Here is a 62,223-nt window from a genome sequence, read left to right as displayed (position 1 = left end):
CACAGGGACCATATGGCCCCCTTTTGAATAAAAATGCACAGACGGAGATGAAAAAAAAAATCTGTGACAGAGAGGGAGAGTAAATTGATATGTAGCATACCATCTGCTTCTGCGTGCGAGTGGTGTTATAACAAACTGCAGGAGGCACAACGAAGACAACTTCTTTGTGGTGGTTGCAGATCTTCTGGTCTTCTGTCTGGTGGCAGTTTGGTGCTGTCATTTGCTGCGGCAGTACACCAAGAAAGCCATATTGGCTAACTTAATGCTTGAGACTAACAACTCTCTATGGTTTCCCTGCATATGACTATCCAGTGAGTACCCCTTAATTTGCTTTCAATTGCTTTGAGTTCTGCTAGGTTTGTGAAACACATTATCACCGATCAACTGTCCTAAAGTTAAAATGCTTCTGACAAGGCTTATTCTGTGAAACAGCAAGAAAACTTCTCATTTATTGAAATAGTTTCCACACAGGACACAAACTTATACAGATTCACTTGGATGATGTTAGAATAATGCTTGTGCTAGTTCTTAGCTATTGAAAACGAGTTGAGAAAGCTGCATAGGTCTGGTTTTTATTAATATTGTAATATCAGGATGCCATAAGCACAGGTGACAAGTGGAAGCATCACTGATGCCACTTGGGTTATGGCACAGCCACACCAACTCTTAAATGGGTGGCTGGCTCCTCAGGGAGAGGGTGGCTCAGCCCCAGCAAAAGGGGAATGCAGGTGGGTATGGGTGTGAGTGCATTGTCCCTGTGCTTTGCTCCCTCCAGCGTCACAGGAGCCAGGCTGCTGGAGGTCCCTTGAAAGCTCAAAGGCAATGACTGAAAAATTACGGGCTTATTATGGCAATAAAAGAATGGGGTGGATGACGGGCGGGATGGCCAGTCCTAGCACTGACCCCATGAGTTTGAACAGTTCAGTAAGCCTGTCTGGCACATGGGGTGAGTTGCTTTTGCTCTTGCATGTTTTGGGAACTCGTCTGGGGGCCAGGAAACCAGCTTTGCCCTTCCTGCCTGATCCGTAAGTGCAGGCAGGCAGAAAATGTGGGTCCCTGGGTCAGTCGGGTCTGTGGGGAAGGAGAGCATCAGGTCTGAGCCGCCCCCGTGAAAAATACGGCTGCAGCTACGCTGCCTGGGCAGGGGGGAGGCATGTGAAAATGCTCAGGATCCTTGTAAAAGCTCAAGAAAAATATAATTTTCAATAAAAAGGCAGAGGGACTGCACATTTTAAGGATATAAACAGTGCAGATTTGCTGAGTTATTATAATAATTTAACAATATTATGAATAATATTATTACTAATATTAAAATGCATTCAAATTGCTCGAGTTTTGATGCTGAAATTCCAACCACAGGGCGGCAGCTGAGTCAAACAGAAAAGCGCAGAGGTGTTAAAAAATGAGTAATAAACAAAGTTGAGCTGCCTTATTCTCCTCCCCTGTCCTCCTCAGGGCCCTCAAATGCAGGATGACAGGCAAAGGGGCCTTCTGGCCAACATCTCCTCGCCTGGCCAGCTCTGAGGAGGTGCTGGGTCTCTTGTGGCCACTTTCTTCTTTTGCAGCTTGTTTTGTGCCCCTCTGCAGAATACACTGAACAGAGATCTCACCATCTTGACTGGCTGCACACTCGGGGCAGTATGAAACTCTCTCCTGAGTAGCAGTGGTGTAAAACGCTGAGATGAGGGAGTTGCACATTGCTAAAAATGAAAGCATGGCTCATCAAAGGGCCTATATTTTCACACAACGCTTTCAGTCTTTCATTACTTCAACCAGTATTAAGGTTATGCATGCAACCTTTTCCTCTTGCTTCCCAGGTGACATGCAGCTTGCTGGAGCATCTCTGCACAGGGCCTACCAAACTCCTTTGGCTGTAAAGCAGCCGAGATGGAAGACAGACCTTCTAAAAGCACCATCTGCTGACCTGAAACAGAAAAAGCAGCAGGCACCCAGTTTCTTGCAGTTAAGTTAAGGCCATCACAAGTGATGTGAGCTGGGCTGCTAAGTGACACGCACACATTAATGTTGTGGTATACTTTTTTTCCAGATATTGAAGCAAAACATGAGCTATCTGTCTTACCCTAGACCTAACCATGTGAAAAATGCTGTGGGTCCCAGTGAGGCTTTTGGTTGCCCTTCATTTCCTTGCTGGGTGAGGTGGGCTTATTCCACAGGTCATCAGGAGCTTGTGTGCTGGAGTAGCACCTCAGTTTCTGCATGTTCAGATATAAAACAACAGTGCAGAAGGAAATACTTTTGATGACTCAGTTTCACTGGAGTGGAGATCAGATGTATTTTCTATAGAATGCAGTACTGCTGCAAAGCCTTTTGGTTTAGTGCAAGGGTGTCAAACTAATTTTCACTGGGGGCCATATCAGCCTCACGGTTGCCTTCAAGGGCCAAATGTAATTTTAGTATTGTGTAAATGTAACTACTTCCACTCCCGGTGAAAATTAGTTTGGTAACCCTGGTTTAGTGCTAAATTGCTGGTGTCTGTGCTGATTTACCTCTTCAATTGGATAAAAATAAATTTGTGTCAGGGATTAGTGTGCATGTGCAGCCCACAAGGAGAAATCATATAGCTAATGATGTTTTTGCTCAATAGCTAAAGGCACACATAGAAATATGAGGGCATATGCAAAGTAGTGGTGCAACTAGATCAGAGGAGACTCCGATGCCCAGTCATGCAATTCTCAATAGCCATTGGTAGCCATGTTGGCTACCTCCTCACAGCCTGGGCCTCACACATGAGATGGGGTTTCACTGAGCTTTACACCTGCACTTGCTCTTGCCTTTGCAATAATGTTGCCCTAAAAGGCTGGGAGCTTCCCGTTGCAGTAGATTTTATTCCTTAAAATGTTTTCCTCAGCAGTGAAATGCTGGCATCCTTTGCTGTTTGTTTTCCTGGGGTTTTGCTGATTCTCTGTATCTTTTACAGAGCTGGTTTACATAATTTCTCATTTCTTACCAAAGCTGGAACCAATAAAATATCAATCCTATATCAACAATAAAAGATACAAAGGCTTGAAGCCTACCTAGGATTTCCCTTGCCCCCTACATCCTGCCAAAGCAATTAATGTATACTTTACTATTTCAGTAGAGACCCATTAAGGCAGTTCTTCAGATTGTGAAAGTCTAAGACATTTTATCAGATTATATAAATCTAAAGCTAAATCCATTGACAACAGTGGACCTTAACCATTTCACAACAGACTTTGAACCCTGAAAAGTCTATGGAAGCGATGTCTGGGAATAACTCTGTGTATCTAATTAGTAAATTAGTCTGATTCTTTTCAGCAGTGTTAGTGGTGGCTGCTAGTGACCTTTGTGAAACAACCTCTGTAGCAACCGATGATATTTGTGGCTAAATTTCTTTACTTGTAAAACTTAGCACTCTAAATAGCATCCTTGTTAGCAATTAATTAGCTTTAAATTATTTGAAAATGTACAGCATCTATATCTGGGTGCTATCTAGCTAATCTAGCTTCTTGTAACTAGACTGTGAGTTTTCTGCCTTTGGCTCATCCAGATTTTTCTGAAAGGTCCCCGGGACCAAAAATTTGCTGAGCAGATCGGTGGCAAGGACACATGAAATCTCTTCTGCTGCTTTGAGCCATATAACATCCCAAAATGAGTACTTCCCCTATGAGGCAGCAGAGGGGTTACCAGCTGTGTGCTGGGACAATACTTCCTTTTGTGGGGCACTTACAGAAGTCCATGGAGACAGCACCTATGAAGCAGGTGGGGTTGGAAACACTGCGTGTTCTTTTTGTGGGTAAATGCCCTCATCGTGTCTGTCCCTTCACCCCTTGGAGCTGGCTTCAATGAATACTGCTCTTTGTGGGTGGTGTTTTCAGTGCTTGGCTGTGCTGACCACAGTGTTTTCTTAGAGGTAGGTGGGTAGGTAAAGAGTGTGTTGCAAAAGGTATTTTCTAGCTATTAGTTTTGACATAATTTGTTTGCTGGCATCAGGGTTGTTTGTAAATACCAAAATTAAGAAAAAAAACCAAAAAACTTTCCAATTCTGGACAAGTGTCCTGAGCCCTCAGAGTGGTGTTCAGGTGCCCTCAGAGGAAGTATGGGCTATTTCTGCAGTAAACAGGACTAGTGGTCTCTTGTGCTTGATAGACGGTTGTAATGTAAATATAGACATATTCTTACTTGAAATAACTGATTTATAATAATTCTGTCTTTTAGGATAGTGGGATTGTCCCCAGAGAAGTCAAGGTGTTGGTGATGTGTTTGCCTGGCATGTTGCAGTGTCACCCCACTTGCTCAGGGCTTTAGTTGCCTGCCTGGGGTGTGCAGACTGCATTGCGTGCATCCTGTGCTTGGTGGGACTCAAGCTCTGGTCTGCTGTGAAGCTGCTTCTTCCTCGTGGCTTACCAGAGCATGAGTCCCACCAAGAGCTGAGCTTGCCCCAGTGTAATCTGGAGCAGGCAGGGACGTGCTGGAGCACTGGATGAAGGAAGATAATTAGGTGGAACGCATGTGTCTGAGCACGCTTACGAGAGAGCGCTCTGCATCTTGACAGGCACTGGTGGCCCCTTACAAAAGACTTCAGGCCATTCTCTGTTTCTCAGCCCAGGGCAGAGGTGAGAGTATAATCCCCTGTCTGGATGAGATTGGTCCTGAGTGGTGCAGCCAGTGACCATGTCTTACACCAGGAAATCAGCATCCTGTGTGAAGGTGACACATCTGCTTTGTAGTGGTACTGACTGTGCGTTGAAGCCGTCAGCACAGCTACACTCAGTTATTCAGGCTTTTTCATCAACCGAGTTTGATTGTTTTCACTGCCAGAACTCTTAAAGCAAACAATTTCTCCATCTCTTACCACTTGCATTCCTGGGTTTTATTCCATTAACAGTAAGGACTGCAAATTCTGGTTAAAATAATCTGCCTCTGGAAACTGGAGAAGTTGGCCCTGTTTGTTCTGCCCAGAAAGATGCCAATTAGTGCTCCACTAGAGTCAAAATTTAACAAAGGCTTGAATGTTCCTGTGCCTGTTGCTCCACAAGATTGTTTATCAATTTACAGGGAGGCCACGCTGCCTTTTCAAAGTGCTGCTGGAGGCCTGCCAGCAGTAGTAACAGAGACTGTGCTCATTGTTTAAATGCCACTGGATACGAGAATGGCAGACTGATGCCTGTTTTCCTTTCCTTTTATGATGATCTAATTGCAAGAGATATATAATTCCTCGTTATGTCAGGGAAGTTGTTTCTCCAGCATCTGGTACTTCTCTGATTATCTACAAATGGTATCTGAAAATTACTAGGAGATCTGTCTTTCCTGTAAAAAATGCTAGTGGGAACTATTGCCTGCACCAAGCCTGAGGAGACTTCAGTGTCTGCAAGAACTGGCTTTGTCAGTGAACATATAATTTTCTTTCTATTTATTTTTTTCTTTTCCTTTTTAACATCCTAGTAAATTACAGGCTTTGGTTTTGGTTTGGAGAAATGTGTTGTACAAATGTTGTAGCATCTGTATGCTGCTGTTTTTACTGCAGCTGTTGTACAGGTCATTAATCTGATCTCACGTCATAAAAATTTCTCCACCCTCCTCATGGGTTTCTTTGTTATCATAACACTTTCCAATACCTCGGCACCTAACTCTGCTATGCTCCCTTATAATTACCCGGGGTAGAAAAACTGCTTTTTAATCCTTGATGAGCTCAGCTCCTGCAGTGGTGCGGCTGAATCCCGAGCTTGCTGCATCTCTGCTGCAGACTGTACATCCAGGAGCTCTGGAGGGCTGGTCCTGATGGCTGGGGAGACATCTGGCCAACACAGTCTCCTCCTCCTCTCCTCTCCTCTCCTCTCCTCTCCTCTCCTCTCCTCTCCTCTCCTCTCCTCTCCTCTCCTCTCCTCTCCTCTCCTCTCCTCTCCTCTCCTCTCCTCTCCTCTCCTCTCCTCTCCTCTCCTCTCCTCTCCTCTCCTCTCCTCTCCTCTCCTCTCCTCTCCTCTCCTCTCCTCTCCTCTCCTCTCCTCTCCTCTCCTCTCCTCTCCTCTCCCTCATTCTCACCAGCACTGCTGCTGCATGAGCCTGGAGAGAGGAAACAGCAGCCATGGATGCTTCTGAGTCTGATACTTGGTTTTCACTTCTCTAACCACTGTCAAATACCTCTGCACAAAGGTTGTTACCATCTGGTGCTGGGCAAGCGGACTGGTTGAGCAACGCCCTCCTAAGCCAGGTGAGGGGAGCTGGCAGCTCTGCCTGGGTTGTGGGACAGGTCAATACCAGGCAGTAGTGTGGATGGTCCAGCTATTGCAAACTTATGTGAAGTGAGCACCGCTGGGAAAACGAAGGGTTTGGAAAGAGTCACTTTTGGAAGCTTAACCTGAGCACAAGTCCCCGAAGGTGTCCAGGAAGGAAGAGCTCATGGGAGCATGTCATGGTCAGCACCTGGTACATTGAAATGGTATAGTCTGAAGTAATGATCACCACCAAAAATGAGGTGAATTTCACCAGCTTTTCATAACTGGCAACAGGAGAGTGCCGAAGGTTTGCTGACTAGTGGACACTCTCCAAAGGGGACACAGCAAGCAGGAGGAGGGGGATCAGGTTACCTCTCAGAAAAGCACCTGAGGCTTTAATCCAGGTGACATTTTCCAAAGAAGGACCGTGGTTCTTGGCTCCACGGTAAGTTCTGACTCTTGTTGGTAATACATTTTCCTCTATTTTTCCAGGGCAGCAGCCTCCATGTGCTCATAACACAGGGATCTCAAAGGGGGTGGCCATCAGCCAGGCACCACCAACAGCCTCACAAAGTGGCTTTGCTTTGCAAGTTGGCTCTCAGGCAGGACTGGCCTGTGCCACCCCAGCCCACTGCAGTTTACTTTCCTAGCCCTATTGTTTAAGCCTTGGCCAAGCTACATCTTTTTTCCGAGAATCCAAGTAAGCTCCTGTTTTTCAAGCAGTGAGCCATGGCAAGGCTGAGGCACACTAAGCCAGCAGCACCATCCCTTGCCAGTGTTGTGGCATTTAGCAGTATAATACCAACAGCTTTAAGAGACTCTATTTTCCATAACTATAAGTTGAAAGAGAAATACATGGCACTTGATTTTTGCAAAATACAGATGTCAGGCTGCCTAAAAACTTCTGTTTAGCTGCACTGGAGTCACTCAGACAGAGCTTGCCCTAGGTAGTTTTCCTTTTTTAAATTCAGCGAGTAGGGATGGGTCAGGTGAACTCAGGGGTCTGGTTGACCTTGGGGTTGCATGAAGACCAAGACAAACCAAAGGTAGAAATTTGTGGCTGAAAAGGAGACTGATGTTTCTTTCTTTGGCTGTGTGGCATAAGGTGGGCTTCAGGTGAAGCTGTCAGACTGCACTGCAAAAAGAAATGGATGTTTGTTGCTGTCTCTGCAAGCAAGGGAGAAATATATTTTCTCCTTTATCCTCTGCTTCACAAGTCATGCTTCTGTGTTGTAAGGTATGGCTCTGAGACGATTATGCTTGGCTGGGTAGAGAAGTGAGTATGCCCAAACAGGAGAGGCTATTAAACCAGGTCAGTGCAGAAGTTTGTATCTCTGTGCTCCCAGGATTATGGCCTTGAGGCACCTCCTTGGTCTCAGAGACTGGGAAAGGGCTTCCCAAGTATCCTCTGATAGATAAACCATCCCATTGCTTCTCCTGCAGAGGTGCCCAGGGAACTGCGCCACAGAGATGTTGGCCGTACTTGTCCTGCTCAGTCAAACAAGTCAGATGGCTAGGGCCCTAACCAAGACATTTTTCTGTAAGTGGTCACTACAGCCTGAACACTAATGAAATTAGTGGCCAGAAGCCAAAGGTTAGCATTTTCCAGACCCTCCAGGGTTTTGATGGAGGCACTTGGGCAGATCTAGCTGGGAATGCTTAAGCCATTACTGTCCTCAGGATTCTTCCTCATCTAACCTGCTTCTGTAGCAGAGCAGGCTGGGCAGGGGTTTAGCCACTTGGCACCAGTTTGACATCTGACCTCAAACCCAACTGTTAAGCAACCATTAAAGCTAAACTGCCTGACTTGACCCTGAAACAGACTGGTGAGCACTGGGATGGTCTAGAGAATAGGCAGAAACAAGCGCTGGACTTGGGAAATGATGTTACCTTCAGCAATGCCAGCCTGTGGTGTCTGTGTGCCACAGCTTCAGGTTCCTCTAAAACTATATCAGAAACTTTGCATTAATGCTGCGTAGCCACGTATTGATGTTTTACTCTATATACTTGACTGAGTCTAATGTAGTTGGATTTGCAAAAGCTGCTTGCCCTGCGTTCAGTGAGAACAATTGTGTAAGAGCAGGGAGCACATGCTGTTTAAGGCATTGTAATGATATATAATCATCCCTTTGAAAGAATGAGTCTGGCTGTGACATCAGTTTAGACCACAATTTTAATGTTTAAAAAACTACAGAGGTAACAGAGAGATTATGTAACTTAATACATTTTTTTATTATTATTTACATACAAAACCTGAAGAAATGCATCATTTATTTGGATATGAGCAGGACAAAGTATGGTGGTGTTTGCAGGAGCAAAATATTACCAATGACTCACTTCAACAATGTATTAGAGACAAGCTCATATCAAGCATACATCATTCAAATAGTATTGTTTATACTGGATCTGGGCGAGCCTTAACATACCATGGGACACAAAAAACAGATTTCTGTAAACAAGTTAAAGTTCAAGTCTTGTGGAAAAATACCTTTACAATTTATATTTTGTTGGCTGTAACACTGAAAGCAAAACGTACATTTCTATTAATTTGAAAAGCTCTGTAGAATTGACTGCATATAGGCTTTTTCCCCAAATTTGTACTCATGCTGAAAGCAAACATGATTTCAAGTTTCATTTTCATCCAAGACCATAAAGAAAACATGGAAAAGAAAAACTCAGTTATTTTTAGATGCATTTCTCAACCCGCATTTTTCAGCAATCCTGAAAAAAAACATGTTTCCATGCTTTACCGGCAAGAAAATATAGGCAAGGCTCTTGACAGAGATGTCAAGACAGTGTGTCAGGACATACACAACTCTTCCCTCCCATCATCCTCACCTCTGGATACGCAGCTGTCCCACAGCCAAAATACAGCCCGTGGGGTGGGATGTGCAGCAGTCCCTGGCTGGGGATGCTCTCATCAGCCGTCGGTGCTGGTGTTCTGGTTGTGTGAGAGCAGCATGTCTGGGTCTGTGGCGGAGGAGCAGCTGCAGGACTGCAGCGGGGGAACGGGCTAAAAATGGCCAAAATTGTTCTGGTTGCTGCCCACCCCTGGCTTGAAGCACTTTTTTTTTCTCAACTAGAGGTGCTTCTGGTGGCTGAAAATGGAAATGCAGAATTCCTGGCATGACTTCTGTTTGTACTGCTTGGATGAACACGTGCCTGAATACAAGATGGGCTAATGCTGGGTCACATTGCTGGCTGCAGTTTGCTCTGGTTTCTGCATAAGTCTTCTTCAGCACATCACTGCACCTGAGCTCAGCTCTCAGCTGAGGAGGTGAGAGGTACCTGGGTACTGAAGGGGCCCTTTACAAGGGAGATACACTTTACCCAGCAGGAAGACTGTCTGGCTTGCTGTTGAGAAAACAGGGAGCCATGTGCTGGAATTAATCCTTGCAATTTAATTTGACATTTTATTTCTTTGTTTTGTAAGATGTAAGTATAGTTTCAAATTTAGGATTAAACTTGTGCACTCTTGGGAGAAAGGAAAGGATATACATTCGCTAAGTCAGAAACTAGAGTATTTGTATTTCTGTTAAAATAATGCTTAATAGGCGGAGCCTATCTCAACACTTCTATATCGTAAGGGTAAACAACTGCAAAAATTTACAGCATCCTATTTATTTACAATATATATATATATGTACATAAAAATGAAATTTCCTACAATATAACACAACTGCATAGATTTGTCTTCAGAAATATAGGCAGGTGTACAATTTGTGAATTCTAGACCTTTCCAGCCCATATTTTTTATTAATTCATGATTTTTTTTTTTCCTTGTGTTCCCCACATTTTGTTACAGAAATCCTTACTTTAGATACAAATAAAACATTCTTTGTGTAAGTTATCAGAGATAAGGATTTTCCTGATACCAAGGGCTCTGGAGAATTGTTTAAGGAAGCACCCTGGCACCAAGCGACAAAGCCATCTCGTTGAGCTGCTGATGGAGCTGAATACATTCTGCTGTGCCTTTCTCCTACAGGCACTGGGGTGGGACAATAGGACCACCATGTGGAAAGAGTTTTGTTTTGACCAAGATGCTCTTTAGCCTTAATGTAAGGTTCAAGCAAAGAAATGTATGCATTTAAAGATTAACTAAAGATACCATTAATTGTTAATACTCAATATCAGAGAGGGCTGTGGTGCTTGTGCACTGTAAGGCACAGAACGGACAGAACCCATATATCATCCAACCTGCGTTTGCGCATGTGTCCTACTGCAAGTAGAGCACAAGCTGCAGGCCAGTGTGTGGCTCAGGAGAGCAGCCCTGGGGACGGATGGACATCCCCGTTCCTGATCTCGCAGGATGAGACCGTCTGTTCTACCTTGGGCTTTCACACAAGGTGGGCACCACTTGGTCCATGTCAGCTTGACAAAAAGGTCTGTGCTGGTGCACAGATTTGGCATGGGCCCTCTGACGAGGAGCGAGCATCACCCAGAGAGTTCGCTGCCCCTGTGATACTGTTCGCAAATAACAATTTACTGTGTTTTACTTACTAGGTGCATTTGCCACTGGACAGAGAAGGGCAGCTGTTTTCTGCAACCATAAAGGTGCTTTAAGCTCATGACTCTTTTCTTTGCAATGTGCTGTGGACTAGGAGAGGCAGAAAGGCTGCCTTCTAAGTGTCCGATTAACTCCTACAGTGTTATTAGAAGCTCCTGCTTCTAATTAGCCCTTTCTTGTCCCTCACCACTCTATTGTTGCTATTGCACAAATGAGAATTTTAAGGTATTTTGTTGTTATTAGGAGCAATTATTAGTTATTAGGAGCAATTTTGCATCCAGTGTATGACATTTGCAGTGCTCACAATAGTGATAAACTCTCTATGAAAAGAAACATGCTGCCACCTACTAAGCAGATATGGTACTCTGGATCCTATTAATTTAACAACAGAGAAACTCCTACAACATTTCACTGTGCTCTTAAAATCCTAGCTAAAATGTGAGACTCTTACATTGTTGGCTACAAGTTCACTATTCAAAATGAACTGAATAACAACAGTATGTTTTACAGATAACCTCATACAAATATTGTCATCCATCACTGATGTTGACAGTTACAGCAATGTCTAGTGCATTCTCTTAAGAATGTATAAACCTGATGAGAAAACAAAAAGCACGTTATTTTACGTTCATTACCACAAACATCAATAAACACATGATTCTTTCCCATAAATATCTGTAAATATGATGCCAGTTAATCAGTTTAAGCAATATTCCCTCCTTTTTTTCAGAGACTAAGAAATAAAACCTATTTAAAGACTCAATATTTTGGGTATCTTTCCATATCTAAGATACGCTTTGATGGTCCAGTACCTTGGGTAATTTCACTCTGTGCACACACCCAGCTCATTCTTCTCCCTGTTTATCCAGTAAAACTACAGTATACAAATAAACTGGGAAAAAGAAGATGGAATAGCAAAGAGGAGAGAAAGGGATAGTGATGGAGGAGATTTAGGAAGATGCAAGGAGCAGTCAGTCAACCAACAGTCCTTCAAGTCGAAGGAAGCGGGGTGCCAAAATGCAATGTTTGGTATTTTAAACACCAGACTACAGATTATTTGGGAGGTGGGTGGGAGGGAGATGTCACAGTTGTGACCTTGCTGTGACCCTGTGCAACAGATCAGACCTCTAGCTCCTACCTGGGTGTTTGAAAGTCGCTGCCAGGATCTCCTCTCTCACAACCCTCCACTGCATAGAGCTGCACTGCTCATAAATCAGTAGTAATAGGAGGATAAAGGGGGGAGGAAAAACAGGAGAACCCTGGAGCATCTTGAGGATAACGCTGTACAACATTCTCAGGTCTAAGTTAGGATTTTTAGGGTAAGATCCAGAGAGATTATAAGGCATCTCAAAACCTGAAGCACAACCCCAGCAAGCATGAATCAGAGAATGGAGTGAGGTGCTGGGCTACTGCTGCAGTGACCAGGGAGAGCTGGGTGGCTGTGAAAAGGGAGCCACAAACTGACACCCTGAGCTGGGAAGATGCCGGGAATGAGCTGTGAGAAGATGGGAACTGAGCATAGGTTCTTCTCTCCAGAGCTTAACTACCACCTAGGCTCATAGGTAGGGACTTCTCTGCGAATAAGGGCAGGGATCAGTCTCATAAAGAGACAGGGCAGAGAGAACTGGTGACTTGCATCACCGCAGGCAGGAGTTTGACACCAGCTGCAGGAAAGCAGGAGTGACCTCAGCCCAAGGGTAGCAGGTAGCTCAGCAGTTTGTGTGTTAAATGCTGGGCTGGGAGTGCTTGAGGGGGAGGATCCTGCACTGAAGACCTTGCTGGGAGCGAGTGAAGGCCTGAGGGGCCAGGAGGAGCACAGGGTAAGGGAACCCCACCCTGCAGTCTAGCAGGTCACTTTGCTTGGAGGGAGGAGGCTTGCAGTTTTGTTCTTGCTGCTGGGCTATTCCAAGGACTTGGGCAGCCTGCCCTGTTCACTCTACCTTATTTCTGCATCACAGCGGAGCATTGGCAGAGCTGGGTACCTTACTACCTAGGCTGAGGTAAAGATATCCAAGTCTGGGGTTTGTAGGCTTAGTTTCTGCAGCATGAATGCTCTGCATCTTGATGCCCAAATTCCAAGGAAGGATCCAAACTGACCTCTCTGGATATCACCCTTAGAAACGAACTTTCAATGTCTTGAGTAGTGCTCTCACGCTCTCAGCTCTCAGTGATTTCAAGCCCTGCAGGACAAGGCAATGGCAACAGAGACAGTTCAATAGCTCACAGAAATCCCAAGATCCCAAATTATCTATTCCTAACCTTAAAAAGCGCAAGCTGCAATGACAGGTTCCCCAAGGCTGGATGACAGGCTCCTTCCACAGTTACAATGGGAAATGGCAATGAACCAGCTACTGGGAACAAGAGGGTCACCACATACTGACGGGGACGGCTCGAGCACACCGAGGGCATCGCTCAGCCCTTGGGCACGAAGCGGGGCTGCCTTTGGCTGTTGGTTCCTTTGGTGGGAGCCAGGTTCATGTTTTGAGACACTTTTTAGTTCACATGGTGAATGACACAAATGAATACGTTTATGCTGCTGGCAGTGCACTGATAGAAGATGGTTAATGATTACCTGCTTAGCGTTCTCTACACCAGCTATAAGGCATTAGGCAAATGCTTATTTTGTGGACAACAGATACAAGTTACAGTGTTTCTGCTAATAGTAATTGAATGTCTTTGTTATGGTGAATCGATGAGAAATGTGAATTAAGGAAACATTTTAAATATAAATAGTGTTTCTGTTTGTTTAAAGAAATGCTACAGATTTCAATTTCCATTAGAAATCCAGTAGTTTGGCAGTGTGAGTGAAATCCTGCTCCCGCTGCTGTCAAAAAACTCGCTGACTTCAGTGGATGAAGATAAGACGCAAGGGAGAAGCCAGTCTCTAGCAGGTATGTACAAATAAATCCCAGAATGGAAAAGGCATGAGGTATGATAACATGCATAGGCTTCAATAAAACTGGAGCTTGTGATGTTATTGTGCCTTTTTTTTTTTTTTCTGAGAGAAGTAGGGCACTAGTAAACAGTTTAATGCTGAAGAAAACACAGACTTCCTATGGAAATCTCCAAGCGTCTGCTTCTCTTCAGGCTCAAGTACTCACGGCTTGAGGTGAAGTCTAGCTCTGGTCAGGGTCCAACTCAAGTGTGCCAGGGGAATGGTGGCTGGTGGTGGTGGTGGCTGTCCTTCTCCTGCTCCCTGTACCTCATCACACAGGCACACAAAGCACACAGGGGTCTGTTCCCCTAAACCACAAAAGGGCCCAGCCCTGGGGCTGGCTCCCTGGCCAGAACAGCAGAGACAAGCACCAGATTTAGGACCTGCACTTATACAATGCTTATTTATGCTCTCGTGGTGCCTTTTGTGTCCATACCCGGAATGCTACGCTTAACCCTGTGAGGCAAATGGTGCGTAAAACAGCAACAGAACAAACAAACAAAACAACAAGGGTGCATACAATTGGAGAGCAGAGCTGGGACTAAAAGGCTGGGGGAAGGGTGTGAACTGACATCACTCCAGTTGGGATTGATAAAAAGAGGCGCTGCTGCCCTAAAGGAGCAGAGCTTATGGTTGAAGGGCTAGGAATAATAATGTAACAATGCAATTCATGGGTGGAAGAGGGGAAACAAATTAATTGTGATGATTTTCTATGAGCAATGCTCTGTATGTGTCTCACAGACAATTAACACAGACTTTAGGCTGATCTGATAACTCAGTGTTGGGGACAGTGATATGCCTGTTGGAAATATCTGTCTGTTTTCTGCAAGAAAATACACACACAACCGTATTTTCACTGCTGGGGAGTCATTATTTGGATTTGATTTGAGTAAACTCAGAAAAGATGGAATAGATAACAGAACAGATGGTTGTGATTTTGGTGTGTAGCAAACAGGGGTGTCTTCTTTTCAGAACGAGGTGAACTTCAGTGGCCGTGTTCACTGCCTCCTGATTTTACCCAGTCATAGATGACCAAGGGAACGCTCACTAGGGAAAATATTATCCCCAGTGCCAAGAAAAGACCAGCCTGGAACAAAGAGGAGAGAAAATTAATGCATAATAAAAAAAGACAGTAAATTCAAGTATGTTAACTTCTCCTCTTAAGGAGATTTACAAGGTGATGTATCAAAGTTATTAGCTAAAATGGGATAGCATTTCTGGTAAAGACAAGACGCCTAGATAATTAAACAGATTAGCGTCATTAACAATTACTTCCTGAAACAAAACTATTTTTTTTTCTCCTTTCAATTTACTTCTTAAACACTGATCACCCCTAAAGAGGATTAAGTAAGTCTGTTTTTAGGACTGATCAGCTCTGCGCTTTTCAAAGCCTCACAGTAATAAGCATACTCTGCCTATCAGATATGTGCCTGTCAAAGCTCAGCCCTTTCGTCTGGGGGATGTGCAAGTGAAACACGGGTTTCCTGCCTGTCTGCCCAGAGCAGGAAGGTCTGACTTCAGCGTGCTTCCAGTGCATGCATCCTCAGATTGGGAATACACAGGAGTGTTGTGTCTTTTCAGCTGCAGCTCTTTCTGGGGCTCATAGGAAATCTTTCCGAGGCCCATTCCCATCTGCTCATGCTTGTCAAAGGGCTGACCATTCAACTGGCTGCTTCTGCTTGAAGCACCCTAAGTCTGAATTGGGTCCATTAAAACCACAAGGAACACCACAAACCAAGTGCTTTGCAGGCTTTCTGAATCAATGAGCCGAGACAGAGAAAGCTTGCATTATAAGGAATGACAAGATGAAAGCGTTGCATTGACAAGAAAGGAATGCATACCCAAATCCTCTCAGTGAACTTTGATCTATCCTGGTGTGTCATTTTTAAATAAAATGCCGAAGGAAGAATGAAAATCATCATGTTGGCAAAAGTGACCCCTGTAAAATTCAAATAAATGAGTTTTGTTAGCTGTCAGCAACAGCCAATTATTGTGTTGCTGATTAGCAACAGTTTTATTAGTAGTACAAAATCAGACACCGTACCTACAACTCCAAAAATGTCCTTCATCGTAGGGATAAAAATGACTAAGATGTTGAGGAAAAACAGAATAAAGCAAGTAAACAGAATATGAAGGCGTAAGTCAAATTGTGTTCTTTTAACCATCTCAAATAAGGATGCACGCACCTGTAGGAAAAGAAGGAGAGAGAGAGTTCTCTGTCAAGAACAGTCTATAAACCAATTCAAAGCTTCTTGTACTTATTTTAACTGGTTCTTCATGCAACAACAAGCGCTACATAGATCCATCAGAAATTTTTGTGTCTCTGATGTAATGCCCTTTGAAATAATCCTTAAAATTAATTTGATATTTCAAAACTGTAGGTATACGTGCATCTGCAGTAAGATATTTCTCCCTTTCTAACGAGCCTTTTGGAATCCTTCTGCACTTAAAAATAATCTTCACCTCTGAGCCTGCTCCAGTGAAGTCGTGTGAAGTAAAAGAAGGCCCATGTGGATTCAATTTAAAACAGATTGAAGAACAAAAGTGATTAATTTATTTCCTGCAGGGAGGACTTCTCCAGAAGTTAGTGGGAGTCCGGTGCGAGAAAAGGCCGATCCAAGCTCAAGTTCTTTTTTGTGTAGCTACAATGTCACTGGCTCGGCAACTGCTGGACTGTGGTTTGAAGAAATGCACCGTGTACAGCTGCTACCAATTGCCAAACCGTGCGGAACTTTTTACTTACTGAGAAGAACAGCACCGGCACTGTGAGTACCACCGCAATGATCACAGCCAAGCGCACCATCAGGATGAGGATGTCATTTTTGCTCTGGTACTTGTAAAGCAGATCTGACTTCACTTTGTCTATGGAAAAGACAGTAAGATAAGTGTTCTGGCAAACAGGCAACTCATTCACAAAAAATCATTGCTTAACAGCAGCCTTCTTGAACAACAAGTGATTTATCTGCAAACAAAAGAGTATGGAATGAAACAGCCTTGAATTCAAACAGCACTTTGAACCAAATCCTAATGATCACTTTATTCCAGATTAATCCTTTGGAGGCCTGATTTAGGAATGCATCCTAATTCAAGACAGCACACGACTAAGGTAATTTTCACTGTAGGAAAGACAACAGTGAGACATATACAAAATTTTGCTTACATGAATACATATAAAAAAAATAAGTGAAACAAGCTATTTCTAATTGGTTCCATAGACTATTTTTTCCTGAAGTTTCAAATGATATAAAAATAATCGCATGCACTGTAATGGCTGAACTTAATATAAACTACAAGGTTTTGAGCTAAATTAGTCTAAACAGCAAATAAACTTCCAGGGAAAAGCAGTGCCCTTGTTCTCAACCAAGAACAAAGCCTATCTTGGGTCAGCTCCCAGCAGGACACCCTGACATTTGCACTCAAATCCCCTGGTAGCTCCTCCCAGGGCTGCCCTGATGTTTTTTTCCCTGGAGCCTGTCACCCCTTGTCCCAGCAGTGCCCACAGCTCAGCCCCACGCCGGCCGCTGGCCCCAGCACAAATCATGGGGGGAGATGTCTCCTGATAGGGAGACGCCGGAGATATTTTAATATGACCTCCTGCAAAAAAGTCTCCTTAAAGCCATAATAAATAGTGCAGAGTGTGTCTGCGCGTGCTAACCAGCAGGAAAACCAAGTTGCTGATAGACCTATGTGTTTGCTTTGTAACTTTTACATATTTAGGAGCAATAACCTAAGGGGGTGGCTGTAAAACACGCCACAAAAACATACTAAGGCTCACTTTTTGTTTCTGCTGCTAATCTTAGAATGCTGATGGTAAAATATAACAGCTCTTAAGCCTAAATCCTTAAGGGGAACTCAGTGGCCACATTTAGTTTAAAATCTTTGGCACTTGGTAAAACCTCATGTATCCCTGGAAGCAGAGGCCTCTGTCCTGTGGCAAAATGCCTGCGCTCTCCCCCGCCAGGACACCCTTCTGGGGAGAGACACCGAGTTGACACCACCTACACAGTGCTCAAATCCCCACCAGGAGGAAGAAAACACTCTCCCACCTCCCTGCGGATTAGGAGTGGGGTTTTCAAGCTGGGCACATGCAGAGCTTCTGCGACACAGAGCTTACTCTGCTCCTGCAAGCACAAACTGCTCCTTCTGAGCCGCTCACAGGCTACAGCCAGGTAGGAAGTGAAGGGCAAGGCTTATAGTTGAAGGTCTGTTTTGCTTTCAGCTAGATACACCACAGAGCCCAACCACAGTGTGACCTTTTAGGGGAAGAAAAACACCTATTTTCTGTAACTCTGCAATGTAAATATAGTCATCACCGCAATACTTTCGAGAATACAGCAAACAGACAAGGGCTGTTGGTGTAAAGAAGAAATGGCCACAGTAAAAATGGTGTTCCTACCCAGGTAAGGGTAGAGAAGAGGGTTAGAAAACTGTAAGCGAACATATGAAAGGTAAGGTCTTGTCAGTCTCAAAGGGAAAAAGGGTCAAAGTGGAGGAATTATATATTCCCTCAGTGTTTTTTTCGCTGCCTCTCATGGCACTGACCCTTGCAGAAGCCCCAGCAGAGCCACACACCTTCCAGCCATGGGCTCTCGCCACTGGGAGCAGGGACGCCTGACATGGGGAGAGGCATGTGAGACGCCCCAGGGACTCGTTCCCCCTCGGGAGGGACAGAAGGTCACAGCCCCTATCTCCTCCATGGACTCAGACCCTCGTCCTTGAGGGATGTGGGAGATTCCCAGAGGGGAGCTCCATGGATCTGCCTCCTCATACCCCCGGGGCAATCACATCAGAATCTCCTCCCTGCCAAAGCGAAGGGGTCCATGCTGTTTTATACCCACGTGCTCCCTGGGGCTGCTAATTTGATGCATTTCTACGAAAATGTGTTAGATGGGAGCAGCTGGATGAGAGCGGCTGCTGCTGCTGTCACTTGCAGCATATTTGCAGTTTTATTGGGAAAATTAGAACAGATGACCTTGAGTTACTTCGATGCATGCAGACTCAAGGCCTCATAATCAGAATGAGAGCCTGAGGAAACAAATATGAGATAGGTACATCTTTGGGAAAAAAAAAAAAATTTGCATTTCATATTTACTTATTTTCTTTCTCTTGCAATACATGACTCACAGGGAACGGTATAATGAATGAGGAGATTGTAACAAAAACGATTCTATGATTCTATAAAAAGTTCACTTGAAATAGAATGGAAAAAAATTATGACCTTTTGGTGACTCTTGGGTAAAAGGCAAACATCAGTTTTGTCATCTGTCTTGTAATCCCTTAATGGTCCATGGGAAAAGACACTACAACATTTCCATTATACTGGAGCATGGGAGTAGCTTGCTGGGCAATATTTATCCTACTTAATAATCGTGCCTTTAGGGCATACATGTTTTGTCTTTTAGTGATACAACATAATCTGTTTGTTTCTTTAAGGGAAATGATATGCATGGAAAGAGATGGGGCAAATCTCAAACTCTGAAATAACCATCCTTTAGCAGCTGTTCTGGGACAACACCCAAAGCTTCCCCACCTTCGCTGCCAGTTTATTTAACCAAGACCTGTAGGGCTCAGATCTAGAGACACAGGGAGAACAATTGGTCTTTTGTTTCTATGATGAAAGCGTGAGTAAGAAAATGAAGAAGCTGTGATGGCTGATTCAATACTCATTTCTTAGGACCTGCTCTCAAATCCATCTCATTTTATGCAGATGTGCATGCTTCAGTCATTACCAATGTATATAGCATTCAGGTGAGGACCTTGGAATGAAAATCTTAGTGGGGCCCAGCTAATCCCCAAATTTCTTAAACAATTCTCTCCCTCATATTTTGAATGTGCCTATTGCAACTACTACTTTCACTTGTGCTTTTCATCCAGAGGGGAAAAGGAGGAAAGAATTTCTACCTTTAATACATTAACTTTAAGAAAAAATACTTGAAAAAGTATTTTAATATAAGTGGATGGGACTTTATGGCTGGGATACACTATTGATTTCACATGTATTCCCTTTATACTTTGATTAGTAAATAACTGCATACTTACCGTAGAAAGTCAAATAGCCAAATATGGCAGTCAAAAGGTACATCACAAACATCGAAGAAAATGAGATATTTGCAACCAACTTCATTCTTTTCTCTGAACGGCTGGAGAAAGAAGGAGAAAAGAACACAAAAATGGTTGGACTGGATTTTTCAATAGGTGATAAAAATGTATTAAGCATTTGCATAAGCATTGTAATTCTGGGGAGACTCATGAATGCATTTTCATTTAAAACAGGAATTCATTTACAGCTGCATAAGGAAGAGGAGGACTGGGGAAACAGACCCTACTTGGGGCTTAAGTCAAGAAACTGGGTCTGGGTCTGCCCTGTGGCTGTGCTCCTCGGCCATACCTGCCTCAACAGAGTGAAGGGTGAAGCCAAGTGACAAGGGGTGGCCCTTAAACACTTCAATAATTAAATTAAAAGGCCAAAATAAAGGAAGAGTAAAATTATACACCGGAAAACAAAAACAAAAACAACATTCTGGATGTTTGCAAAGAAACATTTGTGTCCCCATGGGTAGAAAATAATTAGTGTATGCGGACCACTATGGACCTATAAAATAGGTTAAGTGTAAATATTTACTTTTTAGATATTTTTTCTGAAATATTCACACTTTGGTACCCAAAGTTAGACTTTTAAACCCCCTCAAAAATGCCTTAAATAGGCACCTGGGAAACTTCTGGAGTGCCTTGAAACTCAAAGCACCCAGTAAATGTCTGGGACCTGAGGGCACCCATGGGTTTGACTGACCCCCTGGCTCCCCCCACAGTCCAAGACCCCCTTGCAGCCCCCCAGGACCACCAGCGATGCTGCAGCAAGTCTGGTCTCCAGCTCCCCACAGCCCTCCCCAGCCAGAGGTGGCAGCAAAACAGCTGGACCAGCAAAAGTCTTCTAAATACTTATTTTTTTTTTTTTTTTTTTTTTCCAGGTACTGCAATAGATATTTAGTTGCACTGGAACAAACAGCATTAGCTGAACACACACCTCTCTCCTGTGCCAAATAATGACCAGCACAAGTTGGGTCTCCCCAGACTGCTGTGTACTTCCAGAGAAAACTCCCCAAGTATTGCATGGTGCTCAACCTCCCCCACCCCAGCAGCACGCCTGGGAGGCCAGATTTCCCAGCCAACAGCCACGCTCCTTGGCTTGTTGGGTGTTATTAAAGTACATCTCCTCCAAATGGCACGAGTGACTCAGAGCACCTCTGCGCTAACATTTTCCATGCAAAGCGGTTCAAAACAATTAACTGGAAAAAAAATAGAGAAAGGCTTACTCTTTAAGTTCGCTGTAAATTGGGAGGACTGATGGGTGGCACACAAACGCAAATGCGATGGTGGGCAAAGCGTACACGGTCTGTTTGGAGAGAATTTCAGAAAAGAAATTAAGAAGTATTTCCCCCAGCGGCATGAAGAAATGATCCGTGTTCAACTACCCCAGCTCTCTGGGCTCCTCAATCAAGTATTGAGAGCCTTCTGAGAAGGCAGACAACCTGTCAATTAGTACGTATTTAATGAAAGATGGAGAGCAGTGGTCTTTCTAAGGGATGACAAAGTCTTCGCGTTGGCCACGCGAGCACCGTCCTGACTCTGCTGGCAGAGTGCAGCGCTGGACACCACGCAGCTGCCGCTTTGCTGCCTGGGATGGGTTTCCCTGCCCAGCTACTGCCACCGTCACTAGCACATTGTCAGATGTGAAAGGACATATGGTGGGTCACTGCTACGCTACCCTGCCTTGGCATGGAGAGGGGTGCGCACCCGTGGTGCTAAGGCTGAAGTCCTGAAGAGGAAACCCATATCCAGACTGTAAGAAAAGAGAAGAGGAATGCAGAACTTACAAATAAATAGATATTTCAAGGTACCAGACTGAGTCCCTTCATTTCCCAGGCCAACAAAAGGGCTAGGAGGGCTGTGGATGGGGCATGCTTTTCCTTGGGGAGACACTGTTATGTCACCAAGAAGAGCAGGAGGCCTTTGTGGGGGACATCGTCCCATTCTCCACCAAAACACCAAAACCTGATCAGGTTTCAGTCCTCAGCCAAACTTTACAAATGATCTCAGCACCCAAGTGCTTCCATTCTTCCCAGGGAACACGTAGGAGCAGAGATCACACAAAAACCAGGTCCTCCTGCAATGATGAAATGAGTCCATCCATACATGCAGTTCTCCCCAGCCCTCTGAGGACTGCTTGTGCTGGCCATGGGTGTCCCCTTCCCACAGCAACCATCCTGGGGCATGGCCCATGTCTGACAGATTCAGTAAGTGCACTGGTTGCTCTCCAGCAGTCCTTCCTCACCCAGGCCTGTGCCACCTCCTCTTCCTCACTCACAGCACACTACTGTTGTGGAGTCTCCATCCATGGAGATATTCAGAAGTTGCCTGCACATGGTGCTGGGCAACTGGCTCTAGGCAGCCCTGCTTTTACAGGGAGTTGGACCAGATGAGCTCCAGAGGTCCCTGCAAACCTCTGCCATCCTCTGATTCTGTGAAACTGTCTCTCCTCTCACACACCAAAGTTGCTAAGCTGATTGGCAAACTGTTGCCCCCAAGGGCAAATCTCTAGAGTTCAGCTCCAGGATGCCTAGTTCAGGTGGAATAATTTTTCTGATGTACCTCCATTGACTCTGAGGCAAATGCTAACACTTACTGCAGGAGAAGACAACTGCCCTCCAACACTATCTAAAATATACCTCTGCCTAAGCTGCTATCGCACACCAAGTTAACTAACTCTTGGTCTGTCACACCAGATCTGGGCTGATGGCTGCCCCAAAATAAAGATAAGTGCTTGGATTGGCTTCTTCAACTGAAGCTGGTAGGATAAATTTTAAAGAAATTAATTTTTGCATGTATATGCTGTACATGTGCATTCCCTATGAATGCAACACCTGAGGACCCTGCTCTGCTGGGTAAGGTGCAGTTTAACCAGCGCTGTGTCCCAGCACAGCTGACAGGAGAATCCTCCTGCTCCCACAGCTATGGCCAGTTGCTCTTTCACATTCTCTTGGCACAACTTTTCCTGCAGCTGTGTGGTGATGAAGGAAAGCATCCAGCTGAAAGGCAATCAAATTTTTGCTGGATTAGCTTTCAGCTCTATCCTCTTCCCAATCCAGTAAACCATATGGCTACAGAAAACATGTACGCTGCCACAAAGAAGTGGTTTGTGTGCAGAAGGACAGAGGGATTACTTCTGGGCTTTGGATGCAGGAACAGCTTACTCAGCCTTTGCTGAACTACAGCCTAAAGAGTGCAGTTGCAGCATGGGTAGTAAGGAGCAGTGGAAAGGAAAACTCTTCCAAAGGAAGCATTTGTTGCCTGGTAGTAGCTTGGGCTCACAGCCTTAGGACATCTACTACCGGTGCAGAGCAAGACTGCAAGGAGGTACATTCAACACAACATCTCCGTAAGACTGGGCAAGGAGACCCATTGCACCTTCGTCACTGGAGCGCGAGTGTAAGCATGGAGAATCAGCCCCTACGTGGTGCTGATCGGATTAAGAACGTGGGGTGTAGGTGCATATATTATGTGAATTAAAAATAAGTATTATAAAAAGAAACATACCTTGGAATTAAAGACAATATACTTTGGCTTACACATATCTTCATGTGCTGAGCTATTTGATAGGATAGTTGATGTTGCATTTAGCTCCAATCCGCCACAGGGAATTTGAAACTTCTTGTAAATAACCTAGAATGAGAGCCAAAGACAGATAGTTACTAAAAATAATAATAAAAAGCAAATTAAGAATCAAAACATCAGTGAAACTGTGAATTGCCTACCAAGTAACTCTGGTCCAACAAAGATAGCTGAACTTACCGCTATCAGGAAGAACACCATGCAGGACAACGAAAATCCACTGGTATAGCCAAGATACCCTGAAATACATTAAAAAGAAACCTCATTAACAATATTTTATCAGCTTTATCTTGGTTTTTACTTATTTTTGTTGCTTCATGAAAAGTGTAAATGTATTATGCTTTTAATATGTATCATGATCTTCTAGGCAGGACAAAAGAGTGTTCTGTTGGTGTGGGAGTCTCCCATGTCACGAGCCTCCCCACTTTCAGACAGACCTGAGCTTTGCTCTGACTAATTTGACTTCCCAAGGCTCATCTTTATGGCTTTTGTAAGGGACTGTGATAACTGAAATAAGCCTGAAAAAGTGCAGTTGTGATCAGAGCGTAACTCAGATTCCCTGACAGGAGCCACATCAGCTGAGTATGGGTTATTTTCTCAAAAGGAAGATCCCAACAGGACTTCAGTGCCAAAATTTACTACATGGTTTTAAAAAAAATACGTTATGTACCTACTGGCATCTTTGTGCACTCACACACATTTGAAAATAGAGTGGTCTAAACACATTTTACTTCAAAGTCTGATAACTCTAGTTAACATCACCACTAAAAATTTTGATGCTTATAGAAAAATAAGTTATTTTTTGTAATCTCACAATTTATGAACTTATTTTTACAGGCTACACATAAAATAGAATTGCCTTATGAAATGAAGACCCTCATAACTATATTTTTTTAAATCAATTTCCACAATTGTGTGGATGAAGCTGGTTTATACTGAGTTCAACAGCCGTGACAATTTAGGCCTACTTATTCCAAGATGCTTGAAACACAGCTTATTCCTAGGCCAGGACGATTTCTTAGATTACAACAAGAGAACCTTTCTTTTTTATTATAGTTGAGTTGCCAGTGTGGCTGTCAGTGGTGTGATGTCTGGGCTCCTTTACTTTATTCCCACAATGGCATTTGCATCTTACCTAAGTTCTTAAGGAGACATAAAGGGAGGATTATAACACACGTCACGATGACAACAAGAAACCGCCCATCCACGTACCATGCCCTGTGTAAAAAATTAAAAAAAAACCAACAAACAACACAATGAGCACACATTAAACCCTCCTTGGTTTTCCTCACACTCAGTCATCCTCTGACTGCTGCAGTTGCAGAACGGTCTTTGGTCTCCTTACCCTAGTAGCTCTTACAAAAGGAGAGATGGAGGCCAGATCTGAACTTTGTAGAGTCATTAAGTATCCAGCCCTTAAAATACAGCTCTGCTCTGACTCAGATATGGCAGATTTCATAGTTAATATGTAAAATATCAGCCTGCCATTGAGATCAGTGAGTGGAACTGAGAGGAATGGGGTCTCTAGCTTTTTCTCATGCACTACAACACAGCATATAACCCAGTGCAAAAGATGTTTACCACTATAAGGAAACACCACTTCTCTAATCAAGAAGCCGGTAAATGTAAAGTAGTGATAAGTGGCAGAAATCCAAGTATAATATTCTCATGTTGTCTTATGCTACTATTGAAGAATTTCATACTATGGACAGTGCTTCAGGAACAAAATCCTGTAAGATACTTAGAATGCAGGGAAAAATGTTATATCTTAAACTTGCATTGTTCCAAATATCTTCAAGATTGGATCCTCCTATGATAAGAGGTTTGTATAAATCACAATTCTGCATGAAAACCTGGTGTGCAAAGACAGTAACTGCTGATTACTTAACATTTCATTTCCTATCCTTACTCCTTTCCATCCCAAAGTTGTCTTTTAACCCTCTGAGATATTCCTGTGAAAATCTACTTTGACAGACATAAAGAATGTCCAATATTTAAGACCTTTTATAAACATATGCTTAAACTTATCTACACAACATTGAATTCTATAATCTAATCACCAAAATGAATTCAACTTACGTAAAAGTTTCTTCTTTTCCCATTAGAAACTTCAAGGCAGAAGGCAGTTCATTTTTGACTATGAAGAGATAGCTCAATATTGCTGGAAGAAGAAAGTCAGTTTAGAAAATGGGTGAGATATTTTGTGGAATAAGTACAGAGAAACATCTTGAACCTTTTCCCACATCAGCCTCTGATGATAGAAGACCTTGAACTACAATTGACTGTAAACTGCTGATCCTTCAGTAATACAGTATTTTTAAAGGGCTACAAGCAAAGTGTTAGTCACAGCTATATTGAGGAGCATGAAGATCCCAAGACATCACTGAAGGAGGAACCTGACTGACTGGTAGCTGTAACATTATTAAGACATTCCTGGGTTTTGTTTTTCAATACCCTTAATCTCTTTTACCTCCAATGTACAGGAGAGATGTAGATGCGAACACAATCGCTCTCCCTGGGGCACCAAAGAGCTGCTCACCTATCTTCTCATACACCATGGTGCCTATAAAAAAAAAAAAAAGGAGAGATGTAACAAATATACCAGCGAAAGCTGTTGAATTGAAGCACTTATGATTCCTTTTTAGCTACACATGCACCTATGCAGCTGTATCTGCCTTTTGCAAGTAAATAGAGAGCTCTTTTGTAACTACTAGGACTGAAAGTTATGTAGGAATGTTTTCTTGACGTCTATAAATGTTATCATTGGCTACCAGTCACTTTTGAAATAGAAGCTCTTAATGAGCCTATTACACACCTTTAATGAGGCTGTCTGTACCCCTAGTGCCATATTAAGTTCTGGTAATCCCATCCTGGCATATTAGGTTTGTGCCCACAATGAGAGTGACGTAGGAAGCCTCTTCTCCAGACAAAACTCAGCACGGGAGGATCCACCAGTCAGCACTGTCAGCCTGGCCACAGCCGACACAGTACCCCAATTCTGCAGTTTTGCCTGCTTTGACTAAACGACCTAAATGAGAGCAGCCACTGCAATTTCTAAGGAAGAAGCCTTAACTTGTGAATTCTCAATGTGGTTTGTTTTTTGTAAAAGCAGTGAAAGGTGTAAATTATAATTATAACTTCTTTTAAAATATCAGTCAAGCTTGAGAAACTTCTCTATTAATTGGTTTGTGTTTCTGTTATTTTTTTTTTTCCTTGGCTGTGATTTAGGCTGAGAAAGAGACTGGACATTGTGAAGATGGTGGGATACATGAGAACCAAAACAGAAATATTGCGGGTGTTACACTGTATGTATGACTTCAAAAAATGTATTCCATTGTTTGGTTTTCTCTAAATTTTATTATAGCTGACATTTCTGCTTTGAAGCTTTTATAAATAATGAGTTTGAGCTTAAAACGTACCAGCAGCTTAGTAACAAGGGCTTGGATTTTACAAACTAACAGGGCACAAATGTGTCCACAATTAAGCATACATACCTAATTTGGATAGGCTGTTGCTGCCATTATACATGCTAAAACAGTAATTCAGCTGTGTCTAAATTAGATATTAAGATATTACAGTGTTCTTGTGCACAAATAATTTTAAAAATTTGGCTTCAGTGACTGCTACTCAAGGAAAGAGATGCTTGGACTTCAGAGTACAGGGACATTTGACACTGTAGATAACTTCTAATTTCTGGTTTTGTGATATAATTTGCTTACAGATACACTTCCCTCAGTCAAGAAACTGTTCCGTTTTATTTTCTTCTAGGAAAACTCCTGCTGCACCACAAAGACTATCAGGAATTTCACACTAACCATTAAGGACAAACTGTATTTCCAGGTAGGCTTCAGCATAGGTAAAGATTCATTATATTTCATTTGCAATTGGTTTTGTAATGCAAAGAAACTCTATGACCTGTTACTTCTACCTCACTGAGGACAACATTTCACAGTAGCAGAATTCACTCTTTGTCATTAAGTTTTTCTCTTTATAGTGACGGTTAGATGCTGTTTGCCATCGCTATGACATAAATTCTTGTTAATTCTAGGCTTCTGGTCCAAAATGTGTTAGGCCTTTCTATTGTGTCAGCAAAGTGATAGAAACTCAGTCTTACACAAAACAGTTGGCCTTATTTGAGCACTTTTCACCTCTTATTCTTTACAATTCTATTGAAATGGTACAATAACATCTTAAATTACCTATTTCCTTTGAACACACCAACATGAGATGTATCGAATAAATAGACAGCACCATCACTGCAATTAAAAGCAGCCTACAAAAGAATGGAAAATAGAGTTTACTGTAAGAGCTGAGCTCTGACATTAAAATATTTCACATTAGGTCATATTCCCATTGCCTCTGAGATAAATTTGTACTCTTCTGACAATGCATAAAGCCCTATACCCACATGTGATTCACATGCTTTTTGCAGTTCCACCAAACCGTGGTGGAGGGGGAAAGCCCTGAATGTACAGAGATTCATCCAAATCAAACTTGGTAGAGCTGGAGAATGCAGCCTGTTAGTGAGTGACATGCCCCCAAATTAAATGAAGCAAGAATCAAGATGTCTTTTCAGGTAGGAATTAAGATTTGATCAGAGCAGGGATGAGCAAGGCATGTCCCTCACCACCTACTCTAAAGCTTCTTTTCTGCAAGCAGAGTACAAATTTCAAAGGGAATCCCTCTATTTCAAGACTTCCATACCAAATGAAAGCATCTTTTCCCTGGACATCTTTCATATGCTACCAAAGCGGTGCCCAAATGGCTTTTTATGTGTGTCCCAGTGCCTCAGGATGGGGAAGAGGAGGGAAATTAAGGCTCAACTGGCTTCCCTTGGGAATAAAGGCAGAAACCAAAATCTTATGCTTTGTCCAGTTGGGGGTTGGTGTCACTGATGTCACTCCTGGTCTGCTGTGATCCATACATAATTTGACTTCACGCAGAAGAATTGCAGGAAGTAATGACCAAACTGTTTGCATAGGGAACTTGCTGGCACAAATGATAATTAGTCAGTGCCGGGGGCTAAGTGCATAAAAACACATTTGCTCATTGCTCTATGTCTTTAAGCCTAGCACCATGTGTGCCTTCCCCTCCAACACTCTGACACACAAAGACCTGATGATGTTTTCATGATGTGTGTGAAGAGCATTCAGACAATCTGTTGGCAATTCCTCTCTTTATTATGACAACTACCCTCAGGACACTGAGAAAAACAAGCCTAAAATTTAACAGAAAACAAGCTGCTGCCATAGATAGGCAGCAACACATAATTTTCATAGGCATACATAGAAAGAAAAGGATGAGAAGCCTCCGCCTCCCACTTTTTTATTATTTTAGACTAAAAATACTTAAGCGCCAAATAATGACCCACAAGTTTCTCGGGGCCAGAGAAGCAGGGAGAAACATAAAGAGGTGATGGGGGAGACTGCTTTTTTGCCAACAAAGTATGATGTCTGACAATAACAACACACTCTTTGTACAGCCCAGAGGGTGTTTCTCCTCGAGGAGTTGGAGAAGGGAAGGGAGATTGTACAGGCTGAGGTCACTCTGCTCCATTTTTTACCGATGTGCTAAGCCCCATTCCTGCCCATGTTCCCTGAGGAGCCCCCACACCCCTGCCTGCCAGGACACATGGTGCTCACAGCCCCCTGTGCTCGGCTGCTGGGCTCACTCACCCCCACCCCAAGTGGCTCTGGCTCCCCATGCCAACATCAATTCTATTTTAATATTAAAAGCTCCTGTTTTTCAGGCCCTGAGCTCATGGAGTCTTTGCAGCAGTAAAAATAACACTCCCGAGCAGCCAGGTATTTAGCTGATCTGTTGTCCTTAGCTCCCCATAGGGTTCTCACAGAGACACTTGGCATTTTCATCAGCACTGTATGAAAAACTTATTTGTGTTAGGACTGTGGTATGGACAGGGATATTTACGCCAAAACCACCCCTTGGACAGGAATGAAAATGTCCATGCCACTTGGTCTGCACAAATTCAAAACAGAAGCAGGCGAGCTTGCACTGCAGTCCCAAAAGCACTCCCCCTACTTTTTATTTTGACTGTTCTTAAAGTGCTGGCAGCTCTGCAAGCAAACGGCACATGCAAAAGTCACCTGCCCCCAACCAATTCAGAACAAACAGTTTAAGGCAGGGGACTGATACAGTGCTGGGAAGAACAAATTGTTCCTGCCATGCCACTGTTTGCTCCCAGCTGCCACATTACCAGTTCAGCTGAAACACGTGCTGTCCCCAGCCCTCTGTGAAGTCCCAGGTTTGAGGGCCAGAAGACCTGTGAGACTCGTGCAGTCACCTGCCTTATTGCACAGAACAGCTCTGAACCCTCATCAGGTATTGGGTGCAGAAAAATGTGGCCGAGCATGGGGTTTGCCACTGTATGTCCTCCCAGAGGGCCGGTCTGCCCTAAACCTCTGGAGAAGTTCAGCTGTGGCTTCATGTTTGCTTCCAGTCAGCCCTAGCAGGAATGGCTGTAGCAAGCAGTGTGATACTTCAACTGTACTATAGCTCATCTAACAAGGCCCTGTGTCTCAGCAGGGTTCTTCGTACCATGTGCAGTGCCGGGCTAAATGCAAGCTGAAGGCACCTTGAGCTTGGCTGGCCACTATGTCTCTGCAATGTGATCCACCCCTCTGGTCCTGGGTTTCCAGGATGAAACTGCAGGCAGCGACACGTGCTCCTGCCACTCTGAGGTATCCTGCCCCATCTCTAACTTCCGAAGCCTTTTGTGCCATCTTTCTGCAACAAGGTTTTCTCCCCTTTTACATGCAGGAAAGGATGCTCTTCTTTGGTCTGCACTGTAGTTATCAACCATATTGGGATTAAGTTCCTCGGAGTTCCCACGTCAGTTATTTTGCCTAGAATGCATGGCACTTTGCTATGGCACTAACTTATGCAAATAAGATGTGCGAGTATATACTCATTGCCATGTTTATTTTGCATGTATTACAACAAGAATTTGTATCTGAACTGATCCAGGTGTGTATATGGCAGTGTCCACTTCACACTGCAGCAGTGTGGAAGTTGTGAGAGTGGAAATCAGGCTAAGTCTGCTTTGTTAGCACTGGAAATGCTCCTTTAATTTTTCTGCCTCTGCTTTCTACTTTTCAGGGGTGGTACGTGCCAATACTGGATAAAGCAATCTAGAAACTTTCCAGAACTGTGCTGCTCAAGGACAATGAATTTAAGTGCTTTCTCATGTGCAAAAAGCAATGGAAGTATTGCTAGGACTCTTCCTTTAATTGCTTGTAAAGCAGAAACAGTTCTAAGATCTACCTGTGATAATGAAAGCAGAACTACACATTTATGGGAAAAATGCACTGAATGAGATTGTGAGAAAAAAAATCTGACACCAATGGACTAGGTTTAACTCTGAGATTATTGCGTGATAAAAGAACATTTAAAGCAGTTCAACTTTCAAGCCTGACTACAGATACCACATTAGGATCCTGTATCTCCAGGCTTCAAAGAGGAAAGCTCTGCTGGCCTGGTCAGTGAGGTCCTGCTGGCTTCCTTACCCTTGATCTCAGCTGGCTGGTCTAGCTCCAGGCCAACAGATCTAAAGTCATTATAAAGCCAACAAAAACAATTATCCAGTTTTAAATACACACGGTTAATTCTGTAGAGAATAATGCTGTTATTTACTGTGTAAAATCTCTTCATTCAGGTTGGGCAGTTTTTCGTGCAATGCGGTGGTACAGATCTACACATCCACTACTCAGGCCAAGACGAGCCCAGGCACTGTCACATGTTGTTAAAAGTTTCTCTGATGTTCAAAGCACTGGTCTGGTCTATTTCACTTAAAAGAAACTGCCTTTTTACATCCTTTAGAGCAAATACATTTCACAAAATTAATGAAAAACTGCTGAAAGAATAGGAAGAGGATGAACTTATAGAAAATGAAAGCAATAAGGAGAAATTGAGGGTGCTCCTTGGTGAGACACTATTATCACAGCAAAGTAACGAGGCCGAAGAGAGGTATCATATACAGGTTAGAGTACAGGGGAAAAAAACCCAGCAAAAATAAAATAAACTTGGTCTCTCTCTACAAGAAAGACCTAAATACTTCATAGCCTTGGATTATTCCTAGATTTTACCCAGCCACGGCAAATTGTAAGCTAGCAGCATGGATGTAGCTATCCTGGCACAAAACCACTGTACAGATGGCTATATGTGCCACTTGGGCCATCCACACTGCTACATACAGGACTGATATTATATATTTCCCAAAAACCTAAGAAATAACAAAAGTTTTAGATTCTTAGATTTGACATTCAATAAATTGCACCTCTTTAGAGTAGTCTGTAAACTCAATAACCATGTTGAACAGTTCTCAAAGATTGTAAATTATTGTATTTCTTCCCTCAATGAACATTTATCTGAAATCTGCACACAATTCCCAACTGATTTCTTAACAATCACTTTTCATAATGAAACATCTCATACTGCAATCCAGAATAACACAGAATAACACTGTGTCTTACTCATTCACTGGCACAGTTTCATTTTTAAACTATAAAATTCTCCTTTACAAAATGCCTCTTTTTTTTTTGCTGGAGTTAAGTACCTTCCTCGACTCTTTTTGTTTATACTAAAATCTTGGCTATATTTATATTGGCTCTCAAGGACTCTCACATAAGAAAATGAAGAAACTGTGGGAGTGAGATGAAAATATTATATGTAACTTATAAAGGAATATAAATATTCTATTTCTTGGTTAAAAAAAAAGCAGTTATTGTACCATGCTTTGAGGAAAGCTCTAGAGACACAAGTAAAAACTATGCACTATCCCACCGCAACTATTACTACTGAATATTTCTGATGTATATGTAACTTGTGGACCATGGGAAAAAAACATGGCTAGGCTCAGGTTAGTAGTAAATAAAATGGACCTAATTTGCTCTGGCATTGCAAGTAGTGGCTTTCCTCCTCTTCCCCCGCAAAAAAAAAATTGTCCAAAACTTGTATCTAGCATTTTCAGATTTGAATGCTGTACTTGATTACAGATGGACTATAAATCCTTCCATTTGCTGACAGCGCACACATTCTTTAAATGCAGTAAAACTGCATGGGGATCAGCTACTCACCACGCAAATACTTACAGGAAAAGGATAATTCCTGTGTTGGCCAAGGCAAAAGCAAGGCCCAAAATCCCACTCCCCATGATCGCATTGCTGAGGTTGAAAATGGACATTCCCATGGAAGTAGTTCCTGGGATCTGGGGAGGTAAAGACAGACGTGTCAGCAGCAGCTTGGAACAGAGCAAGGAAAATGCATCTACATTTCAAACTCCACATTTTGTGATATATCAGGTATAAGTAACTACTGCTATGGAAAGGAAACGACTTAATAAAAATTGGGTTGAAAGAGGAAAAACATCACTAAATCCTGTCACAGCTACACTCTGATCCTATAGATTCTGTAAACTGACATAAATGATATAGACAATACACAACTCACTACACTTTAAAAGCCCATCATTCACTATGCCTGTGAAATGTCTTAGGCACATGAGTTATATGATGCCATAAGGAACCACCAGGACTTCCTGCCTAACATAGGCCAGAGGGATTCCCTTGCCTCAGTTCATCCAAAATGCTCAGGTTTTCTTTTTTAAAGTGCTGAGCACAGGCAGTTTCTACTGGAACCCAGAATTCAGTTACAATTGTGTGTGCCCGGCACTTCTGAAGACCATGTGTAAAAGCCCTTCATATGCACAACATATAGTTTGTTTTGACAGGGAAAAGAACAGCGAGAGAGACTTACGTATTCATCACTCTCTTGTTTCTCCAGCTTGCTGTTTGTGAGACTCCTTCTGCTTGATCCGAAATAAACTTGCTGAAAAAAGAGGATTTATTTCCAGCGTTTAGAAAATGCGAACACATTAATTCCATGAGCAGCATGGGGTTACAAAATACGCAATGTATAAAAACTGTATGTGAAAAGAGGTCACACGCATAACTATTTAATGAGCTAGATTATGCTTTGCTGATACCAGCATATATTGTGTATTGATAAAGGTAACACTAGCAGAATAAATATATATGTACTGAATGGTCTTTTAGGAGATTAAGTCAAGAAGAAGCACCAGTTTTGCATACAGGCAAGTAGTTTGTCTGCACAGACACTGAGAGGACATATTTCCCCAGGTGACCTGCAGAGGTGTGTGTGACTGGTACCCCCCACTCCTGATCCCTGCCAATGTGGTTAGCATCGCTAGTACCATTTAATGAGGCAAGCAGCCATTCTCTGTGACTAATTGGACCATTCATTCCCTTTCCCTCATTATCAGGCCCTGAAGGTCCCCTGAACCAAGTAGACAAACCAAACAGATTTCTTCTTCCCCTCCCTGTCGGCCTCAAGGCTCCTAGGTGCCAGGCTGATTACTCCCTTCCTTGCCAGCCCTGAAGGTCGCAGACACCCGTCCCCCCCGGTGGTGGTGATGACCCCCATTGCAGAAGAGGAAAGCCTAACAGCACCCAGAGCACTGTCCATAAAGTCCATCAAAATCCTGGTCCAAAGCTGCTGCTGGACAGTGAGACCCGGGATCCCCAATGGCCAGGGACACCCCCATCACCCTCCGCTTCCTCCCAGGACTGAGGGAGAGACTCATCTTCTTTTATATGATTCTTGACTCTAGATTATGGTTGTTATATTTATACAGCAAATCATATATTAACATTTGACCCAATCTGCGGAGGGCCCAAGTGATAAGAAATTATGAATTAAGTTGTATTATAAATTCTGTATTATGCTTCTTGTAGATTGTACCACATTGATTCTGCTTGTAGAAATCCTGTGCCATTCTAGTAATAAATACTGTGCTATAATAATCATAATCTTTATAGTGCATCAGCCATAAGATGTGTTACATACCTTACCAGGTGCGTTCACCAAGTGTCAGAGGCCCTTTTCGCTGTGGGTAAATTAAATTCTTAAATTGAAACAGAGAAACAACAGGCTGAACACAGAGGGCAGCACCACTGGTCCTTTACCACAGCTGGAAGTTTCTGCTGTCTGAGGATGTTCTCCTTCAGCCTGTGGCTCAAGACTGACTGTGCTTGTTTGAGCACGTCCAGCAGTATACAGCCTGGTAACGTAGATGTGAGGTCATAAAGACAGAGCTCTGTCAAAATTCCGTACTATCCCAGTTGTGGCGTGATTACTGGTGATATATGCTGGAACAACCTCTAAGCCTGTGCCAAAATTATGTAGTCGTAATACTGCTGATTTGGCTTCCATAGCTGACACATTAGGCCCTACATCTTTAACACCGTGGATATTACATCCACATTTTGAGTTTATCCCTTAAATCACACAGAATCACAGAATCGACTGGGTTGGAAAAGACCTCAGAGATCATCAAGTCCAACCCTTGGTCCAACTTCAGTCCATTTACTAGATCATGGCACTAAGTGCCATGTCCAATCTCAGTTTAAAAACCTCCAGGGACGGCGAGTCCACCACCTCCCTGGGCAGGCCATTCCAATGCCTGACCACTCTCTCCGTAAAGAATTTCTTTCTAATATCTGGGCATAGCTGGCAAAATGTACGTAGTATTTTTGCTGATTTTGTTGTAACTTTGACTCCTACCCATTGGTCTGCTTTGGCTTCCTTTATATAAGTAAAAATCAACAATGGGTTTCTCCTGTGTGATTTTTTTTTTCAAACTACTAACTTCAGCATTTGCTGCAAAATATAGACACTATGCCAGGTTTATGTGCTCTAACACAGTGGGAATAGATGGCTGAGCCTCCCCCACTGTTTTGAGAAGTGCAAAGCAACCACTTCTAAGATAGACTGATCCAAAATTAGCTTTCCGAAGCTCACCATATAGGTATTTCATCTTTGTGGAATAAAATCTCAACCTGATTCAGAGCATGTGCTTTTTTTTCCTTTTTCCATGTCTGTTCAAAGCCCATCTCTTGAACGTAGGCAGCAGAGTGTGAACAGTTTGAAAAAGACATTCCAGCTCTCTCGAAACACCCCACAGGCAATTTGTACAGGCAGTAGCACACAGAAGAGTTTTGTCTCTTTTAGATTTGTAAGTGCTGCTGGGAACATCTGTGGGCTTTGCCTTCTTCTGTAATTTATAGAGATCATGTGTCATTTTAGATTTTGTCAGAGTCATGATAGAAGCAACTAGTCTGCTCCCCCTACTTCTCGTCCTTCTACAGCCAGTTCCCCTTAATTATTACAAATATAACAAATTTGTAGATAGTATTATTATTACCACATGGTATTAAAGTTTAATGAAAATTATTGTTAAAGAACTAACACGTGATAAAGACAACAACACTTGAGTAATATGGCTTGAATATAAAGTGAATGTGGGACTTCTCATTAGGATACTTTTGACAGAGTAAACAGCTTCTGCAGAACTGATATCTTCTGTGACTACTAAACACATTATTTCCTTCTGGATGTGACTTAAAAATAACACGTCTGATTTGATAAATTGACCCCAAATACTTTCGAGTTAATCCTATATTAAAATGGACTGCACTTGTTGTCCAGCCTCTCATCTATTAAGCTTGACTCCTCATTCGCCATATCACACTGCACATTTTTCCACTTATACGCTAAGTGATGTGTTCGGGAGGGCAAAGTCAGACATGGGAATGTGGTCACGGGGCTCTTGAATCACACGTTCTGTGAGATACAGAGCATTGCAGACAGATTTTTTTACGGGGAGCTTCCCAGCACCCACCTCCCAGCGCCAGGATGGCTTGCCTAGAAATCTCAGCAGTGATGCAGAGGTGGGGGCTGTGGGGTCTGCCTGATCCAGAGACTGTGCTGTATTTGCTGTTGCAGGCAACTTAACTGACAAGCCCAGACGAGAAGGTTGCCTCGGGACCACGCTCAGTAGGTGGTACAGACTTAGCATGTGACAGCCTAAGTTTTCCATAAATGGAATGTATTCCTGAACTTAAATTAAAAAACAACTAACCAACCGACCTAGGGGAAAGGTAATCCAATGGGTTCAACAGAAACAAATTTTCCCAAGATTTTGCTTTTTATAAATTTTTTTTTCTTTTTTTTTTTCTTTCCCCTTCTACAGCATCTGAAAGGGAACATATGTTGGAATACTGGAATTTCTAGTTAAACCATGACATGCACCTGCTCTGCTTAATAGATGTGCTTAGAAAGCAAGCTCTTCATTGTCACAGAATGTTGTATATTTGACCTTTATAAATATGACATGAATGAATTGAAGCGACTGTTTATTCCAGCCTTTCCCAGCCCTCCCAAGGACTGGAGGCCACTGTGACAGGTGCTGGGGAAATGCACAGTAGGACCGTCTGTGCCACCAAAGCCTTGTGGCTCCCTGACAAGTATGAAATCCATTTGTGCTGTTTGTTGTCTTCATTTCAAACACTTTACTCATCATTAAAAGATGTAACCTGTTCTTATATGTTTTTGCTTTCCTGTTGTGAGCTCACAGCTGAGTAGGAGCAGCTTGTACAAAACTTTTCAGATAAATTAATAAAACAACCTGTTAAAAAAAATAATTACCTGATCCTTGTGATGCATGAAGCCTCACTGCTGGCTTGGAAGGGATTTCTTCATCTAAGTATTTTCTTGGTTTGATTTAGTTCAAAGTAGAAACTTAGTCTTATTGATAAAGTGGTTTTAAAAGGACCATGCTTAACTACAGTTTCGAAATTTAATTTATTAAAGAACTTAAATGAAAAATGTTAGACTAAGTTGATATCTCCAAGCTAACCATTTTGACTAGCAGAGTGATATTTGACAATGACTTAAACATTTGTTAAGAAAAGCTAGTTTTGCCAAGATGGCAGAACTTTATCCTTAGGCAGCTTCTTAAACTCAGCTCTAGCTTGAGCAACAGCAAAAATTTCTAGGGCAGGCAGGAACTAGAAATACAGAAGAAACCTTAATCTGGCTTACACTATGAAACTTGGACCAGATCTGGGTATAGCTACTAACAGCATTGTTAACCAACCAAGGGCTGCTGATAACTTACTAGTAGCTGTAAACCAAGACAGGTGTTCAGCCAGCAGCTTCCTGAGAGCGTCGTTGTTGTTACAGCTAAGGAGTACGTCACCTAAATACAGGTTTAGAGTTATGTGCAGAGATGACAAAGTTTTATAGCCGAGATACATGGTTAAAAGTCACGAAATCCATGTCTGGATTTGATGGAAACCACTTTACTGACGTGCCCAGAAGAAATTCAACATATGCGTATAAAGAAAACCTCCCTCCCAATACATCCCCTTCCAAACAACATCCCCTCCTTACATATGACTGCATAGATAAATTCATATTTAGGCCCAGAAAAGGCTGGAAATACAAAGTAAACTAGAGAACTCTTTTCCAAGGTCAAGAGATACTTAGGGTTTAAAACCAGTCTTGGAATGAGCTTCTTCCTGATGTACTTGGTTTACCTTCCCCACAAGACCCTTAAAAACTCTGCCCTACATAGGGCTTGAAAAATTATGCACTGGGAGAAAAAAAAGGTTTAAAATGAAATACAGAATGCAAAATGACCAGGTTGAAACAACAAAAAATAGTTAGTTGAAAATTACAGATCTAATCTAAAGCTCAAGTGAAACCAACAGAAAAAGTCCCACTGATTTTGATGGACTTTGGAGTTTCACAGGGCCTTGCACTGTGTGCCAGGCAGCACAATATTATTTCTTCCATATACCCATTAATCTCTTGTCCCATGGAGATGGGACGTTTGCCAAAATAGTCATAGGAAGGGAATATCCACATCTTTTCGGGAGGTGTTTGGTGTGAGGTGCAGATCAGGGTCTGCTGGCTGGCTTGTCACCCATGTTGGGATGGAGGTGCTTGCCCAGGGCAGTGGCCATGGTGGCCATGGGTGGCTAAGCCACAGGCCCAGCCCCAGGGGACATTGACGGGGCTGCACCATTGCCAACGTGCTGCTGTGCTGGAAGCTGCAGTTGGCATGAGCTGCCATGAAACTCTTGTTTTAGACATGGAGGGAAACATGAACACACTGTGATATACAGGGAAAATGCTCATGTATGGGATGCATGAGTCAGTAGCTGTGCCACGAGCACCCCAGCAGAGGGATAATAGACAACCATAATGGGTTACATCCTACAAGCAAATGGTGCTCTGCAGGAGAAAAAGTTATCCAGAGGGGAAAAGAAAATTGTGGAATATGTTCGTCTGCCTTAAGAGCCAGAACAGTGATCAGAAAGTCAGCCTCCAAGTTTCTGACACTCATTCCTCACCCCATGCTGCTTCTTCCTTTAACAGGCAGTCTGGATGTGACCCAGACTTTGCCACGCTTACTAGCCCATAACTTCACAAAGCACAAGGTGCAGGCACACAGGGCACACTCTTTCCCCACCCTCCACAAACATTCACTGAAAGATGGTTTCCCTGTAACAGTTACTGGTGACAGCACTCAAAGCACTGTACAGCCACTCCTTCTCCTCCCAAGGACATAAATCCTCAGCAGGCTCCAGGGAGTCAATTTACCACTGTCAGCCCCAGGGCTCCTGGTCTTACCAAGTGAGCCAGCAAGGAAGGAAGCAGGTCCATACTAGAACTGGTTTGTTCTGGCAAAGTTGGAGGTTTTTATTTTATTTCTTTTTTTAATTATATACATGTGTGTGTGTGTATATATATATATATATATAATTTTTTTTTTACAGAAGTGGTTTGCATTTCATTTTGGCACTTTCCATCAAAGCAGTTGCATCAGAAAATTCCTGACCAGCTCTAATCTTCACCAGTGCAGCTGTGCTGTAGTCGCACAGCTACATGGTGCAGCTGGTGACCGCCCCAGGACTTCCCCAGGTGTGTGGCGGGGGGGGGCACAGGCTGGCACCTTCCTGATGGTGGGAGGAGCTTGCCCGTGCCAACAGCCAGGGCCCCCTGCTTGGTCCTGGGGTGCATCTGGTTGTTTTTGCTACATGCATGGTACGTATGGCCAATGCTGGGTGCTTATTCCCGTACCCACCACCCAGCTCCCTGTCCACCCACATGACCACATGTCTCTACCCTCACTAGGGAAAAAACAGCTCTTAATTTTGCTTTTACAAAAGAAAGTGAGTTTCTCTGGGCAGCCAGAGAAGCTGCTGCCAAAAGGAAGAAAGGGCAAGAGAAGAGGTTTTTTAAAGAACATATATACACAGATGGCCACAGCGATCCAGCTACAACTGGGCAGGATAATGTGCTGGCAAAGGATTCCCAGCAGCACCAGTGCCAGGCAGGGCTGGTTCCCTGTGCTGGCACCGACTGGCCAGTGTGCTCCACCTCAATTTGCAATATTTGAACAGGAAGTTTGATCAAAAAACATCTTGTTTTACAGCTCACAAAACCCAAACAGGGTCCATCAGCAGGTCTTTGCTGTAAACAGGACGCTGAGTACCTGTTGGAGGCTGGCAGGGAAGCTTGAAGAACCACCTTCAGGTGGAACAGGCTGCTCTTTGAAATGACTGTACAGCTTGGAGGAAAGTCCACATACTAATTTGAACAAACATAATGATTTTCACCAATATGGATAAATAGATGCATTTTTTTAAACTTGACGTGACTTCAGTATAGGTCTCTGTTTTACTGGCTTCTTGCCATCCCTACTTTGGGGAAGGACAGCCATTGCCCAGTTTACTTTGCTGCCAACAACACCAGCTGTAAATCCCCATGAGCTTGGGTGTGTGGAAGGGGCCAGGCAGGTTAAAATTGTTATATCTGAGATCAAAGATCAACAAAGAGATTTGTCATTGGTCTAATTGTATTAATTATTATTACTTATTTGCTGTGTGCAAGCAAACATTTGAAAATGCCAAGATAACCCACATATGTTTGTGCATTTTATTAGACTAATTTGAAAGATTCGAAATGATGAATAAATTGCCACTCTGTTTGCTTTATCTGCTGTTGCTGACTATGCCCAACAGATGTCACATATGAAATTCAAATTGCATCTTCAAATGGAGCATGACTTGGTAATGAATAATTCAAGACATATACTGAAAATTAGAATGCTGTTTTTAAACAGTGTGTTTCTTAGCACAGGCAGCGTCAGTGGAAAAATACTCACCTATTCATCTGGCCATTTTCCACCTCTGTGAAATCATTTGAATCATTGCTGGTGTTATCATCTTCAGGGACAGTCATAGTCTGTAATTCAGTCTGTTCTAACCCGGTTTTGAAAGGCATCCTGGGTGAGGAACTGTATGTTTCCAAATGCTCCTCCAAATATTAGTGTTTGGTTGGTATCTTGTGTGTAAACTGCAGCCACAGTGTCAGCAACCTAAATAAAACACAAGAAAAAAATCCAAGATGTATACCACCGACAGCAGGCAGTATCACCAGACTAAACCAACCAAACCTGGACAAGAGGGAACCTTCCTTACCAACCAGTTTTATGTTGTTAGAAGCACCTCAGGTTACAACCTAAATGCATTGCACAACAGTAGTAACTTTATACACTTTAATGACATCAACTTCTCTATACATTACAAATTTATTCGGTCCCACAACCGAGTGGGAAGATAGTAACTGTATTTATAAACTAGTGAGCAAACCAATCTTATTTGTTTCAGGGGAAGGAAAAAAAGATTTATATATATATATATATATATATATATATATATATAAACCATCTACAAGCTAAGGAATAAAAATTATTGTTTAAAAATTATTGTTTGTCCAAGTCTCATTCGATGTTTGGTGTTCATCTCTCCATGTTCTCCATGTTGCCTCTTACTTAAAATCATAAAATATCTTGTGTCTGTGCTTTTGCTAAGTGGATGGAAGAGGGGGACAAAGTTATCCCAATACTGTGTTCTACTGATACCTGTGTTCCAAGTATTTGAATTAGTTAAGGTTTTTTGGTTAAAGAGGTTGTGCAGAGGATGCTTTATGTATGGTTAAACTTATTCTGAACTAGGACAGAAACAGACAGAAACAAATCCCTAAGCTCATGTATCGTAGGAAGAAAGAGTAATAGGTATCTTGTGTCAAGCAGTTATTATCTAAATATCAGATGATCTCTCCTCTGATAGAAGTGTAGCTTAAAAGCACCAATAATAACACCAAAGGCAGATCAGAGAAGTCTGCTAGTGATGTATTTCCTCATCAGCAATGCAAATCAGCTGTAAGACCAATATTTTCCAGAGTCCAGCCACTCTCAGGTGAGCTACAACGCCAGCGTGGTGCTGAGGCAACAGGATGTTATGCACAAACAAGCTCCTGCACCACGACTCTCTCATTTCCCATTTTGTGAATGAATTTTCTACAGTATTGCCAAACAACGATTCACCCTGAGGTACATGTTAAATGTTTAGGTGCCAGACTATTTGGGGGATATTTTAAAATTCTCAGGGCTACCTCAAAACCATCATACAACCAAAGAAGCAGGAGCACCCCCAGCTCTTGCAGGGCACTATGGCAAGGCAGGAGGACACAGTTAACTTGCTCAGTTATGGCATCTGCCTGTTTCAAATTAAGTTTACAAGACCCAGTACTTCTGGTTTATACCACATCTCCACCGTGCAGAAAATGGCTTTGCAAATGAGCATTTTTTCCTCTGTAAATAATTTCTCAGAAATGTAGGCTTATCGTGAAGTTTACATGTGCTCTTAACATTTCTCCACAAGACTAAACTGTCCAAATTTCAGGTGCAAAGTTTAAAGACAAGCCTCAAGGCTTACAGTAGGGCAGGATCTACTTTTTTTCTATTGAAGAAGCAACTAAGCACATGGTTATGGTGGCAGATGGTGTGAGAATGGGGAGGGATGTAAGCTGGGTCCTTTTCAAATCCTCTACAGAGGATATTTCCACTATAGATACCAGGGGAGTGACCGTTCAGGTATTAAAATGTTGACACAACAACAACAACAAAAAAGTGGATTTAGGCTGCTGATAAATAAATGCAGACTGGCAAGCAGAGTGTCGTTTTAGCAGTGACATTCTGGAACAGTCTTCCCAGAGGCTGTGGGGATAAAATAGTCTACCTATTTTGGAAGACAAGCATGATCTTTTATAAAAGGATAAAGCCACAGGAGACGGCAACTGCTGAGGTGGCAAGGACCGAGCCCACTGAATCCTGAAGCTTCTTGTGACCATGAGTTCCTAAAATAAACAATTCCTTAATAGATGTGACAACCCCTCTATTGAGATCTGTATCCCCTGGCATTTAAAAACCCACATAAGGGTTTGTCTAAGATTCAAGCGGAGCAGCTTTCCCTTTGGGCACCGTTTTGCATCTTGGTCCCCCAGGAGGATTTTCAGAATGGCCTTGACATTGCCTGTGCTTAATAAATTCCCCATGAAGTGTTTCAGAAGCAGGTGCTGAAACGAGCGCTCCTATGAGGTAACCAGCATGGAGAGCAGACCTCACAGCTCACTGACGTGCAGCCACAGCTCCGCTGTTCTGCTCCCCTGTAGCTGAAATGCAGCAAGGCTGGGCTGGCAGGAAAACAGCTTTCTTCGCAAGGAGTCTTTGCAGTGCAAACAACCTTTTTATTGTTTTAACCAAAATTCTGATTTTATGGTAAAATGATTGAACAAAGATGCAGCAAATCCTTAGAACAAGCACCAACAATAATTTCAGCAGGTTCCAAGTTCCAGGTAGGTGAGTTGCTCCTGAAGCAGTATGACAGCAGGCACATCTTGGAATCTGCCTTGCATGCTTGCTAGGTTAATTGATTTACCAAAAAAACCCACCAAAACAAACCCTTGAAACAAAAACACTGATGAATGAAATAATGCATTGTACTTCCAAGTATGAGGAAACCTGATCTCAGTGTCAAAACACAAGGAGGGTAAAAAGAGAGCTTTAGGGCTAGGGACAAAAGCTTTCACTGTCACAGCATGAACTCATTGCAAATCTGTGGCAAAGAATAACCACCTCATTCTTAGCGCCTCCATCTGTAAAATTAAGATGATAATAGCAATGATAGCACTCAGTTTGTGAAGTACTTGTAGATTCAGAGGGAAAGGGTGATAGAAATGTGATACCTGGAAAAAAACACTGTGCAAACTGCATTTTTTTTTTGCAAAGATAACTTTACCTTAGATATATGCAGAGCAAACTCTTTGTCATTGCTAATCACTCTATGTACCCTCCACTGTCAGTGGGCTAAATGAATTTCACCCCTAAACCACCTATTTTAAATTTCAGGTTCACTGATGTGATGAATTGCAGAGTCTAAATAAAGTCTACAATCCCAAAGGGTAGGGTTCCTGTCAACCAACCTTATTCCCTACAAATCGAGCATCCATTCCAGGCTCATCACTTGGCCTTTTGAGCGGAGCTTTGTGCTACTGGAGGACAACCCGTCCTGGCCCACACCAGGGGTTTCAGCCCCACTGAGGTGCTCTTTGCAAACACAGGAGCTTTGCTCCCAAAGCTTCGACACTGCGACAGCCAAGCTCTGCAAGTTGCCACCTCAGGTGTAGGGGCCACTAATGTTGTGGGAACAAAAAGAATATTTGCTTCAACTAATAAAAATTCACCATGCTGAGCTACTGGAAGCAGCTTCGTAATTTTTTCTTTTAATTTTAAGGCCTTTTCATTTGATAAACGCCATGAAATAAACGCAAATAAAAATGCTATGTTGGTAAAGTTCCTAGACTGAACTTTATTCTTAATTCTCATTGAAAGGCAGTAAATAAACATCTGAAGAGTGACTGTAGAAATCCAAATCACTTCCAGTCACTGTGCCTACTGCTCTGCCCAGCCTTAAATCTCCCAAAAAGAAAACTTACCAGAGACTTGCCATCAAATCTCTCTCTCCAGACACACACATAGTAAATCAACAAGCAGAAATAAGAATTTTGCTCTTACTTAAAACTTTCCTTGAAGCAGAAATCACCCTGAGAGAAAACCAGGAAAGAGCTAATGACCCTTCTGAAAAAACCTCAAAGATCATGGCTTGTAAAACCCTTTATATATAATTTATTCATTGTGTGCTCCTTGCAGAATGTGGGAAAGATTACAACTGGTCACAGACTTCAGAAGGAGGACTGTGAGATGACATAAGAAGATAAAATGAGTTTATTTTTCTCAAGGACACCAAGACCTTCACAAGCCATTAAAACAGATTCCGAGAACTGGGGTCATTTTCTCTGTTGCCTTCTGAAACACTGAAAAAAAAAAAATCCCTGCAACTCCAGTTTGCTGGACTGTTCAAATTCCACAACAGCCATAACGGGCTCAAAAAGTTTGTGTTTGTAAGAATATGGTAATACAGACAATATAACTTTATTTCTTCTGACAGCACCTGGAAGAGGGGTAATCTCAGCAAACACTTTGCTAGAAGTTATGTTTTTAACAGTAACTGCATCACTCCTGTTGGCAATGGTGATGGCTTAATTCACAGGCCGTTGTTTTTTGGTTTTTGGTTTTTTTTATTCATATCCTGTAAATGACATTGTTCGAATAGTGCCATCTTAAGACACATGACTGCCCAAAAGCTGACCCAGTATGTGAGAAGCGTTTGGGTAAGCGGTCAGGTTAGACAACATCTTGCCTGTCTCTGGAGATTATTTTTGTCACGCCCTTGCACACTCACTGGGCACTTCATTCACTGAGCTCTACCCGCAGGCTAACAGTCTCAGGAATGGCAAATGTCCAAGACATTCTAAACAATTTTAACTATGGAATTCAAGATAATTTGCTTAAAAGCTGAAATATGATGCAACTTTCTTCTCAAAGAGAGTTTTGCCAAGAACTCCTCTTGGTTGGTTACAAGTCATCAGGATCCAGCGCTTGAGTTTCACACAAGCTGGTTTTATTCCTGCAAAGTCTGAGATGTGATGTGACTTTCTTTGCTCATACTTTTCAAAGTTCTTTCAAAGAAGAGAAATATGACCACTATGACTCCAGAGATATAAATAATGAAACACTGAGCCTGAGATTCTGTGTATGGACTATTCACTGACATGACAAAAAGCAATAATAGGCTTTATATGTAACTGCACCATGTTGGGAGGCGGGGAAGCAACTACCTCCTTTTGGTCAACATTAGCAAACAAAATTAGTTAGTGGGGAAGCAACTACTTCCTTTTTGTTCAGCATAAATGACACCTGACATGTGGAACATAAAGCTCCCTATTTGCTCATTTACAGGAAGGACAAAACAGAGAGATTAGAGAAGAGTCACCAAGATAACAAAGAGCTCGGAAATTAAAGACTGACTCACATCCACTGAGCAAACACCTGCAGTGCTCGAAATGTTGTTGCCTCCAGCTCCTCGGTGCTGCCCCTCTGCAGCAGGCTGCAGCTGTGCTGGAAGGAAGCGGGTTCACCCTGGTGGGCTCCAGGGCAGCACGAGAGTGACCGAGGTGCCAGCACATGGTTGTCCTACCCACCGGCAACACCACCAGCCCATAGGCAGTGTGGGGACTGCACAGGCTTCCAGCTGCTGCAGCTGTTTGCTGTGTGGTTGCAAGCCATCATCTGTCATTTCCAGGCTCCTTCTCTCATGCAGCCCCTGCGGCACAAGGGATGGAAATAGTTAAAAGATAAGATTGGGTGTAAAAAAACCCCAAACAAACAATAAAAACCACAAATGACAGAAGGCTTGAGAAGGAAGCTTGGAAAAGGATGCTATAAAAAAGACGCGATGAGAACGAATCTGGATTTGCAACCTTTCCCTCAGTACTGCATGACCTTGTGCTGCAACAGGAAAATGTTCCTGCTCTGCCCCATCACACTCCACACTGCCCTTCCATACTGCCTTAAAGAAAGGGAAGACAGTCCCAAATTAAGTCTCAACAGGCTACTCAGCTGATCAAAGGCAGGCAAATAAGAAATTGTAAAATCCCAGTCTGATTCACTCAGTGATTCATTACTTTAGGCAAAACACTTCAAGATGAGCCATAAAGGAAAATGGTTTTAAGTACATTTTTGTTTTGAGCCCTTCCCAGTCAATTTAGGGAAAGCATTTGGCAGAGGAATATAGTCACATTTTTTCCTAATTATATTTCTCTGTGAAATGTACTCAACAGTCTTGGTTTTGCTGAAGTGATCCCAGAACACACCACCACAAATAAATGAAGTCTTGTCTTCCACAGAAAGTGGAAGTGCTGTACGAGTGGGGCTTTATGGGTTACAGAAATGAAACAGACAATCCAGACAAATTCATGTGGGCTAAATAGCTGCTCTGAATTCTTATTTAAAATAAATATTGCACTACAGAAAGAAGAACTGTTTGCTTATGCAACTCACTTTTCCTTCCCGCTCTAGTTTACAATTAATTTATTTGCTTCAGTTTTCTTGACTGTAAAAGGCTCAGAGTGATATTTACCTGATAAGCTTGCACAAATATTATGAAAGTTAACTGGAAGAGGGCTGTGGAACACTTTCAACATGAAAAAGCTGTGATTTTTCCCAAGATTGGCCTCTCAGACTTCTTGTATTGGACTAAGGTCACAGCAATAAATGCTTCTCAGAAAAGAAACTGACCTTAGGCTTTGAATATTTAAACATTCCCACAACATCTCATTCACCTTCAGAATACAGATTTTTAAAGCAGTGGTTATTGTCACACTATGTGCTAAGCATATTTCTACAGAAATGAGCTATTTGAGAAAAAGATGGGGGAGACCATGGGAGGAAGGACAGTTGCATTTCTGCTCAGTCACCACTGAACAAGAACAAACCCCAAAACCAGAAAAAACGGACAAAACATAAGACAGAGACACAGGATGAGCTGCCCACAAATATACTGGCTGTGAGAGCCCTGGTTCCCCTTCCATCCTTTAAAACCCTTGTAAAAGGCAGGGTTTGGATACAGAGGACAATTGCTCCTCCGTGATCCATGGCAGTCTGCATAAAGCCTTGGACAACTCAGAGGATAATCCTCTGCACAGGGGTACGTGGAGCCTGGCACTCACAGCCCACATGTCCCATCCTCACCTGGGCTGGGAAGCCCAGCTACAGCATGAATAGTCTCAAGTGACAAGCCAGAGGATGCTGCAGTGTGCTTCAGTGAAGTACTCTCTCTCTCAGTGCCTCTTAGAAAGAGAAAGAGAGAAAAAGAGAGAAAGAGCGAAAGAAAGAGCGAAAGAGCAAAAGAAAGAAAGAAACAAAGAAAGAAGCCAAAAAGGCAAAGTCAAATAGCAGTCATTCAGTACGACAGTGAAGCAGATCCCATTTTAGTGCATTTCCACACAGCCACAGCAGAAGGCCTATGCTCACCAGCAAAGAGGCAATTCCTAGATTTAGAGGGGTTTTGCCAGTCAATTTCAGCTGGGCTTCTAAAAGGGGAGATATTGATACTCTGTATCCTTCAGCAACAGATGGAATTTCCTTTTAGAGGCTTTTTAAACAACGTTGGTAACAAATTAAGTTAAAGTTAGATGGAAGGATGCTCCTTCTTTCTCCCATATAGGTTTTTACTTCTGATCTAAGATGGTTAGACTCCAAATATTTTATTTTTACTTCCAGAATGTGTTTTTATCAATTAAGAAGGATATTTTTCTTATACTTTACTTTTAGAACAATGGCTGGTCCATGTTATTTTGCTTTTCAAACACGAGTAAAACCCAAACAAACCAAAAGGTGAATGAAGCACTGCAAAGCAAGGTTACTACCATTTGGAACAGTAAGAATGCCCCAAAGCAGTCTGTGGGACGCTGAATAGCCTGAGTACATGTGGTGGATTCAGCAGGTGGCACAAACAGACTATGGCTTTACCTTCCATAAAATCGGCTGCCAAACACGGGGTTTGTTTCAGTCCTTCTCATGTCACATAAACAAAGCCTGGGTTTAACACACCTCCTCATCTCCTCTTTCACAAGGAGACACATCCTAGCTACAGGTTGCCTTACAAGCTCTACAAAACAATGGAACAAACCCTCTGCCATAAGAGCAAGCTGGACATATATAAACGTGAGCAAACGCATATCCAGGCATTCAGACCTGCTCCTTTCTGTTTTCACCTTGGGCTCATTAAAAGCGAGCAGCTTAGCTGTTACTATGTATTTACAGGCAAACACACACATGCCGTGGGCCCACCCTGCGTTTTCTGAATACCGTAAAACTCCCACTGACCCTGTGGCAGCGCTGGATTTAAGAGGAAGGCAGGGACGTTTCCCGGTGAGGCAGGACTAAACCCGCGGCCGCTCGTCGTTCTGGGCTGCGGCACACGCGGTGCAGCCACGCAGCTCCAGCCATCACGCGTGTCAGGGTTAAACTCCTTTTTAAAAATAATTTTATATTTATTTTTGTGGGTCCCTGCGAAAGCTCGTAGCTGCCGACTGCCGGTTTTATGTTTTTGTTTGTTTTCTCTTTATTTCTTTTAAAGGCACACGCAGCGGCTGGGTCCGGCAGCATCCCGGCGGCAGCCCCCCCCGCCGCGGGAAGATGCCGCATGGCCGGCTCCGACCCCCGCCCCATCCCTTCCCGCCGCAGCGATACCGCTGGGCTCCCCCGTCCCCTCCCGGACCCGCTGCGCGCATTTTTAGCGTTTGAAATCCTCCGCGCCCAGGGCGAGGAAGCACGTTTGGCGGCGGGGAGGGAGGGGAAGGCTGCTCACACGGCGGAAACAGAGTGCGGCTCACGGCGGGCTCTGGTTCGCGCTGCGCGGAGACAAAGGCTGCGCGGGGAGCCGCGTCCCCGTCCCCCCCGACTGCACCAGCTGCTGCCTACCTTCCCAGGAGCCACGGGGATCCCGGAGCTATAATCCACCCTCTCCGTCTGGACCCGGCCGGAGCACCCCGGCAAATAATTACAGTGCTAACAATAAAATGCAATAAAAAAAAATATATAAGAAAAAGGGAGAGGGGGAACTAAATTGGCGAAACGAAGCCTGCGAGGAAGATGCCGCTCCTCCTCTCGCCGCGGGTGTGTGCATGTGGTGGTGGGTGGGCATGCGGGAGCGCGCCTGGTGCACCGGGGTCAGGACCGCGACCACGACCACGACGGCGCCGCCAGGTGCTGCGGGACACGGAGCCCCCGAGCCCCCCAGAGCCCCGCGAAGCCCCCGCGGCACCGCCTCCCGGGGCTGCCCGCTCGCACGTGGCCCGGCAGGGACCCGCGGGGCGCCCCGGCCCCTCCCGCACCCCGGCACATGGGCGTTCGGCCTCGTTTGGGTTTTTTTAAACATATTTTTTTACTGTCTTTACAATAAAAACAACAACCACTTTTCTCTCTGTTTTTACACCACTGCTTGCCCACCGGAGAACACCCCCTGGCAAGCAAACTGGAATTTTGGTGGCATTTTCGCTGAAATGGCCACGGAAGGTCTGGCATCATGTTACTCTGTTTCCTGTTTTGTCATGCAAGATGTATATGCTGAAAATGCTGCCATTTGTGGTAGAGGTCAGAGCGTTTCTAACTGGGACAAGACACGCTTTTCAGACATAAAGGGGGATTAGATGTACAGGACGATTTGCTGTAGCTTGTTCTTTCCGTACTAGTTTATAGAAAGAATTGTATGAGCTTTTTGGCTTGGAAAAACACTTTTTAAGAACAAACCCGAAGCAAGAGGGCATTGCAGCTGGCAAACCTGAGACTGCGGTCCTTGATTTCACCCCACACAACGCATGATTTGCACAGGGTATCACAAGGCAAAAAGTGAGAGGATGTTGGAGCATGTGGGGTTGGGGGGGGGGGCGAGGGGTGTTGCCTGTCTGTCTGTGGAGGGGAAGCTCTCATGGTAGCCCTGCCAGCACCTTGTTGAGCTGTTTGCTCTGGAAGTTCCCCTCTTGGGTCTCCTAAATGTCAGATCAAACAGGCAGATGACACACACGAAGAAATGTGGTTTGCAAATTGCCACCTTTGCATGTTCAAGTTGGATTCTTGTTTTGCTGCTTGTACTGCCTTTTTTTTTTTTTTTTTTTTTTTTTTTCCTAGGGTATTTCTTTGAATGTGAAGCGCTGTGCAAACAGTAATTTAATTAACACCCATCACACCCCAGTAGGACAAGAGCCATGTCATCCCAGTAATGAGAGCGAAGCCAGGGGAAGAGCTAACTGCCCGAGGTTGTTAGCCAAGGGCTGCTGTTTCAACACTTCCTCATGTGAATAAACCTCCCTGGGGCTCACACCAGCACCCTGCTCAGCCCCACAGAAATTTCAGATTGACAAAGGATGTGGGGCTGGATTCCAAGTCAGAGGCTTGACTCTCCAGCCCTGTGTGTGAGGCACCATGCCCAAAAGCAGAGAAGAAAGTATTTGCAATTCACTCTTACCCAATTAGACTAATTTATCTTAAACTGACAATCAACGTCCCCCACCCCCAAGTTACTACATTAAACTGTGTATTGTGTAGTGGATGTGGTCAGTTGGTATATTTGTAGGGAACAGGAAGAAACTCTACTTTGTTTCTCTAAAACAAAATGTATATCAGGCTGCATATCGAGTGAGTGGTCATTGATTTGATGCATTCTGTTACCATCGTTCATTTTATACCTATAAAGGCAGCTGTTTTCTAACTTACAGATAATTTGATTCTTACCTTGTCATGCATATTCTTAGAACGAAGGTAATTGTTTTTCATAGAATTTGGAAAAAAAAAATCTTTTTAGCACATCTTAACACATCTTCACAAAAATGACATCACTTCTCAGAAATGAAAACTATTTTACTTGGTACTTCTAGTATTTCAAATTTCTCTACTCTTCTTCTCTATATCTTTCTAATTTTTTAGCACTGATGGTTCTGTTTGCCTTCATATGCTGTGAAACATTGGTGCTTGTGACCAGCATCTTCCAGTTCTAGCTTTTATGATTTCTTGAAAGCTTTTTTTTTTTCAAGGGGTTTTCATGCCGTTCAGTCCTTATTGACCTTATTCACCCCTCCTGGGTCTTTGTCCTTTTCACTTATAATTTCATTCTGTATCTGGCTTCAGATATACTGAAGATACAGGAATTTTCTCCTATGTTTCAAGTCCACCATTTTTCTTCCTCTTGTCCATCTAGAACTAGCAGTTCTTGTCTTGGATGCCTTTCAATGCACTTTTATCTAGTCACAATGTAGCCTCCTCTCTTTCCTATGAAATAGCTCTGAGCCTTTCTCCATCTGTGATAACACCATTCCTATCCTGCTTTTGTTCAGGCCTGCAACTTCCAAATGTTTTTTAGATTGTATTTCAGCTGCCTGAAATGCATCAACAACCATGTTCATTTTAAGAACTGCACTCCAAAGTGCAATGTTCTTCCAGAGCCTGGAAAATTCCCTTCTGAACTGTCCTTCAAAAATTTATGCTTATTGACTAACATAAACTGCCTAATGGAAACTGCGAGTACATAACAAAAAAACCCACAGCTATATAAACCAAATAAATTTAAAACACACCAAGTACTTCTTTGTTTTACCAAGTTATCACATGTGAACATTTGGCAAGCATGCACAACTTAGGAATGCTGTTTGATTTGGGGTGCATTTTATGGAAAGTGGGGCTTGGTTGGCTTCTTTATTGTTGTCTTTCACTTCCAAGTTTCACTGAAGCCTATGAGAGATTCCAGGCACAATTCTTGCACCTGGCACAAAGCTGATGACAGAGGGTCATTAAATTTGGATAATTATCTTTTCAAGTATTTTACCCCTGGACAAATATGTGGCTACAACTCAGGGCAAAGCAGTTGCTTGTGTCAGACATGGCTGTACCTGGGGTGGGGGAATTCACAGGTGACGTGACAAGCCTGACAGGAGGAGCCAGAGGTGCTTACAGGATTCTCTTCACCTCTATTTTAGTACATCCGTCACTGACATGTTTGAACTTATGTGTTAGTGCTTGTGTGAAAGAGAGGCAAATAAAAGAGAACAGATCAGAAGCGGAAAGCCAGCTGAAGGAGAAAAATCCTGTGTTTTGCAGGGAAGCTGTTTGCTGCCAGAAAGTGACCTTGAACATCTGGCCTTTGAAAATGGCCAAGAGTGCTGAGGAGGCACAGGGTGTAGGCAATGGCTATTTTTGCACCTCAGTGCTACATCTACATCTTATGCTAGTTGAAATAAAAAGCACATAGTCTTTTTGGCTTTTTTTTTTGTTTATTTGTTTCTTTTGTGGTTTTTTTTTTTTTTTTGAGTAAAGACTTTACGTCCATTTGCTGCTTAGAGCCCACAAGTTTAGGTCTGATAAGGCAGTGTCTAAGCTATGGGGCTGCTCACAGGAGGGGGAAGTACCGGTCCTCTTTTAGGAAGCAGTTAGACGGTGAAATCCTCTTCCCACCAAGGCTTTACAGAGACTGAGCACTCAAAAAGTGTTGCAGTTGTGCTGCAAGGAGGAGCAAAGTGCTGGTATCTCATTGGGCTGAGGGTGGTTCAAAACCAAACATACCATGGGGCTTGCTGAGGCAGGTGAATTCTGCTAGGGTGGTACAGCGAGCCATTGCACTGTCCAGTGTAACTTTCTTCTTGGAAGTAAAGTAAAATGTCCCTGTTTCTCTAGTCTCCAATTCCAGGATTCACTATCAGACAAAAATAAGCACGCTGGTGCTAGCAGGGTCCTGACATTAATTCTGTGGCATTAGTTGAGAAAGATATTTTGCCTAGCTAGCTGAGCAAGGGAAAACATAATTGACTACGATGTGTAATGTACGGTGTGTACATGACTGGTCTTGCACGATACTCTGAAAAGAACTGCCTGCACTTGTCACATATTTCGTGGACACCGATAGCATCAACTGTGTTTAAACATGTGTTCAGCCTCCTCCAACTCTGCATGTTGAGACAATCAGTTTTTGACGGCTGAGAAATCTCACATGTGTGTCTGTGACCATGTGATCGTGAGATGGTATAATTTGTTAGTTTCCTGGCCAAAGTGCGGTTACAACTAGCGTGACTAATCCTGGTTTAACAGGAGGAGTTCTCCTCTGCTCATCCTCTTTAGATTCAGGACTTCATGCAATAAACCAGGCAGTTGTGCTTTTTCTCCTTACCTTCTTATCATCTCTTCTGACTTTTTTCTCTGGTCAGAACAACCGTTTTGTTGGAAATGTGTTTGTAAGGAAATAGTGACAAAGAGATTTACAAGTATGACAGGTGCCCGTAGTGATAGCAAAAGCTTAATTAAATCACACTTTCAAAGTGTTTGTAACAAAATACTCTTTTGTATGATCACTTTTAAGGGGTTGCTTCTTACTGACAATTTATAGCGCCATGGACCAATTCATATGGTCTCAGTAGACCATAACATTTTGATCCTTCTGAAATGAGAAGATTCAGACTTTGCCATTTTAAAATACAAAGAGGAGATCCTCTCTCTCCCAGAAAATGATACTTTTTGCCATTTCATTTGTATAGAGTGATTTTAAAGGCTTGCTTACTGTATTGAGCACTAGTACCTGTTATGTTGGGTTGCCAGAGATGGTCCTGGCAACTTGCAGCTCCTAGTGCCAGAATAAAGCATGGCTATGGAAGATGGGATGCATTTAGAAACATGTAATAATTGATATCTGTTGTGAATTAAATTATACTAAAGATAATTTATTTAATTCAGGACTGGTCTGCTAGTGCACAGCCTAGTAATTGAATTCTCTGTTAAAAAAGAGTCTGGGTGCCAAATATTATATATCTAAATCCATATAACTAATGAGAAACATTCAAAGTTGCTGAGCACCTCTTACTGATGTTTAAAAACAGGGGAGTTGAAAATATCTAGAAATAAAAGTGCTCATTTACCTGATTAGATATGAAACTAGATGCTAACCTGTAAGTATCCAGGTTGTATATACTGACCTTATTGTAATCTAACAATAAGGTGTCCTGGAGAAGTGATGGGATCATGAAACATAATGAAATGAGTGATCTGAAAAAAAAAAAAAAAAAGGAATGGATTCTTATTTTTGATAATTTCTATCTAATAATATGACAAGCTTTTCAGGATAGTGGTAAAATGACGAACTCTTTAAATCACCACTGTAAATAACCAGCCAGTAAAGATTTGCTTTACACACAAGAAATTCATACTAAAGGAGAAGAGGACTAGGTTAAAATGAAGTCCTTTAAGAACATCCGGATGGCTAATATTTTTCAAAAGAATAAACCAAAATAAAACCATCAATCACCCAAGGGCATGTTGGGAAGTATGGCTGAAATACAGCAGAAATAGTAAGCTTATTTAAAAGCTGAGGTTGTTAACATGTTTATAATGTCAAACAGCAGATGCCTCATGGGATGCCTGGTACCCATCCCATTGTTCCTGTGTTATTTACATTATCTTGTGCAATTCTTTAAAAGGCAAACAAATCACATTTTCATTAAACTTAAATGAAATCATTGAAAGCAAAATTTAATCCATAATTTAAAAGGCTTTGAGTATCATGTATTCCATGGAAGCCCTTCCCTAGAGAGACAGTGCTGTAGGCCAAAGCAATGCTCTGTGCGTGCGTGTTCAGTGGTTATTAAATGAGCATGCATTTAATAATGTGTTTATGGAGGAGTCAAGTTCTGCAGAAAAAAAACAAAAATTAAACTGATACAATTAAGCTAACTGGAACTTCATGTTGTAAATATGGCAAAACTTCCTGATCTGCTGGAGACAGAGAAGTCTCTGGCACCACCGGTTCGGCTGCTTCCCTCGAGCTTCCCTTGCAGCGCAGAGCTGGTCAATGCCACCCGCACCTCCCTGACGGGCTGTTGAGCTGATGCTGCAAATAAAGAAAAGAGGCAAACAGCAGACAAGAATATCAAAGTATGCAGCCCCACTAGCAGTCATGCTTAAAAACATATTGAGGTACCTGTGCAGTGACCTATTTCTCTCTCTGGTTTTGGGCTTCGTATAGCAGCTGTCATTACAGTAATGAAGTGATTAGATCTGCTCTGTTGCCTAATTACAGGACTAGAAATGGCATGCAATCCTGCAATCTAGTTAAGTACTTCATATCTGAATTCTCTGATTTCAGGGATAGTCTTTGGGAAATTACCTTCAGAGCACATATTTTTTTTTTTGAAGTGCACTTGATTGAAGTGAGGAACCTATCATATTGTAGAATTATTGATTATGATAAGTACTTTGAACTTACGCAGTGTTTTTTAATCTCAGAATCTCCTAGCATTTTGCTACAAGGGGCAAATATTATTAGTCCCATTGCAGATTGAAAACTTGGAGGAAAAATGAGAGAATACTTTATTTATTTAGGATTCCTGTCAAATGGTGGAGCAAGACTATCTAGTTCAAGAGTAGCTACACTTTCCTTTAATGACCTTGAGGGGATTCCACAAGCAAAAGACCTTTTGTTGCATTTCTTTAGGGTGGAAGAGTCTTCCATGCAGGTCCCAGTGCTATAGATTTTGGGTACAAAATGACACTGCTCACAGCCTCCAGTTGGACACAGCACCTTCAAGTTTTCTTTCCCAGACACATTCCTGCCTCTCTTTCTGCAATAACCAGGAAGTTCTTTGTGGTCATATTAATGACAAGAGCACAGTATTACAAGAGAAAATACATCTTAAAAGACTTTATGTGTCTGCCTTAATTATCAGTATATTCTTCCACAGAGGCAGGTCTGCCTTCATGCCAGCTCCTGACATCTTTAGAGTTGGAAAGCTGAACCTGCTCCCTACCAGCATCCTACTGCTTTATCTCATCTACAAGTCCCTCCTGTTTTTCCATCTGTTTCACATTAGGTAGGCAGAAGATGAAGAAAACAGGTAACATTTTAACAAAGCTATGTCAGAGGAAAAGTACAATAAAAGTTCTAAGGCCCATGTAAAGGGCTAAGAGCTGGTTTAACAGAAATAACCCTGAGGTAAGGGATAGTAGAAAGAATTCTTACAAGATCTGAGTGCAACACATGCTTTACCGGTAGACCTGGTATAAAGAGCTCAGAAGGCAGAACATATAGAACAATATGTAGTATATACAAATTTGTATATATTAGTATGTATAGCTAAAATTTGCAGATATATGTAGTGTATATTATATGTTAGCAACATTTTATAATAAATACGATTTGAAAAGCCCTGCAAATGAGTTTAGAACTTGCATGTGTTGCATGAACTTTACTACAGTTTATTAGTGTTCTTAGTCCAAAATGAAAATGCTGTCTTCCTAAAGGCTTAGCTTGGCAGCAAATCATAGCCTGATCCTGCAAATGTTGTGCACTTAAGTACTGAAGTTGCATTTGAAATGTTATGGACTAGCGTACATGAACCTGCCTGACCCCATATTTTTTTTACTATTACCATCATGGCCTAATGAAGTTGTAAAAGGAAGGAGTAAGTGCATTTTGTAAATGTGTTCTGAAATATTAATGTTCATCACAAATGCTACCTGGTTCAGGTTGTAGATGCTTTTCTAAAAGACTGCCATCTAAAAATGCTGTTTCCAGAAAGAGTTGCAGTGCTGGTTTTGCAGAGTCCGTCACTCTGCTTCACTCCCCATGTTACGTCTTTGGCAATCTCACGCACCACTAGGACTCATTGGAAGCTTGTTGAAGTCAGTGAAGACAGACAGGTACATGAAATATAGCGAGCAGAAACACTTTCCCAATTTTGGTCCATAATGGGGAGTCCAGGAGGTAAATGATGTAAATAATTGCTTAGAAGTCTCAAGGGTCCAGGGGGAAGGGGCAGCCCAGGGAGGGAGGCTCCTCTATCATAGGCTGTGGTTGCACAGATATCTCTTTTGCTTTAAGCCAGGATGGGGCGTGTGTCCAGGTTAAGAACACCATCCACCCAAGCCTTGAGCTCAGATCAGTTCCCAGAAGGGCCGTTGTAGAGGAAGAAACAGGCAGCTGGCCCACAGGCTGCTTTGCTGCCTCAAAGCCTGCACTAGCATTTTGAACCCACATCAGCTGTCTACAAGAACTTGTCCAGGACTCGACTTCCCACCGCTGGACAAGGGACATTTTCTGCCACCCTTTTTTGTCCCCTTCCCAGTCTGGGTGCTCAGGAGTCCCCACCGAGCTGCTCTTTCCCTTTCTAGGACCCAGGCAGCCTCTGTGGGGACACACCAAAGCTGGAGGTGGCAGGACTGGGGTCAAGGGGACCAAAGCAGGGACACGGTGTTGCCAGACTTGGTGACAGTTGTCTGAAAATAGAGGGGAAGGAGCAGTGACGCAAACATCCAGTAAGATCGGGAAAAGATGCCTTACGTGACAGTGAGGAGGGAGCACTGAGGCTTGCCCTGTGCCCTGTGGTGGGAAGCACCGCTCTACAAGAGCTACACAGCTCTCTGGGTTGTAAAACCACATATATTCCCATGTCTCAGGGAAAAGAAACAGTTCTGCATTTTTTTCTTGAGTTTTGCACTCTGCTTTTTGAATTAAAGTTCATGGTTTAGTACAAAGGTGAGAGGTGTGAAAATCTCGTGTGCTGAGTGGTAGATCTGCTGGCAGCAACAGCCAGAAAATACCAAGCTCAGCCATGGACTCCGCCTCACCCCCTTCTTGGCTGACACACGACAAATGCAGCCTCGCACCTCCTCCCAAAACACCTAATGCTTGGAGGATGCCTGGTGTAGGATTTCAAGATTTTGATTGTGATTTTAAGAAATCCAAATCAGGACCTTAAATGAAAAAGAGATTGGAGTTTGGGGCATGCCCACTGCCTGCAGTGACAAAAACCCAAACAAACACAGTGGCTGAACTAAGCTAAAATGCCATATATCAGAACTTGTTTCTCTTGCATAATTCTGTTTGAAAATGTTCTGAGTTTAACCAGGGGAGTGACTGAGAGCAAACTGCTGGGAACCTCACCCCACTCACAGTAAATATTCAGCAAGCAGAGCGGCAGCGTCCATAAAAGATCAAGAAGCTCTCGAAGCTTACAGCACTATGCAATTATTACAATCTGGGCATTTCTTAAGCAGAGCAAATATTTGCCTTCAATTTCATGGCTGGCTGTTGCCAGCAACATATGTGGCCTCTATGGGCACAAGCATTCTCTTGCTCCTTGTTTGCCTTTTGGTTTTCATGCAGGAGGGTTCTGTGCCAGCGTATAATATTACACATATAAAGCTATTTGCTTTTCTCTGACGTTCAGCTAGTTTGAAATGGCTACTGATACTTTTCATTTAATTTCTCATGTGGATTAAACAAACATGTGCTGCTCATAACAAACACTGCTGCTCATGACTCATTAAGCTGTGTTTCCTAACCAGGTAATCGATTGCCTGAAAATGCTGTGACAACAGAGCTGATGAGCTGTGTAATATGAAGAGGATGGTAACACAACCAAAGGCTGCCTTTTTCAGGCCTTTTGCACAGAACTGTGCTGCATTGGGACTTCTGAAAATGGAGGGATTTTTCCACAGCATTGCAGTCTCATGTTTGGAAAATTTCTGGATTTAAATTCACGTTTTTCCCCCTGTCTTTTTCCTTTCCTTTTTCTGCTTTATTAAGGCTGGGTTATCTCACAGATACTATTATATCGTGTCGCACCATGGAAAGGGTGGAGCGCAAATGACATTAGTTAAGGATGGACAAAACTTTCTTTTTCCACTAGCTTCAGGGCATAAATAACACTTTGCTAATTAGAACACCCCACTGCCAGCTCACTCCTGCCCATTGCGCTGGGGCCGCAGAGCTGATCCAGACCTCACCCTGGTACATGTGATGGGATGCAGGGACAATTGGCACACACTGCACCCTTCCTCATCTTGGTGATGAGACACAAAACCTAGGTGGTCCACTTGGGGTGTTTGAGTATGGATTTTTATTTGTGTGCTTCTTAGAGTTTTGAAGCCCATGCTACACATTTGGAGAGTGAAACAAAACTTTTAAAAATAACTTTTCAGTCAAGTGTTGAACTGCTCTTAGAAAATATTCTGGTACTAAGAAAAATAACTGCCCTCCCTCCTGCATTTATCCAGTCTAAAAATGCTGTGTCATACAGAATTCACTCATCTTTCATTTGCAAGCCTATCATTTTCCCTGAGAAATCATTTCTTACTGTGAAAGTGTTTATTTTCTCCTATGCCAGTGACACGAGGCTATTAATGTCATTATACTAATGCCCAAACTGTTCATATCATTGCCATATTGCTGCAGTAGAGCTTGCTCTCTGGTTTGTAGTATTTTGGATTATTCCGTGTTGGTGCATTGTGTAGGATGTCAATGACCTGGGACACAGATGATGCTGGTGAAGTCACTGACACACGCTGGCAAGCTCAGGTTTGGACGCTGAGTAAAGCAAACTTTTGAGAACATGTGGCCTTCTTCAGGCAAGACGCAGAAGCAAACCTCAGAGCTTGGCAGAAGTGGAAGGAAGGTGCTCTAAGCCAAAGGAGGTGTAAGTTAGGCCACCTGAGAGAAAAGGGAGCTGGTACTTGCACAGCAAAGTGGAGAGGGTTGGTAAATTTATCCCCTGAAGTGTGGGGAGGGGTAACGCATCACCTGCCTGACATGAGGGTGGGAAAGGAGCAGTCTGTGGTGTGCGATGAAACTTAGTTTCATACTTAGATTTACTGCTTCTATTTCAGGCCTACTTGTGTTCCTGCAAGCTTTAAAAATTATTATTATTATTATTATTTTTTAATTAGACCAGTTCGTCTAATAAAAGATAAAATCTCTACCTACAGAACTTGTCTTGTTTATGATCTTATGCCTTTTTGACTACAATAATTCTACATATTTTGATGCAAATATTAAGTTAATACAACTTACTTTTATACATATGATAGCATATTCTTATTTTTCATTTTGTTGCATGTGAAGGAGATAGCATGTTCTTGTGACAAAGTTCATGGAGAGAAGTAACAGAACTAAATCATGTTTCTTATGGGACATTTCAGGTTTTATAATGGACTTTTCCGAGAATATGTGTTCCTCTGCTACACTGCAGTTTTTCTGCAGTCCTGTTTAAGATGTATAGAAAGATTTCAGCGCTGGTTCTTTAATGTTCAAATTGAAAATTCTTTAGATTATTTCTGTTTTCCAGATCATTTTTTGTATGCATTTGGTTTGGAATATATAGTTTTGTCTCTTTTCCCTTTTGCTGTTCTGGGAGATAGGTGTACACCTTTCAGAGGAGTGGAAAGTGCTTTACCTTTAATAGAAATGTGTTATGACAGATAATGCTCTTATTGATCTGTCATGGTGGTGTCCTCAGATATGCTTTCCTTGCAGAGCTTTTTTCAGAGCTCAGAGTTAGAGAAATGAGCAGCTGAAGTTCTGATAATCCCAAGCCAAATCTAAATCACTCTTTTAAGTCTAAATATAAAACTAATAGCAAGATGTCATCAGGGTTTCCATATGTCAGCTTCATTTTCAAAATCAAATTCTGTCAGGAAATGGAAAACAAGAAAATCGTCCTCAAGAGGATTCTAATAACTCTGAAATGTGAATATTTTTACCTTCTTTTCATTTTATCCTCTTTAAGGATTAATACTGCCCACCAGGATTGTGCTTGCTACACAGGAAACTTGACAGGTCTGATGTCACAGCAGAATGAAAAGATGTTTGTAACAAGAGGAGAATGAAAAGTAAATTTAAAGGAGATAGTTGCTTTTTCATAACTCAACTATTTAACAGCATCGGGCAGGAGTTGTCATAATTTTCTCTGGGCTATGGGATTGGTCTCTAATTAGTCAGAAGGAAACACAGAAATATTGTTCTGTGTGCTGTCATATCACCTCGCCCAACAGATCCACCCATGTGAGGGGCTGGGGAAGCCCTGGCGCACACAACATGGCCGCTGTCCTCCCGCTTGACACCCATTTTGTGAGTGGCTCATGCATGGCATGGTGGTGGCTGCAAGGTGACACTGGTGTTCAAATCAGATATTCACACAGCAGCCACACTGAGGCAGTTCTCTCTTCTTACTTCCCTTCCCTTCCCTTCCCTTCCCTTCCCTTCCCTTCCCTTCCCTTCCCTTCCCTTCCCTTCCCTTCCCTTCCCTTCCCTTCCCTTCCCTTCCCTTCCCTTCCCTTCCCTTCCCTTCCCTTCCCTTCCCTTCCCTTCCCTTCCCTTCCCTTCCCTTCCCTTCCCTTCCCTTCCCTTCCCTTCCCTTCCCTTCCCTTCCCTTCCCTTCCCTTCCCTTCCCTTCCCTTCCCTTCCCTTCCCTTCCCTTCCCTCCCCTCCCCTCCCCTCCCCTCCCCTCCCCTCCCCTCCCCTCCCCTCCCCTCCCCTCCCTTCTATCCCCTTCCCTCCCCTCCCCTCTCCTCTCCTCCTCTCCTCTCCTCTCCTCTCCTCTCCTCTCCTCTCCTCTCCTCTCCTCTCCTCTCCTCTCCTCTCCTCTCCTCTCCTCTCCTCTCCTCTCCTCTCCTCTCCTCTCCTCTCCTCTCCTCTCCTCTCCTCTCCTCTCCTCTCCTCTCCTCTCCTCTCCTCTCCTCTCCTCTCCTCTCCTCTCCTCTCCTCTCCTCTCCTCTCCTCTCCTCTCCTCTCCTCTCCTCTCCTCTCCTCTCCTCTCCTCTCCTCTCCTCTCCTCTCCTCTCCTCTCCTCTCCTCTCCTCTCCTCTCCTCTCCTCTCCTCTCCTCTCCTCTCCTCTCCTCTCCTCTCCTCTCCTCTCCTCTCCTCTCCTCTCCTCTCCTCTCCTCTCCTCTCCTCTCCTCTCCTCTCCTCTCCTCTCCTCTCCTCTCCTCCTCCTCTCCTCTCCTCCTCCTCTCCTCTCCTCTCCTCCTCCTCTCCTCTCCTCTCCTCTCCTCTCCTCTCCTCTCCTCTCCTCTCCTCTCCTCTCCTCTCCTCTCCTCTCCTCTCCTCTCCTCTCCTCTCCTCTCCTCTCCTCTCCTCTCCTCTCCTCTCCTCTCCTCTCCTCTCCTCTCCTCTCCTCTCCTCTCCTCTCCTCTCCTCTCCTCTCCTCTCCTCTCCTCTCCTCTCCTCTCCTCTCCTCTCCTCTCCTCTCCTCTCCTCTCCTCTCCTCTCCTCTCCTCTCCTCTCCTCTCCTCTCCTCTCCTCTCCTCTCCTCTCCTCTCCTCTCCCTCTTTCCTAATTCACCTGCTGAGAAGTCTCCTTCAACAAGTTGCTGTGTCTTCCCTGAAATAACCTTCAGGTCTATTATCTGAGAAGTTCTTCGAAACATTTACCATGAAAGGGCATTAGTGAGAAATTCCTTGACTGGTACAGCTAGAGCA

At 43.1% G+C, this 62,223-nt stretch overlaps 1 protein-coding gene across 1 annotated transcript; it reads right to left on the bottom strand.

Moving 5' to 3' along the window:
• Positions 1 to 14,486: 14,486 nt before the first annotated feature.
• Positions 14,487 to 49,209, bottom strand: SLC38A1 (solute carrier family 38 member 1). Its single transcript, XM_065048601.1, is given in 18 exon segments — positions 14,487 to 14,723; positions 15,478 to 15,575; positions 15,681 to 15,822; positions 16,380 to 16,498; positions 19,676 to 19,776; positions 20,950 to 21,029; positions 23,231 to 23,356; positions 23,486 to 23,544; positions 24,441 to 24,523; positions 25,385 to 25,466; positions 25,776 to 25,868; positions 27,505 to 27,578; positions 32,413 to 32,528; positions 33,077 to 33,132; positions 33,135 to 33,148; positions 40,356 to 40,568; positions 45,466 to 45,756; positions 48,918 to 49,209. Coding segments are annotated over 16 exon segments (1,464 nt in total). The 5' UTR covers positions 40,475 to 40,568; positions 45,466 to 45,756; positions 48,918 to 49,209; the 3' UTR covers positions 14,487 to 14,621.
• Between the last annotated feature and the right edge of the window lie 13,014 nt (positions 49,210 to 62,223).

The sequence above is a fragment of the Columba livia genome, chromosome 1 (assembly GCF_036013475.1).
Source record: "Columba livia isolate bColLiv1 breed racing homer chromosome 1, bColLiv1.pat.W.v2, whole genome shotgun sequence".
Taxonomy (NCBI): Eukaryota; Metazoa; Chordata; class Aves; order Columbiformes; family Columbidae; genus Columba; species Columba livia.
Note: the sequence above shows the minus strand (reverse complement) of the source record. Positions and strands in the feature narration are given on the sequence as shown.